Source organism: Coregonus clupeaformis, unplaced genomic scaffold, assembly GCF_020615455.1.
Source record: "Coregonus clupeaformis isolate EN_2021a unplaced genomic scaffold, ASM2061545v1 scaf0920, whole genome shotgun sequence".
NCBI lineage: Eukaryota > Metazoa > Chordata > Actinopteri > Salmoniformes > Salmonidae > Coregonus > Coregonus clupeaformis.
In genome coordinates, this window is record NW_025534374.1 from 85,171 (window position 1) to 157,259 (window position 72,089).

General features: G+C 44.8%; 3 protein-coding genes across 4 annotated transcripts in view; 1 reads left to right on the forward strand and 2 right to left on the reverse strand.

Annotated features, from left to right (window-relative positions):
* Nucleotides 1-27,039: 27,039 nt before the first annotated feature.
* On the reverse strand, nucleotides 27,040-29,576 carry LOC121583456 (beta-1,3-galactosyltransferase 1-like). Its single transcript, XM_045217110.1, has 2 exons — nucleotides 29,212-29,576; nucleotides 27,040-28,510 (listed from the first exon to the last, which is right to left on the reverse strand). Exons 1-2 carry the CDS (start codon nucleotides 29,220-29,222, stop codon nucleotides 27,442-27,444), a joined length of 1,080 nt encoding a protein of 359 aa, XP_045073045.1. The 5' UTR covers nucleotides 29,223-29,576; the 3' UTR covers nucleotides 27,040-27,441.
* An 8,926-nt stretch (nucleotides 29,577-38,502) lies between these two features.
* Nucleotides 38,503-39,779, reverse strand: LOC121583608 (beta-1,3-galactosyltransferase 1-like). The gene has a single exon (XM_045217112.1). It carries the CDS (start codon nucleotides 39,777-39,779, stop codon nucleotides 38,571-38,573), a length of 1,209 nt encoding a protein of 402 aa, XP_045073047.1. The 3' UTR covers nucleotides 38,503-38,570.
* A 30,326-nt stretch (nucleotides 39,780-70,105) lies between these two features.
* The window catches only part of nqo1 (NAD(P)H dehydrogenase, quinone 1), a 21,074-nt gene continuing 19,090 nt past the window's right edge, over nucleotides 70,106-72,089 (forward strand). For both annotated transcript variants that reach the window (XM_045217109.1, XM_041899285.2), the window contains exon 1: nucleotides 70,106-70,193. In XM_045217109.1, the coding sequence (XP_045073044.1) occupies nucleotides 70,190-70,193 (4 nt within the window). In that variant the 5' untranslated portion in view covers nucleotides 70,106-70,189. The remainder of the gene's footprint in view (nucleotides 70,194-72,089) is intronic.

The window sequence follows — 72,089 nt, forward strand, 5'->3', positions numbered from 1 at the left end:
CTCTGCCTTCAGATACTGGTTAGGGGAGTATGACTTCTTCTGCATTCAGATACTGGTTAGGGGAGTATGACTCCTTCTGCATTCAGATACTGGTTAGGGAGTATGACTCCCTCTGCCTTCAGATACTGGTTAGGGAGTATGACTCCTTCTGAATTCAGTTACTGGTTAGGGGAGTATGACTCCTTCTGCATTCAGATACTGGTTAGGGGAGTATGACTCCATCTGCCTTTAGATACTGGTTAGGGGAGTATGACTCCACTGCCTTCAGATACTAGTTAAGGGAGTATGACTCCATCTGCCTTTAGATACTGGTTAGGGGAGAATGACTCCCCCTTCCTTCAGATACTGGTTAGGGGAGTATGACTCCTTCTGCATTCAGATACTGGTTAGGGGAATATGACTCCGTCTGCATTCAGATACTGGTTAGGGGAGTATGACTCCATCTGCATTCAGATACTGCTTAGGGAGTATGACTCCCTCTGCCTTCAGATACTGGTTAGGGAGTATGACTCCATCTGCCTTTAGATACTGGTTAGGGGAGTATGACTCCCTCTGCCTTCAGATACTGGTTAGGGGAGTATGACTCCCTCTGCCTTCAGATACTGGTTAGGGAGTATGACTCCTTCTGCCTTCAGATACTGGTTAGGGGAGTATGACTCCTTCTGCATTCAGATACTGGTTAGGGAGTATGACTCCTTCTGCCTTTAGATACTGGTTAGGGGAGTATGACTCCCTCTGCCTTCAGATACTGGTTAGGGGAGTATGACTCCATCTGCCTTTAAATACTGGTTAGGGGAGTATGACTCCCTCTGCCTTCAGATACTGGTTAGGGGAGTATGACTCCCTCTGCCTTCAGATACTGGTTAGGGGAGTATGACTCCTTCTGCCTTCAGATACTGGTTAGGGGAGTATGACTCCCTCTGCCTTCATATACTGGTTAGAGGAGTATGACTCCCTCTGCCTTCAGCTACTGGTTAGGGGAGTATGACTCCATCTGCCTTCAGATACTGGTTAAGGGAGTATGACTCCCTCTAACTTCAGATACTGGTTAGGGGAGTATGACTCCTTCTGCATTCAGATATTGGTTAGGGGAATATGACTCAGTCTGCATTCAGATACTGGTTAGGGGAGTATGACTCCTTCTGCATTCAGATACTGGTTAGGGTGTATGACTCCCTCTGCCTTCAGCTACTGGTTAGGGGAGTATGACTCCACTGCCTTCAGATACTGGTTAGGGGAGTATGACTCCATCTGCCTTTAGATACTGGTTAGGGGAGTATGACTCCCTCTGCATTCAGATACTGGTTAGGGGAGTATGACTCCGTCTGCATTCAGATACTGGTTAGGGGAGTATGACTCCCTCTGCCTTCAGATACTGGTTAGGGGAGTAAGACTCCTTCTGCCTTCAGATACTGGTTAGGGGAGTATGACTCCTTCTGAATTCAGATACTGGTTAGGGAGTATGACCCCCTCTGCATTCAGATACTGGTTAGGGGAGTATGACTCCTTCTGCCTTTAGATACTGGTTAGGGGAGTATGACTCCCTCTGCCTTCAGATACTGGTTAAGGGAGTACGATTCCCTCTGCCTTCAGATACTGGTTAGGGAGTATGACACCTTCTGCATTCAGATACTGGTTAGGGGAATATGACTCCGTCTGCATTCAGATACTGGTTATGGGAGTATGACTCCTTCTGCATTCAGATACTGCTTAGGGGTGTATGACTCCCTCTGCCTTCAGATACTGGTTAGGGGAGTATGACTCCTTCTGCCTTCAGATACTGGTTAGGGAGTATGACTCCTTCTGCATTCAGATACTGGTTAGGGGAGTATGACTCCTTCTGCCTTTAGATACTGGTTAGGGGAGTATGACTCCCTCTGCCTTCAGATACTGGTTAGGGGAGTATGACTCCATCTGCCTTTAAATACTGGTTAGGGGAGTATGACTCCCTCTGCCTTCAGATACTGGTTAGGGGAGTATGACTCCCTCTGCCTTCAGATACTGGTTAGGGGAGTATGACTCCTTCTGCCTTCAGATACTGGTTAGGGGAGTATGACTCCCTCTGCCTTCATATACTGGTTAGAGGAGTATGACTCCCTCTGCCTTCAGCTACTGGTTAGGGGAGTATGACTCCATCTGCCTTCAGATACTGGTTAAGGGGAGTATGACTCCCTCTAACTTCAGATACTGGTTAGGGGAGTATGACTCCTTCTGCATTCAGATATTGGTTAGGGGAATATGACTCAGTCTGCATTCAGATACTGGTTACTCTGCATTCAGATACTGGTTAGGGTGTATGACTCCCTCTGCCTTCAGCTACTGGTTAGGGAGTATGACTCCACTGCCTTCAGATACTGGTTAGGGAGTATGACTCCATCTGCCTTTAGATACTGGTTAGGGGAGTATGACTCCCTCTGCATTCAGATACTGGTTAGAGGAGTATGACTCCGTCTGCATTCAGATACTGGTTAGGGGAGTATGACTCCCTCTGCCTTCAGATACTGGTTAGGGGAGTAAGACTCCTTCTGCCTTCAGATACTGGTTAGGGGAGTATGACTCCTTCTGAATTCAGATACTGGTTAGGGGAGTATGACCCCCTCTGCATTCAGATACTGGTTAGGGGAGTATGACTCCTTCTGCCTTTAGATACTGGTTAGGGGAGTATGACTCCCTCTGCCTTCAGATACTGGTTAAGGGAGTACGATTCCCTCTGCCTTCAGATACTGGTTAGGGGAGTATGACACCTTCTGCATTCAGATACTGGTTAGGGGAATATGACTCCGTCTGCATTCAGATACTGGTTATGGGAGTATGACTCCTTCTGCATTCAGATACTGCTTAGGGGTGTATGACTCCCTCTGCCTTCAGATACTGGTTAGGGGAGTATGACTCCATCTGCCTTTAGATACTGGTTAGGGGAGTATGACTCCCTCTGCCTTCAGATACTGGTTAGGGGAGTATGACTCCCTCTGCCTTCACATACTGGTTAGGGGAGTATGACTCCTTCTGCCTTCAGATACTGGTTAGGGGAGTATGACTCCTTCTGCATTCAGATACTGGTTAGGGAGTATGACTCCTTCTGCCTTCAGATACTGGTTAGGGGAGTATGACTCCCTCTGCCTTCAGATACTGGTTAGGGAGTATGACTCCATCTGCCTTTAAATACTGGTTAGGGAGTATGACTCCCTCTGCATTCAGATACTGGTTAGGGAGTATGACTCCTTCTGCATTCAGATACTGGTTAGGGGAGTATGACTCCCTCTGCATTCAGATACTGGTTAGGGGAGTATGACTCCATCTGCCTTTAGATACTGGTTAGGGGAGTATGACTCCCTCTGCCTTCAGATACTGGTTAAGGGAGTACGATTCCCTCTGCCTTCAGATACTGGTTAGGGAGTATGACTCCTTCTGCATTCAGATACTGGTTAGGGGAATATGACTCCGTCTGCATTCAGATACTGGTTATGGGAGTATGACTCCTTCTGCATTCAGATACTGCTTAGGGAGTATGACTCCCTCTGCCTTCAGATACTGGTTAGGGAGTATGACTCCATCTGCTTTTAGATACTGATTAGGGAGTATGACTCCCTCTGCCTTCAGATACTGGTTAGGGGAGTATGACTCCCTCTGCCTTCACATACTGGTTAGGGAGTATGACTCCTTCTGCCTTCAGATACTGGATAGGGGAGTATGACTCCTTCTGCATTCAGATACTGGTTAGGGAGTATGACTCCTTCTGCCTTCAGATACTGGTTAGGGAGTATGACTCCCTCTGCCTTCAGATACTGGTTAGGGAGTATGACTCCATCTGCCTTTAAATACTGGTTAGGGAGTATGACTCCCTCTGCCTTCAGATACTGGTTAGGGGAATATGACTCCCTCTGCCTTCAGATACTGGTTAGGGGAGTATGACTATTTCTGCCTTCAGATACTGGTTAGGGGAGTATGACTCCCTCTGCATTCAGATACTGGTTAGGGGAGTATGACTCCTTCTGCATTCAGATACTGGTTAGGGGAGTATGACTCCCTCTGCATTCAGATACTGGTTAGGGGAGTATGACTCCATCTGCCTTTAGATACTGGTTAGGGAGTATGACTCCTTCTGCCTTCAGATACTGGTTGGGGAGTATGACTCCCTCTGCCTTCAGATACTGGTTAGGGTGTATGACTCCCTCTGCCTTCAGCTACTGGTTAGGGGAGTATGACTCCACTGCCTTCAGATACTGGTTAGGGAAAAATGACTCCATCTGCTTTTAGATACTGGTTAGGGGAGGATGACTCCCTCTGCCTTCAGATACTGGTTAGGGGAGTATGACTCCATCTGCATTCAGATACTGGTTAGGGGAGTATGACTCCCTCTGCCTTCAGATACTGGTTAGGGGAGTATGACTCCTTCTGCCTTCAGATACTGGTTAGGGGAGTATGACTCCCTCTGCCTTCAGATACTGGTTAGGGGAGTATGACTCCATCTGCCTTTAAATACTGGTTAGGGGAGTATGACTCCCTCTGCCTTCAGATACTGGTTAGGGAATATGACTCCCTCTGCCTTCAGATACTGGTTAGGGAGTATGACTCCTTCTGCCTTCAGATACTGGTTAGGGGAGTATGACTCCCTCTGCATTCAGATACTGGTTAGGGGAGTATGACTCCTTCTGCATTCACATACTGGTTAGGGGAGTATGACTCCCTCTGCATTCAGATACTGGTTAGGGGAGTATGACTCCATCTGCCTTTAGATACTGGTTAGGGGAGTATGACTCCCTCTGCCTTCAGATACTGGTTAAGGGAGTACGATTCCCTCTGCCTTCAGATACTGGTTAGGGAGTATGACTCCTTCTGCATTCAGATACTGGTTAGGGGAATATGACTCCGTCTGCATTCAGATACTGGTTATGGGAGTATGACTCCTTCTGCATTCAGATACTGCTTAGGGGAGTATGACTCCCTCTGCCTTCAGATACTGGTTAGGGGAGTATGACTCCATCTGCCTTTAGATACTGATTAGGGGAGTATGACTCCCTCTGCCTTCAGATACTGGTTAGGGGAGTATGACTCCCTCTGCCTTCACATACTGGTTAGGGGAGTATGACTCCTTCTGCCTTCAGATACTGGATAGGGGAGTATGACTCCTTCTGCATTCAGATACTGGTTAGGGGAGTATGACTCCTTCTGCCTTCAGATACTGGTTAGGGGAGTATGACTCCCTCTGCCTTCAGATACTGGTTAGGGGAGTATGACTCCATCTGCCTTTAAATACTGGTTAGGGGAGTATGACTCCCTCTGCCTTCAGATACTGGTTAGGGGAATATGACTCCCTCTGCCTTCAGATACTGGTTAGGGGAGTATGACTATTTCTGCCTTCAGATACTGGTTAGGGGAGTATGACTCCCTCTGCATTCAGATACTGGTTAGGGGAGTATGACTCCTTCTGCATTCAGATACTGGTTAGGGGAGTATGACTCCCTCTGCATTCAGATACTGGTTAGGGGAGTATGACTCCATCTGCCTTTAGATACTGGTTAGGGGAGTATGACTCCTTCTGCCTTCAGATACTGGTTAGGGGAGTATGACTCCTTCTGCCTTCAGATACTGGTTGGGGAGTATGACTCCCTCTGCCTTCAGATACTGGTTAGGGTGTATGACTCCCTCTGCCTTCAGCTACTGGTTAGGGGAGTATGACTCCACTGCCTTCAGATACTGGTTAGGGAAAAATGACTCCATCTGCTTTTAGATACTGGTTAGGGGAGTATGACTCCCTCTGCCTTCAGATACTGGTTAGGGGAGTATGACTCCATCTGCATTCAGATACTGGTTAGGGGAGTATGACTCCCTCTGCCTTCAGATACTGGTTAGGGGAGTATGACTTCTTCTGCATTCAGATACTGGTTAGGGGAGTATGACTCCTTCTGCATTCAGATACTGGTTAGGGGAGTATGACTCCCTCTGCCTTCAGATACTGGTTAGGGGAGTATGACTCCTTCTGAATTCAGTTACTGGTTAGGGGAGTATGACTCCTTCTGCATTCAGATACTGGTTAGGGGAGTATGACTCCATCTGCCTTTAGATACTGGTTAGGGGAGTATGACTCCACTGCCTTCAGATACTAGTTAAGGGAGTATGACTCCATCTGCCTTTAGATACTGGTTAGGGGAGAATGACTCCCCCTTCCTTCAGATACTGGTTAGGGGAGTATGACTCCATCTGCCTTTAGATACTGGTTAGGGGAGTATGACTCCACTGCCTTCAGATACTAGTTAGGGGAGTATGACTCCATCTGCCTTTAGATACTGGTTAGGGGAGAATGACTCCCTCTGCCTTCAGATACTGGTTAGGGGAGTATGACTCCATCTGCCTTCAGATACTGGTTAGGGGAGTATGACTCCCTCTGCCTTCAGATACTGGTTAGGGGAGTATGACTCCTTCTGCATTCAGATACTGGTTAGGGGAGTATGACTCCCTCTGCCTTCAGATACTGGTTAGGGGAATATGACTCCCTCTGCCTTCAGATACTGGTTAGGGGAGTATGACTCCCTCTGCATTCAGATACTGGTTAGGGGAGTATGACTCCTTCTGCATTCAGATACTGGTTAGGGGAGTATGACTCCCTCTGCATTCAGATACTGGTTACGGGAGTATGACTCCATCTGCCTTTAGATACTGGTTAGGGGAGTATGACTCCCTCTGACTTCAGATACTGGTTAGGGGAGTATGACTCCTTCTGCCTTCAGATACTGGTTGGGGAGTATGACTCCCTCTGCCTTCAGATACTGGTTAGGGGAGTATGACTCCCTCTGCCTTCAGATACTGGTTAGGGGAGTATGACTCCTTCTGCATTCAGATACTGGTTAGGGGTGTATGACTCCCTCTGCCTTCAGCTACTGGTTAGGGGAGTATGACTCCACTGCCTTCAGATACTGGTTAGGGGAGAATGACTCCATCTGCCTTTAGATACTGGTTAGGGGAGTATGACTCCCTCTGCCTTCAGATACTGGTTAGGGGAGTATGACTCCATCTGCATTCAGATACTGGTTAGGGAGTATGACTCCCTCTGCCTTCAGATACTTGTCAGGGGAGTATGACTCCCTCTGCATTCAGATACTGGTTAGGGGAGTATGACTCCTTCTGCATTCAGATACTGGTCAAGGGAATATGACTCCCTCTGCTTTCAGATACTGGTTAGGGGAGTATGACTCCATCTGCCTTCAGCTACTGGTTAGGGGAGTATGAGTCATTCTGCATTCAGATACTGGTTAGGGGAGTATGACTCCCTCTGCCTTCTGATACTGGTTAGGGGAGTATTACTCCTTCTGCCTTCAGATACTGGTTAGGGGAGTATGACTCCTTCTGCATTCAGATACTGGTTAGGGGAGTATGACTCCTTCTGCATTCAGATACTGGTTAGGGGAGTATGACTCCATCTGCCTTTAGATACTGGTTAGGGGAGTATGACTCCACTGCCTTCAGATACTAGTTAGGGAGTATGACTCCATCTGCCTTTAGATACTGGTTAGGGGAGAATGACTCCCCCTGCCTTCAGATACTGGTTAGGGGAGTATGACTCCATCTGCCTTTAGATACTGGTTAGGGGAGTATGACTCCACTGCCTTCAGATACTAGTTAGGGGAGTATGACTCCATCTGCCTTTAGATACTGGTTAGGGGAGTATGACTCCCTCTGCATTCAGATACTGGTTAGGGGAGTATGACTCCTTCTGCATTCAGATACTGGTTAGGGGAGTATGACTCCCTCTGCATTCAGATACTGGTTACGGGAGTATGACTCCATCTGCCTTTAGATACTGGTTAGGGGAGTATGACTCCCTCTGCCTTCAGATACTGGTTAAGGGAGTATGACTCCTTCTGCATTCAGATACTGGTTAGGGAGTATGACTCCTTCTGCCTTCAGATACTGGTTAGGGGAGTATGACTCCTTCTGCATTCAGATACTGGTTAGGGAGTATGACTCCCTCTGCCTTCAGATACTGGTTAGGGGAGTATGACTCCTTCTGCCTTCAGATACTGGTTAGGGGAGTATGACTCCCTCTGCCTTCAGATACTGGTTAGGGGAGTATGACTCCATCTGCCTTTAGATACTGGTTATGGGAGTATGACTCCACTGCCTTCAGATACTAGTTAGGGGAGTATGACTCCATCTGCCTTTAGATACTGGTTAGGGGAGAATGACTCCCCCTGCCTTCAGATACTGGTTAGGGGAGTATGACTCCATCTGCCTTTAGATACTGGTTAGGGGAGTATGACTCCACTGCCTTCAGATACTAGTTAGGGGAGTATGACTCCATCTGCCTTTAGATACTGGTTAGGGAGAATGACTCCCTCTGCCTTCAGATACTGGTTAGGGAGTATGACTCCCTCTGCCTTCAGATACTGGTTAGGGGAGTATGACTCCCTCTGCCTTCAGATACTGGTTAGGGAGTATGACTCCTTCTGCATTCAGATACTGGTTAGGGGAGTATGACTCCCTCTGCCTTCAGATACTGGTTAGGGGAGTATGACTCCCTCTGCCTTCAGATACTGGTTAGGGGAGTATGACTCCTTCTGCCTTCAGACACTGGTTAGGGGAGTATGACTCCTTCTGAATTCAGATACTGGTTAGGGGAGTATGACTCCCTCTGCCTTCAGATACTGGTTAGGGGAGTATGACTCCTTCTGCCTTCAGATACTGGTTAGGGGAGTATGACTCCCTCTGCATTCAGATACTGGTTAGGGAGTATGACTCCTTCTGCATTCAGATACTGGTTAGGGGGTATGACTCCCTCTGCATTCAGATACTGGTTAGGGAGTATGACTCCATCTGCCTTTAGATACTGGTTAGGGGAGTATGACTCCCTCTGCCTTCAGATACTGGTTAGGGGAGTATGACTCCTTCTGCCTTCAGATACTGGTTAGGGGAGTATGACTCCCTCTGCCTTCAGATACTGGTTAGGGTGTATGACTCCCTCTGCCTTCAGCTACTGGTTAGGGGAGTATGACTCCCTCTGCATTCAGATACTGGTTAGGGGAGTATGACTCCTTCTGCATTCAGATACTGGTTAGGGGAGTATGACTCCCTCTGCATTCAGATACTGGTTAGGGGAGTATGACTCCATCTGCCTTTAGATACTGGTTAGGGGAGTATGACTCCCTCTGACTTCAGATACTGGTTAGGGGAGTATGACTCCTTCTGCCTTCAGATACTGGTTGGGGAGTATGACTCCCTCTGCCTTCAGATACTGGTTAGGGGAGTATGACTCCCTCTGCCTTCAGATACTGGTTAGGGGAGTATGACTCCTTCTGCATTCAGATACTGGTTAGGGGTGTATGACTCCCTCTGCCTTCAGCTACTGGTTAGGGGAGTATGACTCCACTGCCTTCAGATACTGGTTAGGGGAGAATGACTCCATCTGCCTTTAGATACTGGTTAGGGGAGTATGACTCCCTCTGCCTTCAGATACTGGTTAGGGGAGTATGACTCCATCTGCATTCAGATACTGGTTAGGGGAGTATGACTCCCTCTGCCTTCAGATACTTGTCAGGGGAGTATGACTCCCTCTGCATTCAGATACTGGTTAGGGGAGTATGACTCCTTCTGCATTCAGATACTGGTCAAGGGAATATGACTCCCTCTGCTTTCAGATACTGGTTAGGGGAGTATGACTCCATCTGCCTTCAGCTACTGGTTAGGGGAGTATGAGTCATTCTGCATTCAGATACTGGTTAGGGGAGTATGACTCCCTCTGCCTTCTGATACTGGTTAGGGGAGTATTACTCCTTCTGCCTTCAGATACTGGTTAGGGGAGTATGACTCCTTCTGCATTCAGATACTGGTTAGGGGAGTATGACTCCTTCTGCATTCAGATACTGGTTAGGGGAGTATGACTCCATCTGCCTTTAGATACTGGTTAGGGGAGTATGACTCCACTGCCTTCAGATACTAGTTAGGGGAGTATGACTCCATCTGCCTTTAGATACTGGTTAGGGGAGAATGACTCCCCCTGCCTTCAGATACTGGTTAGGGGAGTATGACTCCATCTGCCTTTAGATACTGGTTAGGGGAGTATGACTCCACTGCCTTCAGATACTAGTTAGGGGAGTATGACTCCATCTGCCTTTAGATACTGGTTAGGGGAGTATGACTCCCTCTGGCTTCAGATACTGGTTAGGGGAGTATGACTCCCTCTGCCTTCAGATACTGGTTAGGGGAGTATGACTCCTTCTGCATTCAGATACTGGTTAGGGGAGTATGACTCCCTCTCCATTCAGATACTGGTTAGGGGAGTATGACTCCCTCTGCCTTCAGATACTGGTTAGGGGAATATGACTCCCTCTGCCTTCAGATACTGGTTAGGGGAGTATGACTCCCTCTGCATTCAGATACTGGTTAGGGGAGTATGACTCCTTCTGCATTCAGATACTGGTTAGGGGAGTATGACTCCCTCTGCATTCAGATACTGGTTACGGGAGTATGACTCCATCTGCCTTTAGATACTGGTTAGGGGAGTATGACTCCCTCTGCCTTCAGATACTGGTTAAGGGAGTATGACTCCTTCTGCATTCAGATACTGGTTAGGGAGTATGACTCCTTCTGCCTTCAGATACTGGTTAGGGGAGTATGACTCCTTCTGCATTCAGATACTGGTTAGGGGAGTATGACTCCCTCTGCCTTCAGATACTGGTTAGGGGAGTATGACTCCTTCTGCCTTCAGATACTGGTTGGGGAGTATGACTCCCTCTGCCTTCAGATACTGGTTAGGGGAGTATGACTCCCTCTGCCTTCAGATACTGGTTAGGGTGTATGACTCCCTCTGCCTTCAGCTACTGGTTAGGGGAGTATGACTCCCTCTGCCTTCTGATACTGGTTAGGGGAGTATTACTCCTTCTGCCTTCAGATACTGGTTAGGGGAGTATGACTCCTTCTGCATTTAGATACTGGTTAGGTGAGTATGACTCCTTCTGCATTCAGATACTGGTTAGGGGAGTATGACTCCATCTGCCTTTAGATACTGGTTATGGGAGTATGACTCCACTGCCTTCAGATACTAGTTAGGGGAGTATGACTCCATCTGCCTTTAGATACTGGTTAGGGGAGAATGACTCCCCCTGCCTTCAGATACTGGTTAGGGGAGTATGACTCCATCTGCCTTTAGATACTGGTTAGGGGAGTATGACTCCACTGCCTTCAGATACTAGTTAGGGGAGTATGACTCCATCTGCCTTTAGATACTGGTTAGGGGAGAATGACTCCCTCTGCCTTCAGATACTGGTTAGGGGAGTATGACTCCCTCTGCCTTCAGATACTGGTTAGGGGAGTATGACTCCCTCTGCCTTCAGATACTGGTTAGGGGAGTATGACTCCTTCTGCATTCAGATACTGGTTAGGGGAGTATGACTCCCTCTGCCTTCAGATACTGGTTAGGGGAGTATGACTCCCTCTGCCTTCAGATACTGGTTAGGGGAGTATGACTCCTTTTGCCTTCAGACACTGGTTAGGGGAGTATGACTCCTTCTGAATTCAGATACTGGTTAGGGGAGTATGACTCCCTCTGCCTTCAGATACTGGTTAGGGGAGTATGACTCCTTCTGCCTTCAGATACTGGTTAGGGGAGTATGACTCCCTCTGCATTCAGATACTGGTTAGGGGAGTATGACTCCTTCTGCATTCAGATACTGGTTAGGGGGTATGACTCCCTCTGCATTCAGATACTGGTTAGGGGAGTATGACTCCATCTGCCTTTAGATACTGGTTAGGGTGTATGACTCCCTCTGCCTTCAGCTACTGGTTAGGGGAGTATGACTCCATTGCCTTCAGATACTGGTTAGGGAGTATGACTCCCTCTGCCTTCAGATACTGGTTAGGGTGTATGACTCCCTCTGCCTTCAGCTACTGGTTAGGGGAGTATGACTCCATTGCCTTCAGATACTGGTTAGGGGAGAATGACTCCATCTGCCTTTAGATACTGGTTAGGGGAGTATGACTGCCTCTGCCTTCAGATACTGGTTAGGGGAGTATGACTCCATCTGCATTCAGATACTGGTTAGGGGAGTATGACTCCCTCTGCCTTCAGATACTTGTCAGGGGAGTATGACTCCCTCTGCATTCAGATACTGGTTAGGGGAGTATGACTCCTTCTGCATTCAGATACTGGTCAAGGGAATATGACTCCCTCTGCTTTCAGATACTGGTCAGGGGAGTATGACTCCCTCTGCCTTCAGCTGCTGGTTAGGGGAGTATGACTCCACTGCCATCAGATACTGGTTAGGGGAGTATGACTCCATCTGTCTTTAGATACTGGTTAGGGGAGTATGACTCCATCTGCCTTTAGATACTGGTTAGGGGAGTATGACTCCACTGCCTTCAGATACTAGTTAGGGGAGTATGACTCCATCTGCCTTTAGATACTGGTTAGGGGAGTATGACTCCCTCTGGCTTCAGATACTGGTTAGGGGAGTATGACTCCCTCTGCCTTCAGATACTGGTTAGGGGAGTATGACTCCTTCTGCATTCAGATACTGGTTAGGGGAGTATGACTCCCTCTGCATTCAGATACTGGTTAGGGGAGTATGACTCCCTCTGCCTTCAGATACTGGTTAGGGAATATGACTCCCTCTGCCTTCAGATACTGGTTAGGGAGTATGACTCCCTCTGCATTCAGATACTGGTTAGGGGAGTATGACTCCTTCTGCATTCAGATACTGGTTAGGGGAGTATGACTCCCTCTGCATTCAGATACTGGTTACGGGAGTATGACTCCATCTGCCTTTAGATACTGGTTAGGGGAGTATGACTCCCTCTGCCTTCAGATACTGGTTAAGGGAGTATGACTCCTTCTGCATTCAGATACTGGTTAGGGAGTATGACTCCTTCTGCCTTCAGATACTGGTTAGGGGAGTATGACTCCTTCTGCATTCAGATACTGGTTAGGGGAGTATGACTCCCTCTGCCTTCAGATACTGGTTAGGGGAGTATGACTCCTTCTGCCTTCAGATACTGGTTGGGGAGTATGACTCCCTCTGCCTTCAGATACTGGTTAGGGGAGTATGACTCCCTCTGCCTTCAGATACTGGTTAGGGTGTATGACTCCCTCTGCCTTCAGCTACTGGTTAGGGGAGTATGACTCCCTCTGCCTTCTGATACTGGTTAGGGGAGTATTACTCCTTCTGCCTTCAGATACTGGTTAGGGGAGTATGACTCCTTCTGCATTTAGATACTGGTTAGGTGAGTATGACTCCTTCTGCATTCAGATACTGGTTAGGGGAGTATGACTCCATCTGCCTTTAGATACTGGTTATGGGAGTATGACTCCACTGCCTTCAGATACTAGTTAGGGGAGTATGACTCCATCTGCCTTTAGATACTGGTTAGGGGAGAATGACTCCCCCTGCCTTCAGATACTGGTTAGGGGAGTATGACTCCATCTGCCTTTAGATACTGGTTAGGGGAGTATGACTCCACTGCCTTCAGATACTAGTTAGGGGAGTATGACTCCATCTGCCTTTAGATACTGGTTAGGGGAGAATGACTCCCTCTGCCTTCAGATACTGGTTAGGGGAGTATGACTCCCTCTGCCTTCAGATACTGGTTAGGGGAGTATGACTCCCTCTGCCTTCAGATACTGGTTAGGGGAGTATGACTCCTTCTGCATTCAGATACTGGTTAGGGGAGTATGACTCCCTCTGCCTTCAGATACTGGTTAGGGGAGTATGACTCCCTCTGCCTTCAGATACTGGTTAGGGGAGTATGACTCCTTCTGCCTTCAGACACTGGTTAGGGGAGTATGACTCCTTCTGAATTCAGATACTGGTTAGGGGAGTATGACTCCCTCTGCCTTCAGATACTGGTTAGGGGAGTATGACTCCTTCTGCCTTCAGATACTGGTTAGGGGAGTATGACTCCCTCTGCATTCAGATACTGGTTAGGGGAGTATGACTCCTTCTGCATTCAGATACTGGTTAGGGGGTATGACTCCCTCTGCATTCAGATACTGGTTAGGGGAGTATGACTCCATCTGCCTTTAGATACTGGTTAGGGGAGTATGACTCCCTCTGCCTTCAGATACTGGTTAGGGGAGTATGACTCCTTCTGCCTTCAGATACTGGTTAGGGGAGTATGACTCCCTCTGCCTTCAGATACTGGTTAGGGTGTATGACTCCCTCTGCCTTCAGCTACTGGTTAGGGGAGTATGACTCCATTGCCTTCAGATACTGGTTAGGGGAGAATGACTCCATCTGCCTTTAGATACTGGTTAGGGGAGTATGACTGCCTCTGCCTTCAGATACTGGTTAGGGGAGTATGACTCCATCTGCATTCAGATACTGGTTAGGGGAGTATGACTCCCTCTGCCTTCAGATACTTGTCAGGGGAGTATGACTCCCTCTGCATTCAGATACTGGTTAGGGGAGTATGACTCCTTCTGCATTCAGATACTGGTCAAGGGAATATGACTCCCTCTGCTTTCAGATACTGGTCAGGGGAGTATGACTCCCTCTGCCTTCAGCTACTGGTTAGGGGAGTATGACTCCACTGCCATCAGATACTGGTTAGGGGAGTATGACTCCATCTGTCTTTAGATACTGGTTAGGGGAGTATGACTCCCTCTGCCTTCAGATACTGGTTAGGGGAGTTTGACTCCATCTGCCTTTAGATACTGGTTAGTGGAGTATGACTCCCTCTGCCTTCAGATACTGGTTAGGGGAGTATGACTCCCTCTGCCTTCAGATACTAGTTAGGGGAGTATGACTCCATCTGCCTTTAGATACTAGTTAGGGGAGAATGACTCCCTCTGCCTTCAGATACTGGTTAGGGGAGTATGACTCACTCTGCCTTCAGATACTGGTTAGGGGAGTATGACTCCCTCTGCCTTCAGATACTGGTTAGGGGAGTATGACTCCTTCTGCATTCAGATACTGGTTAGGGGAGTATGACTCCCTCTGCCTTCAGATACTGGTTAGGGGAGTATGACTCCCTCTGCCTTCAGATACTGGTTAGGGGAGTATGACTCCCTCTGCCTTCAGATACTGGTTAGGGGAGTATGACTCCTTCTGCCTTCAGATACTGGTTAGGGGAGTATGACTCCTTCTGAATTCAGATACTGGTTAGGGGAGTATGACTCCCTCTGCATTCAGATACTGGTTAGGGGAGTATGACTCCTTCTGCATTCAGATACTGGTTAGGAGAGTGTGACTCCCTCTGCCTTCAGCTACTGGTTAGAGGAGTATGACTCCCCCTGCCTTCAGCTACTGGTTAGTGGAGTATGACTCCACTGCCTTCAGATACTGGTTAGGGGAGTATGACTCCATCTGCCTTTAGATACTGGTTAGGGGAGTATGACTCCCTCTGCCTTCAGATACTGGTTAGTGGAGTATGACTCCACTGCCTTCAGATACTGGTTAGGGGAGTATGACTCCATCTGCCTTTAGATACTGGTTAGGGGAGTATGACTCCCTCTGCCTTCAGATACTGGTTAGTGGAGTATGATTCCCCCTGCCTTCAGATACTGGTTAGGGGAGTATGACTCCCTCTGCCTTCATATACTGGTTAGGGGATTATGACTCCTTCTGCCTTCAGATACTGGTTAGGGGAGTATTACTCCATCTGCCTTCAGATACTGGTTAGGGGAGTATGACTCCCTCTGCATTCAGATACTGGTTAGGGGAGTATGACTCCTTCTGCCTTCAGATACTGGTTAGGGGAGTATTACTCCTTCTGCATTCAGATACTGGTTAGGGGAGTATGACTCCTTCTGCCTTCAGATACTGGTTAGGGGAGTATGACTCCTTCTGCCTTCAGACACTGGTTAGGGGAGTATGAATATCTCTGCATTCAGATACTGGTTAGGGGAGTATGACTCCTTCTGCATTCAGATACTGGTTAGGGGAGTATGACTCCTGCCTTCAGATACTGGTTAGGGGAGTATGACTCCATCTGCCTTCAGATACTGGTTAGGGGAGTATGACTCCTTCTGCCTTCAGATACTGGTTAGGGGAGTATGACTCCTTCTGAATTCAGATACTGGTTAGGGGAGTATGACTCCCTCTGCATTCAGATACTGGTTAGGGGAGTATGACTCCTTCTGCATTCAGATACTGGTTAGGAGAGTGTGACTCCCTCTGCCTTCAGCTACTGGTTAGAGGAGTATGACTCCCCCTGCCTTCAGCTACTGGTTAGTGGAGTATGACTCCACTGCCTTCAGATACTGGTTAGGGGAGTATGAATCCATCTGCCTTTAGATACTGGTTAGGGGAGTATGACTCCCTCTGCCTTCAGATACTGGTTAGGGGAGTATGACTCCACTGCCTTCAGATACTGGTTAGGGGAGTATGACTCCATCTGCCTTCAGATACTGGTTAGGGGAGTATGACTCCTTCTGCCTTCAGATACTGGTTAGGGGAGTATGACTCCTGCCTTCAGATACTGGTTAGGGGAGTATGACTCCATCTGCCTTCAGATACTGGTTAGGGGAGTATGACTCCCTCTGCCTTCAGATACTGGTTAGGGGAGTATGACTCCTTCTGCCTTCAGATACTGGTTAGGGGAGTATGACTCCCTCTGCCTTCAGATACTGGTTAGGGGAGTATGACTCCTTCTGCCTTCAGATACTGGTTAGGGAAGTATGACTCCTTCTGCATTCAGATACTGGTTAGGGGAGTTTGACTCCCTCTGCCGTCCTCCTCCAAATCATCTTTACCGTAATATGTTTATTAAAAAAATTATAATAATTAAACATAACGCCTGAAAATAAAAGTGCGAAATATCTTTCCCATTTCCTCAAAACAATATCAGTTTGATAGTGAAGTTCTCAATTTTCCAATACAATTTTCATGGGAATTCGCCTAACCATTTTGGGGCTCAACTTTTTTTTATCTCACTCTAAAACTGTTGTTGGTCTGCAGCTGCTCCAGTTGCAATGCCTGCCCACGACTAAATCTATGCTTTATAGACCTGAAGCTTTTATCAAGTGTATGTTGACATGCTTGAAATTAATTTCTCAGCTCTTCCTTCACATTTTTATTTCCTTTACACTTCAGAAACCTTTTTTCAGACAACCTCATCTGTGACCATAATGCTTCTTGTTCCTTATTCCAGAAGGTTTTACCCACTTTTGGGCCTTTTGTTGTTTCTGGAAGCATTTACAGATTTCCCCTTGACACAGTCATCCAATTCACTATATATAGCACATCACAGAATCTGTCCTACCAGGAGTCAACGCCATCTTGAGTTTTCTGGTGTACTTCAAGTTGACCAATCAGCTGTAGCAGAGCATTACAACACATATTGTATGAAATAGAGTTTGGTCAGGTATTTTACAGAGATCCCCAACTATAGAGATACAGTCAACTCCCACACCTTCCGCGAACTCATTGGGAGTAAAGCCATTAAACTCAAAACATGTATTTAAACAGTCATGGTGGGGGGGGATGATGTAATCAACAAATGCTTTCACTTTTGTGGAGATTGATGTGAAAGTATCTTTCTCAGGCAATAGTTTTCCATTTAAAATACAGCATTTTGAATCCTTTATGAATTCCAGTAAAGTTTCACCTTGCTTATTTAACACAGTGTCTAAGTTGGACCTGGGTGTAACATTATCAACGTCATTAACACTAGAGTCGATATGCGCGGACATCTAATTAGCATAATAATACATTCCCCATAAAAATCTGTCAATTTAAGCTAGAAATAGCTGTATTTTTGCATTGAACGTCTCAATCCACTGAATCCGCCACTTCCACTGAATCCGCCACTTCCACCGAACCCGCCACTTCCACATCTGCGGTGAAAGGTGACATAGCTGGAACGGTGTTTGTCAGACCACGAGACATCCCGAAAATCGGTCTTCTCATAAAATCGACTGTAGCGTTCAAACGTTTTTTTTGGGGGGGGACTGTTATGTGAATTATTTAACAAACTATTTTAGTGTCTCTGTGCGTCTCCCAAAAGGTTGTAAGTCTTTTGGGATTTAAGTAACAGCCAGAGTCCCGGTCTGCATAGTCAGAGATATTTATTCATTGAGAATTCTGCCATCACAATTTCAGAGTCCATCTTTTATACTCATACGTCATACAAAAAGAAATCCCTCCCCTCTGTAGGCGGGCTGTAGTTTTCCACTCTAAAACTGCTCTACTGACCTTCAGTTCACACACACACAAACATATACACACATGCATACACACATACATACACACACACACACACATATACACACATGCATACACACATACATACACACACACACACACATATCCTACTCCCTGCATTACTCAGTTATTGCCGTTCTCACAATATTCTGCACCATGTTTTCATAACAGTTTCTCCCCTCCCTAAATTGGGAGGCCTCTTTATCTTTTTTTTTTTTATTTTTTTTTTTTATTTTAATTAATTAATTAATTTATTTATTTTTATTGGGGGGGATGGATCAGCTTAATATTGCAGATAGATTGTATCTTCTATCAATGTAATTGTCTGCATCACTTCCAATCCCCCATGTTTATTTTTATTTTTTATATATATATTCCCCTTTATTACTTTTCAACCCCACCATCCTTTCCCTACTTGGCCTCTTCATCTTAGTTTCTCAGTTTCCTTTGTTGTCTGGCCTAACTCTTACTCACATTGCTAAATAGTGGCTCAATGCCATAGCCTTTACTGGTCCTACACTCACACATTTCTAACACATTATACACAGTTTCAGGGTGTAATAATTAGTAATTAATAATTAATCTATAAATTCCACCCTTTGACTAAATATTACACACATACAAAATATATGTTGTTATAGAAATGAATCACACTCATTGAAGTATATAAGTTGGTTTGCATATAAAAACATTACAGGTTCATCAGGGTTACCCCATGATTAAAAGCATAACGTTACTTTTTAGAAATGGTAACTAGTACATCATACTTAAAATGAGACTTTAATACACAAAAGATCATTACAATAACTTTTAAACTAGAGATTTATAGTTCTAGGAAAACATCCAGTCTCAAATTATCTGGATCGTCGTCGTCCTCCACCAAGCCTGGTAGGTCATATCCTTCATTCCTTAGGTCGGAGTCCGGGATTGGGCCGTATCTCACCATCTGTTGGGAAACCGCCTTGCTCACCAACCCTCAGACACAGGGAATAAGACAACATCCACAAAGAACAAGTATACCCATAGAAGCTATAACTTCACCCAGAATAGTTACAACAATAGTTTTCCATTTACCAAATATGTTATCAAACTAACCGTTTAGGGAGCTATCAATACCAGAGTTCTCAGCCAGTTCGTTCGCCAGCGTGGTGAGTGTCACGATCGTCTAAGGAGGAGGACCAATGCGCAGCGTTGAAGGTGAACATATTTATATTTATTTAATGATCACACGATCAAAACAACAAACGAAAAACGTGACGTCTATGGTTTAAACACAAACCAACACGAACAAGAAACCACAAACACAAAGTGAAAGACAGACAGTTAAATATGGCTCCCAATCAGAGACAACCAGCTGACACTCGTTGCCTCTGATTGGGAGTCACTCAGGCCAACATAGAAATACAAACATAGAATTACACACCCTGGCTCAACATAACAGTGTCCCCAGAGCCAGGGCGTGACAGTACCCCCCCCTAAAGGCGCGGACTCCGACCGCGCCAACTAAATACCACCGGGGAGGGACCGGGTGGGCACTCCGCCTTGGCGGCGGATCCGGCTCCGGGCCTGATCCCCACTCCCTCTCCAACCCCCCAAAGTACCCCTGGTCCGGTCTGGCCCCGCTGGCCGGAGCTGGACTGCACACTGATGGAGCGGATTGCTCTAGCTCCGGCGTAACGCATCTGACCGGTGCCGGACCAGGCACCAGTGGAACAGGCACGGGCCGTGCCGGACCGACGACGCACACCACTGGCTTGGTGTGGGGAACAGGCACGGGCCGTGCTGGACTGACGACGCACACCACTGGCTTGGTGTGGGGAGCAGGAGCGGGCCGGACAGGGCTGACGAAACGCACCACAGACTTGGTGCGGGGAGCAGGAATGGGCCGGACTGGGCTGGCGACGCGCACCACAGACTTGGTGCGGAGAGCAGGAACGGGCCGGACAGGGCTGACGAAACGCACCACAGACTTGGTGCGGGGAGCAGGAATGGGCCGAGCCGGGCTGACGAAACGCACCACAGACTTGGTGCGGGGAGCAGGAACGGGCCGAGCCGGGCTGACGAAGCGCACCACTGACTTGGTGCGGGGAGCAGGAACAGACCGGACCGTACTGGGGACACACACCACTGGCCCTACACCGGGATCTGGAACGGGCCGGACCGGACTGGTAACACACCCCAGTACCTCTCGCCGTGCCTCTCCACCTTCCATCCCCTCTTCGACCAGTGGCCCCCGTAACCTGGCGGCCTCCTCTGCCAACCCGCTGGACCGCTCTATCGCGGCCTCCTGCTGCCCCGACGTCATGAGCCCCCCCCTAAAAATGTTCTGGGTGTCTCTCCTCCCCGTGGGCCAGGCCTCTATCGTTCTCGCCCAACTCTCGCTCCTCTGTCTCCAACTCCCGCTATTCAGCTCCTCAATGGGCTTGACCCAGTCGAAGCTCTTCCTCAACTGTTCCCAAGTCCACCCTCTCTGCTCCTCACTAGGCTTGACCCAGTCGAGGTGGCCACGGAGATCTGCTAGCGATGGCTCCTGGACACGCTGCTTGGTCCGGTTTTGGTGGTTTCTTCTGTCATGATCGTCTAAGGAGGTGGACCAATGCGCAGCGTTGAAGGTGAACATATTTATATTTATTTAATGATCACACGATCAAAACAACAAACGAAAAACGTGACGTCTATGGTTTAAACACAAACCAACACGAACAAGAAACCACAAACACAAAGTGAAAGACAGACAGTTAAATATGGCTCCCAATCAGAGACAACCAGCTGACACTCGTTGCCTCTGATTGGGAGTCACTCAGGCCAACATAGAAATACAAACATAGAATTACACACCCTGGCTCAACATAACAGTGTCCCCAGAGCCAGGGCGTGACAGTGAGTCCCTGAAGCGCTTTGGTCACGGACCCGTCCGGTGCTGTATTGTTGGGGATGAAAGTACAGCACATAGATCCAAACAGAACACAAACTCCATCCCGCTCAGCCAAAAGCATATCTAAAGCTATTCTATTCTGCCATGTCATTAAGCTAGTTGCCGCTGTCTGCTCAGCTAATCCCTTTATTGCATCACGAGTGTGGTTTATAAATCTTTGCTGGTTATAGTACATATAATTTATCCAACCTACGCTTTTATTAATTGTTGACCACCAGAAAATACTTGATTCAAACCCAGCTGCGATTTGATTCCTAGCTTTGAATTCTTCTGGAACCCCTCGAGGTACTCCTATCCCATCAATATATATCCTTTCATCAAAGGATCCCGGGAGGAGGTCCCACTTTCTACGTGACAACTCACCAGTCTCTGACACGTTTGATTGTTTGCGTATGTAGGTGAGTTCACAATCTGTTATCACCACACAACCATCAGATGTCAGCACGGGCCTGGTTTTGGTTCCTAAAATCCTCTGGCTGCAACAAAGAGGAGAGATTAGTAATGGTCTCTTTAGTTGTGACATTCTCTGTGTGGGAGCAGGAGCTAAGATGCCCAACCCTGTATCCTATCTTACTAGTCCTAGAAAAACAATAAGAATCCCCTGAGACTTCAAACGGAGGCAACCTAGGTCGGGGTGACTTTGTTATCGGGGGATACAGATAGTGCAAGTTACTACAAGACTCCTTCACCACAGCCCCGGTCTGACTACCTCCCTCAGAGAGGTTTACTCTATAGGGTGCCCCAGTTGAAGAGGATATCTCACTTGTTCAGGTCTGTAACCTGTTTTAGCGTAATTCAGACTTTCAGACAGTACCTACCCTTATATGGGTCGCACTGCCATTTCTGGTAATTCCCTACTTTCACAATACTACACCTGTCCTTAAACTGTGTATGGAGATTGACATATCCCCCCCGCTTGGTATGAGCAACTACATAGTCCCAGGATATACATGGTGACATACATATGGTGATGTCCTTCCCTACAGTCCCTAGTACTTCCCCTTTCCCTACGTCTAGTTGTCTCCTATGCCTTCATAGACTGTGTTAAGGTATTATTTTATCAACTTGTTGTTAGGTTAACTACTACTTCTGGCGGATCAGGAGGGTTTGAGTGTGTTAGGAATATGGCCCCCACAATCAGACAGCTACCTACCGTCAGGAGACCTGTGAATCCCCACCCTCGCCCTGAGAACATGTCAGACGCCAGAGGCCAACCCATTGCTTTACCTTCTATCGAACTCACACAGGGATGATCAGACAGGGTAAGGGAATCTTCGTTAAGGAGCCAACCCCCGAGCCCTAGTGGTGATCGGTTCTTTCTCCTAACTCTGTGTTTGTTCATCAGGTGTAACTGGGTTTACCTTTTTGCAGTGAGTGACATGCACCAAGGTGGATCTTACGGCGATTCTTACAGCGAAGGCCGTCACCAACAGGACCTGATATAGACCTTCCCAACGGGGCTGCTTCCAGTTTTTCTTCTTTAGGGACTGGATCCACACCCAGTCCCCTGGTTAGATATAGTGGGTCACCTTCTCCTTTAGTTCACCTGTGGGGCACAAAACCTCTGACATACAGGTGTGGTTAATAAACTACCTTCTCACGTGTTCTGCTAGGGTGCTCTCTAGTTCTATGTCTGGCTGTCTGGTCCTGCCAACTGTGGCATTCTGTAAGGTCTTCCAAACACTTTCTCAATGGGGGATAACCCATCTTTATCTGGGGTTACTCTAAATTTCTTCCCTTCACTCCGTGATAACTCTATAAAATCAATTTCCAATTGCTGGAAAGGGTACTTAGCCGGAGGATACTCACCCTGATGTGCCCTTTGTCTGCCCTGGTGATTATTTTGAGCACAGATAACACATCTTGAACAAAAGTTTTTTTTGTTATATATTTTTTTATTTATAATTAGTAATCCCATGTGCAACAAAGTGTTGTCTAATCTGTTCTACCATCCATCCCTCCTTTTGACACATGTCACTGCCCATGTGTCAATATTATCACCTACCTAACAATCACTTAGGTAATATTGGTAATTTATCATCCAATTGCCATCCCTTATTTTTATTTATTGGTAAAATAAAATATCTTAAAGTCCTCCTCTCATGCCTTTAGAATTTACCAGTGTGGATGATTAATTAACACCAGAAAGTTAAAACAGAGTTCAGAGGCAATTGAAATTCCATCCCATAGTATACCAAACATTACCATTATTCTAAATATTTAATAAATGTTACTTATCCCAAGTGTTCATTAATCCTCATGACATTCATTCTCATAAGAAATCATATATACCCCAAACTCAGCCAAAACCTAAAAAACTCCATAAAATTCACTGTGTGCTCCTCTAAGACCTATCACACTTGACCTGCTGAAAACCCCCCAAAATTGAAACAACAAGGCTTTATAAACATCATACTAGGTGTGTTGTTTTTTATTTGAAAAACCCCAATTAAAAAACAACAACCAAACAGCCAGGTCATGAGGACTCCTGATTTCTCTCTTCCCCTTCTGCCTACAGTTTCTTAACTGGTGCCCTTTCCTTGCACAGTAACTACACGGTTCCTCACATTCTCTAGCAAAATGTCCCGTTTTGTCACAATTGTAACACTTCCACTCACTCCTGTCTCCACTATTACCATTTCCTTCTTGTCTGTCTTTGCTACCGTAACCTCTCTTCTCTCCTAGGTATTGACTAATAGTCTCACTGTCTCTAATTCAACACAAAACCCCATCATCCAATGTACTCCCAGCAGAACTGAAAAAAAACAAAAAAAACAGACTGTGATTTCCAGGACACTGCACCTTTGTTTCTGGCCTCACTATCTCCCCAAGAATTGGCCCTCCCTCAAGGTCCCTCACAATCTGCTCTTGGTAAACTGCAAACCTTTTATTGCTTCTGGTTTCATAGGGTATTGCTTCTGATACGGCCTATGATTAGATTTGGGTATCACCTGTACTGGAATTACCCCTTTTATTAATCCTACGTATGCTGGACCCCGGGACCACAAATGCTCTGGAACTTCTTTTAAGTCTGACTCCTGTTGTTCTGTCAACAGGTATTCCTCTCCTCAGCATCTGCTATTCTCATCTAAATGTACTATCTGTGGATGGGCTGTGTTGATCGCCACTCACAATATTGACCCAATCAGTGATCCTCTTACCCTTGGATACCCACTGGCCCATGTCTTTCCAGTCCTCTGCTGGCTCCTTTGCTAGGGACACATGTGGGCTCCATATTTCCCTGAACAGTCTCTGACTTTGGGGCCCTATTTCCACCTCCACTACTGCGTGGGTGTTGTCATAGTGAAACCATTTCAAGGCTATAGTCCTTTCTGTGGTTTTAAATAATGCTTCCTCATATATTGCATCTGGACCTGGGTGTTTGTCATACCAGAGAGTACAGTGTAGGTCATCGGGGGACATTTTAGTGGGGCCTGGTACTACATCATCAGCAAGTTCCATCAAGGTTCGGGGAATATCAATTATTCCCCCCCTTAACAAATCTTGCTTACACCAATAACATGGCTCCTCTTCCCCACAGACCACCATATTGTCTCTGACTATGTGTACTTTCATTCCCCTCTCAGCGGAAATGACAGCCACATTCAATTTAGTCATTACATCACGTCCTAGTAAATTTACCCAGCACAGCTTAGATATCAGGATGGGTATGGTTGCCTCTCATCCTGATTGGTCATGTTTTAGGGTTATTGGGGCTGATAACCTTTCAATAAATTGATGACCAGAGGCAGATCGCACTATGATTTTCTCCCCATCAATCCTGACTCCATCTGGCTTGTCTGTTGCACAGATTGCTGTCCTGCAGGCTCCCGTATCACAAAGGAATTTAATTTTCATACCCATTACTGTCAATGTCAAATAAGGTTTCTGTTCCTGTTGAAGTGCTAAGTCAATAGTAGCCAATTCAAACACCTCACAATTTGGATCAAAGGGTTCCTTAGTCTTCCCCCCACTAGAGTCTACTATTTCTCCCTCAAGGACTAGTCACGCCTTATCTTCCTCTTCCTCACGCTCAAAGCTGGGGGATGGACTTCTCTCTCTCTCTCTTCTCTCTTTTCTCTCTTTTCTCTCCCCGGTTTCCCTTCTTGCCCTCTCCTTTATGTTTGCAGCGGGAAAAGTTATGGCCTATCTTGTCACAGTATTTACACAGGGTGTCACGCTCGTCGGGAACAGATGAGGACCAAGGCGCAGCGTTGCAGGCAAACATACTCTTTATTTAGCGATTATACGACAAAATAAACAAACGATAACGTGACAGTTCACGGTCTAACACAAACCAACTAGAAACAAGATCTCACAACTAATGTGGGAAAACAGCCTCTATAAGTATGGCTCCCAATAAGAGACAACCAGCCACAGCTGACACTCGTTGCCTCTGATTGGGAACCACTCTGGCCAACACAGAAATATAATACATAGATCTACACACCCTGGCTCAACATAACAGTGTCCCCCGAGCCAGGGCGTGACACAGGGCCTCACATTCTTTGGCGAAGTGCCCTCCATTGTTACAGTTAAAGCCCCTATTCTCCCCTCCCTAAATTGGGAAGCCTCTTTATCTTAGTTTCTCAGTTGCCTTTGTTGTCGCCGTTCTCACAATATTCTGCACCATGTTTTCATAACAGTTTCTCCCCTCCCTAAATTGGGAGGCCTCTTTATCTTAGTTTCTCAGTTGTCTTTGTTGTCTGGCCTAACTCTTACTCACATTGCTAAATAGTGGCTCAATGCCATAGCCTTTACTGGTCCTACACTCACACATTTCTAACACATTATACACAGTTTCAGGGTGTAATAATTAGTCATTAATAATTAATCTATCAGGGACTATCTCTTGTTCCATGTGGTGAATCTGTTATTCAATGCTTTTGTATGGGCTAATAGCAGCAATGCCAGAAAAAACGTTTTCATCAAATAAGTTTTTAATATATTTTTTTTTTACTTCAAGGGGTCTTAAAATCCCGATATTCCAATACGCGATGCTGAAATCTCAGTCCCGTTATGCCATCCACTGATTTGTCAGTCACAATTACTTTATAGGACTCAAGTATCTTGTTTCTAACTCCACCAGATCCTTTAGGTGCTCTTACATGCGTTTTCCTCTTATGTCCAAACCAAGTGTACCCGTCCATTTCAATTGAATGCGGAACTGTTAGATGTGTCATTCAGGGATACAATGTCAGGATTCAGTGAAAGTAACAATCAAATTGTCTTAGCTCACAGTTCAAAGCAGTCCAACCATTAACGGTAAACTGGTCAGCACTTAATGGCTGGGCAGGTGAGTCTCAGTCTTCTGCGCTATCCATCCTCCGTGACTCCCGGCCCCCTGCTACCAGCATCAGGACCAGGTGAAGGCTGTTGCATCCATCACTCGCCCATTCCCAGTGACGTAGAAGTTCTACCCGGGTCGGGATTTCCCAGAGTTCTGAAGTTCAGATCTGTGAAGTCACTTTTTGTTGTTTCTGCCGAAGGACTTCCACTTTCTCCTGGACAGAGCGCAGTTCCAGCTTGATCATAGCGAGGGACCCCCCTGGCCCCTGGCCCCCGCATCCACTCCACAGCTACTACCAAAGGCATCGGGTCACACTGGATCCCCTCCGTCAGAAGTACCGTCGCTCTCTCCATCGCATCCTCTCCCTGTTTTTAACGGTAGGGCCTGCTATAATGATGGACACCTCAGGCGTCGAATTTAGTGGATGGGTTTGGGTTTGCGCCGGTCATTTTGTCTTCCATATTGCCTATTCTCGCTAGGTGCCCTAAGTTATCCTGGTCTAAGTTATCTTTGTCTTTATCTCTGTTTTATGCTGGTCTCGATTTTCACAGATACGTTTTTCTTTAGAAAATTGCTGTCTAGCCATGACCCCCAACCCCTTGACAGAGCTTGAAGAATTATGAAAATAATAATGGGCACAATCCAGGTGTGCAAAGCTCTTAGAGATTTACCCAAGAAGCCTCACAGCTGTAATCACTGCCAAATGTGATTCTAACATGTATTGAATCTGGCAGGTGAAGACTTATCTAATCAAGGTATGTTGGTGTTTAAATTTTCATTAATATTTAAGAAATTTTCAAATATTTTTGAGATTTGGACATTACAGGGTATTTTGTGTAGATCGTTGACAATAAAGGACCATTTTTTACTTTGTAACACGACACAATGTGAAGAAATCCAAAGGGGGGTGAATACACATGATACCCACTGTCTCTATACATGTATGGATAAGGTGCAGTGCTATCTGTTTATTTCTGTGAGAATGTTTGGAAAAGAGATTTCCGAGACACAGAATCTCCATTGAAAGTGCTTGTTTATTCTGGGAATAGTCTTAATCTGGGTCCGGGAAACCAGCCTGTGATGTTTCAACAGGCAGGCCCAAGTTTCTTCAAGTCTTTCCATATGTCCAGTAGCTGTTGAGGAGTCGAGAGGATGGTCGTGATGACAGAGCTGTAGTAACAGCGATTCTGGGCACCTGTGTACCCCAGAAAAAGTCTCCAACTGGGGGGGTTAGCAGGCCTGATGCCCAGGTGTCTCATACACAGTCCCAGATACACATCCTCTATGTAGATGGCTTTAACGTGCCTGGACGCCTCCACCAGCTTCCTGGGGAGGTCTAAGGTGAAGACATAGCCCAGGCCCAGAGCATAAGGTGGGTATACTGGTTCAGGAAAAGCCTCATGAGGAAGGTACCATTTGGAGCTCGGGTCCCGAAGAACCGCTGCACCAATTGCCACTTGTCCAGTCATGTAGTTCTGCTTGGGAGAATGTAGAAGCAGCATGTAAACCAGGTTGTGCACGTTGAGGAACATGTCTGAGTCGATCTTCATGGCGTAGGAGGCGTTGGGGCAGCGAGAGCTCAGCCACTCCATCGTCATCATGGTCTTGATGGTCAGGTTTTTGTAGCTGTCTATGAAGTCGCTCTGCAGCAGATCCTGGTGCTCTTTGCTCTCCTGCAGCACCTTCTCCTGGAGCTGCTCTGTCCCCTCTCCACTGGGCAGTCCCAGCAGGAAGAACAGACGCACCTCTTTTCCCAGTACCTGCCTCTCACTGCCCCAAGTACTGCGGACAGCGTCACGAGCCTCCCTGTTATAGGGCGCCACTGGCACCACCAGAACCAGGAAGGGGTTCTGCTCCCGGCATTTCACCTGCTCATCCATGATGAAGGAGTACTCATGTGGGTATTCTACATGGTATTTCTCCTGAATCGCAACTGACATGTTTGCTGCTAGATTGGTTGTTGAAGGTGAGGTCCGGTTTTCCCTCCACCAGGTGTAGCTCCAGATAGATGACAGTTCTTTGAGGTCGATTTCCAGGGAGACCACAATCATCATCACGACCAGGAACAGAAACAGGCCAAGGCAGCTGGGGCGACACCAGCGTCTCTTTTTTGGCTGCGTTCTCTCTGCCCCCTGCTGGCTATCATCAGTACCGCTGAAACACAAGGTTGAGAAAAACACAGCTTACTGTCAGTATCTGGCCACTGTTTCTCTGATTGATTCGCCACTCCTTTACATTGGTTTAAATTCACAATGGAAGTGAATATATTTTATAGCTAGTATGATATAAGATGTTTTTATTTCACATATTTGCTATGTTCATTTCATCATACTGTATACAACCAATCAACATAATGCACTAGATTTTATTTGAATGTTCGATGTTTAGAAGAGAAGTCCCGCCCCCCCCCCCCATTTACAAACCACCTATCACCCGTGTGTGTCTGAGAGAGCGAGAAAGAAAGAGCTCAAGCGGGTGCTGGGCTATAGTATATTTTAACTTCTGTCATGAAGATGTTTACATTATGATTTCAGAAATATTAGCAATCATACTTTTTTGTTTGTTATTGTAAGTACAAAATCTGTTAGAAGTCGTCCAACACATTGGCTGTAGTACTTTTTTAAATACTTTGCCACTAAACCAACATTGAAGAACCAGTTTGTTTGTCCCATATGCTGCTCAAATGTATGTTCCTCAAGGTCAGAGACCTGCTTTGGCAGAGCCACACGGTCACGTTCTTAGAGCCAAAAACTAAGTCACCTGTTCACCTGCTTCAGGCTTCAGAGGTGGGAGAGGCAATGGGGAACACTCCTGACATGCAAAACGACTAACCACAATATAAAACTGAACCTTACCTTAACCTCATTTGAACCAATTCTGAAATGAAATGTCAGTCTGCAGGTGTCGAGTGTCCACACAGCCTTTTCCTTCTAAGGGACATAACATTACCACTGGCTGACAAGGTCCCATGTGACGTGGGAGTTGGTTGAGGAAGGTGACTGCGTGAGAAGGAATGTGTGCCTACGGTTAACGTCGTCAAAAAACACAGGCTTTTTACGCGGCAGTTAGTTTCCAAAACGATAATTGAGACAGAACGCTTCCCTAAAGGTGTTTTTTGTTTTTTTGTTGAGAGAAGACATGTTAGTCCTTGACAAACAATCCAGGGAAGGTGTGTACGCTTTGATCATTTCCCTTACTGCTCGCCGCTACTATGTCCTACGGAGACGGAGCTCCCATTGTGTAAGAGTTTAAAGAGGAGTGGTTAAGCCATAACTCTATAACGGAAAAGATTGCGCCTGAAAAATTCTGGATAGTAACTTATACTGGGTAAAACAAGGAACCTTTATCTTGATTCTAAAGCAGACAATAATTAACCTACAGACACCTATCAACCCCCATGTACAGCAGTATAAGACAGTATCTTTTTCCGTAATCTATACACTCTATTTCTATGTATTATCTATACTTTATGTTCTATGGTACTTTCTCATTTCCTAATTGGGTACTAAAATGCTTGAAAGTCCACGTCTAAACATCCTGGCATTTAGTAGAGTAGACACGAATACCATTTGGGTTTAGGCTTTAGATGTTCTTCACTGAAGAGCAGTTGCCATAAACGTGAGAGAAAAAAAAAACGTTGCTCTTTTGCCTAAGGCATAATGTTGTTTGACAGTTCCAGTGAATGGCCCCTGTATTTTTCCAGTAACGGTAGATTTGATCTCTAAACCCGGTACCCTCCCCGAGAGTCTACAATAGTTTACCACATTATGTAGCTCCACTACTATTTCAGAAGAGCCGGTCACACACACACATGTCCTTGGTGTCAAAGGTCAGGATAGATATTGTCATTTATCAGCGTAGTAACAAAACCCTCACCAAGTGACCCATGTGACCCCGTACTGGTCACGCCCCTCTTGTTAGTGGAGAGAGATTCAAACTCTCACCTCTACCCTCCCCTTTACTCCCCAGACAAGTCTGTTTTACATATCATTACGTACCTGTGTTTGTGGTTTTCTTTCTTTCTTTCTTCCTGACTGTCCAGTCTATACCGTCTGTGTGTAAACCAGAAGTGAAAACGAATCATCTGTCTACATTACACCTGTCCTGTCTAGTTAATGATTGAGCTATGCTTCCACCTTTCAGGATATCATCAGGTTGGCTCAGCTGGGTGATAAAGGCTCATGTAACTCTCCGTCATCCCTCAGCACAGGCCACAGTCTGGCAGAGGCAGTGAATGTAGTGTTTTATTATTTGGATGTGTGTACGGGATAGAATGCCAACCTCTTCCTGTATGTCTCTATCTCGCTCTTTCACACACACACACACACACACACACACACACACACACACACACACACACACACACACACACACACACACACACACACACACAGACACACACAGACACACACAGACCACACACACACACACACACACACACACACACACACACACACACACACACAGACACACAGACACACACACAGACACACACACACACACACACACACACACACAGACACACACACACACACACACACAGACACACACAGACACACAGACAACAAAAAGTGGTGTCACTTTACAGGTAAGTCAGTGAATGTATGATCCAGTTTTGCTTCGGGCAAAGCATTCTTGTTTCACACATCTCATGTGTCAGTCCAACAGGACTCCTCTGGAGGGGATATAAACTAAGGAACATGATGATGAGACTATTCAGGGTTCAATAAGGGACCATGGGCCCGATTTTTGTCCGAGCGGATGGTCGGGGTTAAGGAACATGATTATAATAATTTGTACACTGCAAATTGACCACAAAAAAGCCACACAAAAAAGTATATTTAAAAATAGCAATAATTTCATACCTTGATTACATACAAGGTCATACAGTGGGGAAAAAAAGTATTTAGTCAGCCACCAATTGTGCAAGTTCTCCCACTTAAAAAAGATGAGAGAGGCCTGTAATTTTCATCATAGGTACACGTCAACTATGACAGACAAATTTAGAAAACAAAATCCAGAAAATCACATTGTAGGATTTTTTATGAATTTATTTGCAAATGATGGTGGAAAATAAGTATTTGGTCACCTACAAACAAGCAAGATTTCTGGCTCTCACAGACCTGTAACTTCTTCTTTAAGAGGCTCCTCTGTCCTCCACTCGTTACCTGTATTAATGGCACCTGTTTGAACTTGTTATCAGTATAAAAGACACCTGTCCACAACCTCAAACAGTCACATTCCAAACTCCACTATGGCCAAGACCAAAGAGCTGTCAAAGGACACCAGAAACAAAATTGTAGACCTGCAACAGGCTGGGAAGACTGAATCTGCAATAGGTAAGCAGCTTGGTTTGAAGAAATCAACTGTGGGAGCAATTATTAGGAAATGGAAGACATACAAGACCACTGATAATCTCCCTCGATCTGAGGCTCCACGCAAGATCTCACCTTGTGGGGGTCAAAATGATCACAAGAACGGTGAGCAAAAATCCCAGAACCACACAGGGGGACCTAGTGAATGACCTGCAGAGAGCTGGGACAAAAGTAACAAAGCCTACCATCAGTAACACACTACGCCGCCAGGGACTCAAATCCTGCTGCGCCAGACGTGTCCCCCTGCTTAAGCCAGTACATGTCCAGGCCCGTCTGAAGTGTGCTAGAGTGCATTTGGATGATCCAGAAGAGGATTGGGAGAATGTCATATGGTCAGATGAAACCAAAATAGAACTTTTTGGTAAAAACTCAACTCGTCGTGTTTGGAGGACAAAGAATGCTGAGTTGCATCCAAAGAACACCATACCTACTGTGAAGCATGGGCGTGGAAACATCATGCTTTGGGGCTGTTTTTCTGCAAAGGGACCAGGACGACTGATCCGTGTAAAGGAAAGAATGAATGGGGCCATGTATCGTGAATTTTTAAGTGAAAACCTCCTTCCATCAGCAAGGGCATTGAAGATGAAACGTGGCTGGGTCTTTCAGCATGACAACGATCCCAAACACACCGCCCGGGCAACGAAGGAGTGGCTTCGTAAGAAGCATTTCAAGGTCCTGGAGTGGCCTAGCCAGTCTCCAGATCTCAACCCCATAGAAAATCTTTGGAGGGAGTTGAAAGTCCGTGTTGCCCAGCGACAGCCCCAAAACATCACTGCTCTAGAGGAGATCTGCATGGAGGAATGGGCCAAAATTGGGCCAGCAACAGTGTGTGAAAACCTTGTGAAGACTTACAGAAAACGTTTGACCTGTGTCATTGCCAACAAAGGGTATATAACAAAGTATTGAGAAACTTTTGTTATTGACCAAATACTTATTTTCCACCATAATTTGCAAATAAATTCATTAAAATCCTACAATGTGATTTTCTGGATTATTTTTTCTCATTTTGTCTGTCATAGTTGACGTGTACCTATGATGAAAATTACAGGCCTCTCTCATCTTTTTAAGTGGGAGAACTTGCACAATTGGTGGCTGACTAAATACTTTTTTTCCCCACTGTATATGTCTATTTTTTATTCATGGGAAAACTTGGGAACAGATTTCCTAAGTTCAACTAATGTTTTGCTGAATTCCTGGTGATTTTTGAGTCTTTTTTATTTTCTTCAACAACAAAGAAATTATATATATATATATATAAAATAAAAAAATAAAAAATCAGGCGGCCAAAGAAAATCCCTCGCTGACCGGTTTTTGTTGCCAACCCCTGTTTTATGGTGACAATAAAACAGCTGTATACTTTGGAAGTATTGGAATTAGGCCAAGAATCGAAAGGATATAGCAATGGCGAACTTGATCAAATGTAGGCCTATTTGGAGGTGTTGGCAGCAGAGGTGTAGTCATGCCTGGAGGAGTGGGTATACTAAAATTTTGCCAGAACATTTCCAAACGGCCTGCCCAGCTAAGGAAAGGCACCCTGTGTGAACAATTCTATGAGAAACAATGTACAGTGCAAGTAGGCTAACAGTCGCCCTACTATTGACACAGATAAATTAGGCAGTCAACTGAGTCAGAAATTCCAAGTTTTCAAAATTTTCCCAAAAAGTGACTATTTGTTTTTACAGAAATACAACAACAGTGTGTGTTCTAAGTCCATAACAATTCTTTAACCACATCAGGAGACCACTTTTGAGGTCTGTGAAATTTTTTAAAGAAATTTAGATTTTTGAGTGTAGCTGCCCTTTTTAATTCAAGTGTGAAGGCACCTAGCACTGTTGTTTGGTTAGCAGTGTTTCTGTTGTACACGAGATGGAGTTTGCTAAATAAATGGCCACTGGATTGATGCAAAGAATCATGATATCATTCTGCCAGGTAGGCTACTTTGTAGCTAGTTAACATTTAATAAAGAAGGTTTTTGGGAAAGCCTTTCCATCTACCAGAAGACGGTTAGGCCTAGCATTAACATCGCTATATTTTTCCTGTTCCTTAATTGTTTGTAACCTTGACGTTTTAGTTTATATCATGAGGCATGTCTTATCTTGCTTCAATGTAGCCTACAGCCAAAATCCCACCATAGAAACCTGGATGCAATTCTTTTTTTATAAAGACTTCCTCATATTCATTCTCCATTGTCTAGCACTTTCATTGTCTAGCAGCCAAAGGCAATATCCCAGTCATATTAGCAACCCATGATAGTTGTTACATCTTTAACCCCCCCTCTACATTTCTAACAGATATTTCCATCTCTTTCCATGAAACCGCTTGTAGGTCTACCGGCGTGTGTACAATAGTTTCTCAACATTTTAAGCTAAACAATCTGATCTGTTTCATCAGCCTTATTAATTAATATGTCATATACTTCCACTACACTACTTTGATACGTATCCGTTTGTCCACTGGGAGTCCAGGGGATTAAGAAGTGAGTATACGCAATGCCCACTGAAAAATAAGTGTGTATATGGCGTGAACCTGTGTATACCCTCCACTACACCACTGGTTGGGAGAATGTTTTCTTTCGCAGTATCTGACCGCAGTATCTGACCGACAAAATCAATTGCAAATTGTTGTGGACCTGTAAACATATCGTTTGAATTCAATACTGTTTTGTCTACTTGGGGAAAAAATTGAAAACTACAGTAGGCCTACTTACAGTGTAGCGTACACACTTCAATGCAAAAGATCAACCGTCTGTTCACCTGTTAAAATTCTACTGTATGTTATAAACCGCGCTCCCTTTCGGATAGAGCAATAAACTTGAAATTATAACAGCCAATCTAATAGGCCAAATGAAATGAGAGATGAACATGGCTACTTCGGGAATATGAACTCATGGCCAGAAAAGGTGAGGAATTTATTCTGCAATGGTTATGATATATGTATTATGTATTGTGTTTATAAATGAAATATGGTCTACTCGAGAAATGTGAAATTACAGTATTCAGACGTAGCCTAGACCTCAATGGAAAACGTGAACCGTCTGTTCCGCTGTTAAACTCCGCTTCGGATCCGATCGCATTGAGCAAAATACTGAAATAGAGAATAAAACCATCACAGTCAGAAAAGGCGAGGTGTTTATTCTGCAACAAATATAAATATATATTTTTTGCTCTTCTAACTAATGGTAAATTAACTATGCCTATGCATGGTCTAAAGGTGGCAGGAGGATAAGCACATTCTCACGTCAATTTTAGTTTTTATAAATGCCAACTTTTGCGTGAAAACTGGTGCAGTTGGGTCATATGTTATGTGTATGCTACGTTTTAAAATGAGGCCCCATGTGACCAGACTGTTTAAGGACTATTTGGGACTCTCTTCATTACCTTGTTTCTCACCCTGGTATCAAAGCGTTTCGTATTATTCTGTAAATAAATCAGAGTCACTCCATTTAGTGTGATATGTTGCGTTTCGTATGGTATGTATTTATGGTATGTATTCATTTGTGGATGTAGCTCAGTTGTAGCTCAGTTGGTAGAGCATGGCGTTTGCAACGCCAGGGTTGTGGGTTCGATTCCCACGGGGGGCCAGTATGGAAAACCCCCCCACAAAAAAACAATGTATGCACTCACTAACTGTAAATTGCTCTGGATAAGAGCGTCTGCTAAATGACTGAAATGTAAAATGTAATGTCCATTTCGTATGTTACGAGTTACAATTTATGTAATATGCTACGAATTTTTCAAAAAGTACAATATGTCACGAATTTACAAAACGTACAATATGTTGGAAATTGCAAAACCTATGAAATGTTACGAATTCCAATTTGTTGTGGCTAACGTTAGCTAGGTGGCTAGGTGGCTAACGCTAATGTTAGCTAGCTGGCTAATGTTAGCTAGGTTAGGGGTTAGGGTTAGGGGTTAGGGTTAAGGTTAGATGTTAGGTTAAAGGGTTAAGGTTATGGTTAGGGGAAGGGTTAGCTAAAAGGTTAAGGTTAGGGTTAGCGGAAGGGTACGCTAACATGCTAAATATTTGCAAAGTAGCTAAAAAGTAGTAAACAGTTGAAAAGTTGCTAATCCATGATGAAATTCCAATCATCTTTGGGTTGCTAGACGTTCACGTTATACGCACACCTATCCACCCCGACCAACCACCCTCCTTTCGTTTTTTGACTTGCATAACCTTCTGTCCTATGTAACCATACCACACCAAACACAACATAACGTACTAATTTGAACGTGACGTTTTTACATGTGCTATGTTACGTCTAGTCTATGAGACCAGGCTGTGTTTCTAGGCAACTGCCTGGCTGAATGTGTCTTCATGGATTTAGTTCAGGGAACTTGAAACAGGACTGTTGGGCAAACAACCAAGCCCTGTTGACCAAGGGGAGTGTGGAGACCTAGCCTACATCTTAAAGAGCACATGGATGTTGGGAACAAACCACGTATATATTCAAATACAGGATGAAAACTAAGTCAATATATTAAAACGAAAATTGCTTCCCATTCTTGACAGTGGTAAACAAATAGGCTACATAGACTAATATTTGCTGTAGGCCTACATCTACAATCATTCATATCCAGTTGTATAAAAAAAATACTTTATTTCAGAGTTCATCCACCATTCTTGAAATTCTCTCAAACAGGGCAATCCTGATCTGTCTGTAAACTACTGTGAACCAAATGATCAGTGTTGTTTATCATTCTCATCCTTGTGTAGTGTTGTCTCAGTGTCCGCATCTCAAATGGCACCCTATTCCCTATATAACGCCCTACTTTTTATCCCTTATATAGGGCACTACTTTTTATCACCTATATAATGCACTATTTTTGACCAGAGACTATATAGGGTGTCATTTGGGACTCATCCTCAGTCTCAGGCGTCTCAGTCTCACAAACGCTGACATCATTTTACAGTCAATGACAGGGGAAGTCGCATTTGTCTCTGCCTGCACCTTCCTGTCTGTGGCTTTTAGTCACCTCAAAACTCTGAGACTGTCGTCTTTGGTTGTGTTGTTTGAGCTGTGACTGAGTCTTTGGTTGTGTTGTTTGAGCTGTGACTGTGTCTTTGGTTGTGTTGTTTGAGCTGTGACTGAGTCTTTGGTTGTGTTGTTTGAGCTGTGACTGAGTCTTTGGTTGTGTTGTTTGAGCTGTGACTGTGTCTTTGGTTGTGTTGTTTGAGCTGTGACTGTGTCTTTGGTTGTGATATTTGAGCTGTGACTGTCTTGGTTGTGTTGTTTGAGTTGTGACTGTCTTTGGTTGTGTTGTTTGAGCTGTGACTGTGTCTTTGGTTGTGTTGTTTGAGCTGTGACTGTGTCATTGGTTGTGATGTTTGAGCTGTGACTGTCTTTGGTTGTGATGTTTGAGCTGTGACTGTGTCTTGGTTGTGTTGTTTGAGCTGTGACTTTGTCTTTGGTTGTGTTATTTGAGCTGTGACTGTGCATTGGTTGTGTTGTTTGAGTTGTGACTTTGTCTTTGGTTGTGTTGTTTGAGCTGTGACTTTGTCTTTGGTTGTGTTGTTTGAGCTGTGACTTTGTCTTTGGTTGTGTTGATTGAGCTGTGAATTTGTCTTGGTTGTGTTGTTTGCGCTGTGACTGTGTCTTTGGTTGTGTTGTTTGAGCTGTGACTTTGTCTTGGTTGTGTTGTTTGAGCTGTGACTTTGTCTTTGGTTGTGTTTTTTCTGTGACTTTGTCTTGGTTGTGTTGTTTGCGGTGTGACTGTGTCTTTGGTTGTGTTGTTTGAGCTGTGACTTTGTCTTGGTTGTGTCGTTTGAGCTGTGACTGTCCTGGTAGTGTTGTTTCAGCTGTGACTGTTTCTTTGGTTGTGTTGCTTGAGCTGTGACTGTCTTGGTTGTGTTGTTTGAGCTGTGACTGTGTCTTTTGTTGTGTTGTTTGAGCTGTGACTGTGTTTTTGGTTGTGTTGTTTGAGCTGTGACTTTGTCTTGGTTGTGTTGTTTGAGCTGTGACCATGTCTTTGGTTGTGTTGTTTGAGCTGTGACTTTGTCTTGGTTGTGTTGTTTGAGCTGTGACTGTGTCTTTGGTTGTGTTGTTTGAGCTATGACTGTGTCTTTGGTTATGTTGTTTGAGTTGTGACTGTGTCTTTGGTTGTGTTGTTTGAGCTGTGACTGTGTCTTTGGTTATGTTGTTTGAGTTGTGACTGTGTCTTTGGTTGTGTTGTTTGAGCTGTGACTGTGTCTTTGGTTGTGTTGTTTGAGCTGTGACTGTCTTGGTTGTGTTGTTTGAGCTGTGACTGTGTCTTTGGTTGTGTTGTTTGAGCTGTGACTTTTTCTTGGTTGTGTTGTTTGAGCTGTGACCGTGTCTTTGGTGGTGTTGTTTGAGCTGTGACTTTGTCTTGGTTGTGTTGTTTGAGCTGTGACTTAGTCTTGGTTGTGTTGTTTGAGCTGTGACTTAGTCTTGGTTGTGTTGTTTGAGCTGTGACTGTCCTGGTAGTTTTGTTTCAGCTGTGACTGTTTCTTTGGTTGTGTTGCTTGAGCTGTGACTGTCTTGGTTGTGTTGTTTGAGCTGTGACTTTGTCTTGGTTATGTTGTTTGAGCTGTGACTGCGTTTTCGGTTCTAGACTCTGAACGTCAGTAAGAAAAAACACACACTGTGTGCACAAAGGCCTTGAAATAATATGAGGGGTGCTTATGATAATGTGTTTCTTGCATATCCCAACTCCCCCCAAGACACCCACAGGGAATGGGGTCACGGCCAGGGACACCATTGACCAGCACCCATGGAGCATTGGGGTTAAGTGCCTTGGTCAAGGACACAGCGACAGATTTGTCATTTTGTCAGCTCCGAGATTGTAACCTCGAGGCTACCTGTCTTTCCCAGAGTGTTGTTTTCAATAACAGACAGGCCCAGGTTGGTGTAAGTCTCTCCATACGTCCAGAAGCTCTTGATGAGTGTAGAGGATGGTTGTGATAACAGCCATGTAGTGACAGCGGTCCTGGGCCTCAGCATAACCCTGAAAGAGGTTGTCAATCGGTGGGTTAGTAGGCCGAATGCCCAGGTGTCTCATACACAGTCCCAGATACACATCCTCTATGTAGATGGCTTTAACATGCCTGGACGCCTCCACCAGCTTCCCGGGGAGGTCTAAGGTGAAGACATAGCCAAGGCCCAGAGCATAAGGTGGGTATACTGGTTCAGGAAAAGCCTCATGAGGAAAGTACCATTTGGAGCTCGGGTCCCGAAGAACTGCAGCGCCACTTGCCACCATTCCAGTCATGTAGTTCTGCTTGGGAGAATGTAGAAGCAGCATGTAAACCAGGTTGTGCACGTTGAGGAACATGTCTGAGTCGATCTTCATGGCGTAGGAGGCGTTGGGGCAGCGAGAGCTCAGCCACTCCATCATCACCATGGTCTTGATGGTCAGGTTTTTGTAGCTGTCTATGAAGTCGCTCTGCAGCAGATCCTGGTGCTCTTTGCTCTCCTGCAGCACCTTCTCCTGGAGCTGCTCTGTCCTCTCTCCACTGGGAAGTCCCAGCAGGAAGAACAGATGCACCTTGTTGCCGAAAACCAGGTTCTGACTGCCCCAAGTACTGCGGACAGCATCACGAGCCTCCATGTTATAGGGCGCCACTGGCACCACCAGAACCAGGAAGGGGTTCTGCTCCTGGCATTTCTCCGGCTCATCCAGGATGAAGTGGTACTCTGATGGGTATTCTACATGGTACGGTCCTGGGGACACATATGGAACAGGAGCGGCCAGTCCAGTGGCCAGTGTTATTGATGGCCAGTCCTGAATGGATATTGTGTCCAGGTAATCTTCTAATTCAGCTTGTGGTTCAGCTTCAACATATACTGTAGGTGTGTCCTTGTTGTCTGGTGTTTCAGCTTCCGTATAATACGTTGATTCATCATTAGTAGTAGGACTGATGCTCTCGGATGACAGTTCGTCTTCCCTTGTAGGGTCTGGAGTCCTCCAGGAAGGGGGACGCTGGAAGGGATGGTTGGGGTAGTAGGGATGTTCCAGAAGGGCATAGTATATGACACACAGCAACACCAGTACCAGGAAGAACTTAGTGCACGTCCGCCAACGAGTGACCATTACCTCAGGATCTTTGTCACTAGGAAAAAAAAGAAAATGAAGGTAAATCGTAACTAACCAAAAACAAGCTCAGCAGTCTTTAATAGCAAGTCACTTTTGGATTTATGGTATGGTTATGGTTGTCACTCCTCTAAGGAGATTGATTAAATAGTATATTCACAGCAGAGTCAGTCCTCTAAGGAGATTGATTAAATTGTCTATTCACAGCAGAGTCAGTCCTCTAAGGAGATTGATTAAATTGTCTATTCACAGCAGAGTCAGTCCTCTAAGGAGATTGATTAAATAGTCTATTCACAGCAGAGTCAGTCCTCTAAGACTATGTATTAAATAGTCTATACACAGCAGAGTCAGTCCTCTAAGAAGATTAATTAAATTGTCTATTCACAGCAGATTCAGTCCTCTAAGAAGATTTATAAAATAGTCAATACACAGCAGAATCAGTCCTCTAAGAAGATGAGTTAAATAGTCTGTTCATAGTAAAGTGAGTGCTGATGATTTGAAGCAATTCTACAATCCTACAGTCAGAAAGAACACAGTATTCAGCTTGTAGATTGATAGATCAGACATTTTGCCAATCTATTTTGAAATCCCAAAACCTGTTAGTTTATGTAAGCATTATGTATTCAACAGCAAAGTTGGGTATTGTATATTTGTGCTGTAAGCATTTGAATTTAATTACTTCTACATCAATTATTACATTGTGTAGATCTTACCACTTAGAAGAAACTGTGTTCTCTGATATCTTTACATTTAGATGAACCGTGGTGATTCTCTAAAGCGTGGAAAAAAGGTAGAGTGGCTTGCGAAAGTATTCACCCGCCTTGGCATTTTTCCTATTTTGTTGCCTTACAACCTGGAATTAAAATTGATTATTGGGGGGTTTGTATCATTTGATTTACACAACATGCCTACCACTTTGAAGATGCAAAGTATTTTTTCTTGTGAAACAAACAAGAAACAAGACAAAAAAACGGAAAGCTTGAGCGTGCGTAGCTATTCACCTAATCTCAATTTTAGTCTCATCTGACCAGAGTACCTTCTTCCATATGTTTGGGGAGTATCCCACATGCCTTTTGGCGAACACCAAACGTGTTTGCTTATTTTTTTCTTAAGCAATGGCTTTTTTCTGGCCACTCTTCCGTAAAGCCCAGCTCTGTGGAGTGTACGGCTGAAAGTGGTCCTATGGACAGATACTCCAATCTCCGCTGTGGAGCTTTGCAGCTCCTTCAGGGTTTTCTTTGGTCTCTTTGTTGTCTCTCTGATTAATGCCCTCCTTGCCTGGTCCGTGAGTTTTGGTGGGCGGCCCTCTCTTGGCAGGTTTGTTGTGGTGCCATATTCTTTAAAAAAATTTATAATGGATTTAATGGTGCTCCGTGGGATGTTCAAAGTTTCTGATATTTTTTTATAACCCAACCCTGATCTGTACTTCTCCACAACTTTGTCCCTGATCTGTTTGGATAGCTCCTTGGTCTTCATGGTGCCGCTTGCTTGGTGGTGTCCCTTGCTTAGTGGTGTTGCAGACTCTGGGGCCTTTCAGAACAGGTGTATATGTACTGAGATCATGTGACAGATCATGCGACACTTAGATTACACACAGGTGGACTTTATTTAACTAATTATGTGACTTCTGAAGGTAATTGGTTTCACCAGATCTTATTTAGGGGCTTCATAGCAAAGGGGGTGAATACATATGCACACACCACTGCATTTATTTATTTTTTTGAATTTTTTGAAACAAGTACATTTTTTTCATTTCACTTCACCAATTTTGACTATTTTGCAATACATAAAATCCAAATAAAAATTCATTTAAATTACAGGTTGTAATGCAACAAAATAGGAAAAATGCCAAGGGGGATGAATACTTTTGCAAGGCACTGTATGTCTCATGTGATGCCGTGTGAAATTATCAAATGCTTCACTGTCAGATACAGACAGTGGTTTGTGGCTAGGCCATGTCGCGTCGGGAGGTTTCTAAATGTGTTCACAGCTTCCAGTTACTGTAGGAAGTGTCTAACTTGTTTTGGGTTGTTTTATCTTGCTTGACTACTTACATGTGAAAGTGCAGTGTTGCACAAACAGAAACACCAACAAACTTTGTATCACAATATAATCTGTAACATATCGTTTGTCTAATGCAACTGCAATATTATTAACTATTGTAGAACTATTGGATGACTTTGCATGGCTGTTTGGAAAGCAGTTTTCTCTGGGGATCAATATAATCTCTTCTCATCTGTCTCTTATCTCAATAATGAACAAAGACATGTACAGTTTTGAGGATCCAATCCCTTAAGGTGGTCACAGCTGGGGTTTCACGTCCATATGTAGTATAGACTACTTCCTTCATGTCTTTTGAGATCTTTGTATTTATTACCCTATTGACTTTCGATATGAGGCAAAAATAAATGCTTAGCTAACACACATTGCACAAGAGAGTTGTAATGATTAATTGGGTATTGCAATGAATTATTTACTCTGGTGAAGCACTGTGGTATGTCTCTGACACTGATTTCAAACCTGACACACACACACACACACACACACACACACACACACACACACACACACACAGTAATGAATACTCAGGGAGAAAAAGGTGTAGATTCACGCGCAGAGCACGGCAGGTGTTTATTTTGCCCTCGCAAAAGGCAGGAATCGTGGTCACAGGGTTAGGGTTAGGGTTAGGCCTCAGGCCCATAACCGGTCCTCAGGCCCATAACCTTCCCAGTACACTAGATAGTGGATGCGACCTCTCAGGCGTTTGGAATCAAGGATGGCCTGAATGGCGTAGGCAGGTTCCCCTCCGACGTCCAACGGTGGGGGCGCACTGCGGGTTGAGACTGGAGGATGAAGAGAACTGTAGGTGACCGGTTTTAACAGAGACACATGGAAGGACGAGGAGATCTTATACTGACGGGGTAACTGGAGGTGGTACGTGACAGGGTTGATGCGATGGGTTATCTTGAAGGGACAAATGAAGCGAGGACAGAACGTTTTGCAGGGAGGCAGAGCCGGATGTCTCTGGTAGAGAGCCAGACACGCTGTCCAGGCAAAGCATTTCTTGGTATTAGAGGCTTCCTGCAGATGCCGGTGAGCGGTCTCCCATACCCGCTCACTATGCCGAAACCAGTCGTCGACAGCTGGGACAGTACCAGGCTCCAGTCGTGTGGAGAGGCAGAACATTGTTGGCGGAGGTACTTCCCTATTTCTTGGTTCAGGCGTTCCGTCTGCCCGTTGGTCTGGGGATGGTACCCGGAGGAGAGGCTGAGGGCAACCCCCAGTCGGTCACAGAAGGCTTGCCACACCCGGGAGACAAACTGGGGCCCGCAGTCAGAGACAATGTCCTCCGGAATCCCATACAGACGGAACACCTGTTGGAACATACACTCAGCCAATTCCATGGCGTTAGGTAAATGAGGAAGAGGAACCAGACAACACATTTTTGAAAAACGGTCTACTATGACAAGGATGGTGGTGTTACCAGAGGATTAGGAAGATCTGTGATTAAGTCAACAGCTATGTGGGACCAGGGTCTGTGAGGGATTGGCAAAGGTTGAAGCTTACCGGAAGGGAGATGACGAGGGATTTTGGTTTGGGCACAGACTGGACAGGAGAGTATGTAATCCCAGATGTCGGATGCCAGTGAGGGCCACCAGAATTTACGGGCTAGAAGTTCGGTGGTTCGTTTAATGCCCGGATGTCCTGACCCAAAGGACGTGTGACACCATTGCATCAGTTGGTGTCTAACAGCTGCTGGTACGTAACTCTTCCCAGCTGGTGTCTCAGGAGGAGCCGGGTCAGAGGTCAGGGCTTCCTGTATGGCAGAGTGAACCTCCCACTGTACCGGTCCCATAATGCAAGAGGAAGGAAGAATGGGTGTAGGGTCTGAGTTACTGGTCGGAAGGTCAAACTGGCGGGAGAGAGCATCAGCTTTTACGTTTTTCTTTCCAGGGATGTAAGGAACATGAAAATGGAAGAGTGTGAAGAAGAGAGCCCAGCGGGCTTGTCTGGAGTTTAACCTCTTGGCCCCACTGATATATTCCAGATTACGATGATCTGTTAGGACGAGAAAGGGATTTTGTGTGCCCTCCAACCAGTGGCGCCACTCCTCGAGGGCCAGCTTGATGGCGAGGAGTTCTCTGTTCCCCACATCATAATTCCTGGAGAAGAAGGCACAGGGATGTGATTTTGGAGGTGTTCCCACCCGCTGAGAGAGTATGGCTCCTACACCTACTTTGGAGGCATCCACCTCCAGGGTGAAAGGAAGGGTCGGATCAGGTTGGCGAAGGACAGGAGCTGAGGTGAAGAGGCATTTCAAGTTGTTGAAAGCAGTCAGGGCGATATCAGTCCATTGAAGGGTCCGGGTCTTTTGGCTGGTAAGGGCAGTGAGGGGAGCGGCAGTAGAACTGAAGTTCCGAATGAACCGGCGACAGAAGTTGGAGAACGCAACGAAACGTTGGAGTTCCTTAACGGTGGTGGGGTTTGGGCCAGTTACTGACGGCGGTGACTTTGTTCTCATCCATGCTGACCCCTCCAGGTGTCAATACGAAACCGAGGAAGTTTACTGAGGTTGCATGGAAGGTGCTCTTTTCCGTTTTTCACATAAAGCTTATGGTCAAGCAGCCGTGGAAGAACCCATTGTACATGCTGTATGTGTTCCTTCAGGGAGTAAATCAGGACGTCATCAATGTAGACAATGAGAAAGCGGTTGATCATATCCTGGAAAACCTCGTTCATAGAGGATTGGAAGACGGCAGGGGCGTTAGTAAGGCCGTAGGGCATGACCAGGTATTCGTAGTGCCCTCGTGCGGTGATAAAGGCCGTCTTCCATTCGTTGCCCTCACGTATACGGACAAGGTTATAAGCACTCCGCAGGTCGAGTTTTGTATACAGTGAGGGAAAAAAGTATTTGATCCCCTGCTGATTTTGTACGTTTGCCCACTGACAAAGACATGATCAGTCTATAATTTTAATGGTAGGTTTATTTGAACAGTGAGAGACAGAATAACAACAAAAAAATCCAGAAAAACGCATGTCAAAAATGTTATAAATTGATTTGCATTTTAATGAGGGAAATAAGTATTTGACCCCTCTGCAAAACATGACTTAGTACTTGGTGGCAAAACCCTTGTTGGCAATCACAGAGGTCAGACGTTTCTTGTAGTTGGCCACCAGGTTTGCACACATCTCAGGAGGGATTTTGTCCCACTCCTCTTTGCAGATCTTCTCCAAGTCATTAAGGTTTCGAGGCTGATGTTTGGCAACTCGAACCTTCAGCTCCCTCCACAGATTTTCTATGGGATTAAGGTCTGGAGACTGGCTAGGCCACTCCAGGACTTTAATGTGCTTCTTCTTGAGCCACTCCTTTGTTGCCTTGGCTGTGTGTTTTGGGTCATTGACATGCTGGAATACCCATCCACGACCCATTTTCAATGCCCTGGCTGAGGGAAGGAGGTTCTCACCCAAGATTTGACGGTACATGGCCCCGTCTATCGTCCCTTTGATGCGGTGAAGTTGTCCTATCCCCTTAGCAGAAAAACACCCCCAAAGCATAATGTTTCCACCTCCATGTTTGACGGTGGGGATGGTGTTCTTGGGGTCATAGGCAGCATTCCTCCTCCTCCAAACACGGCGAGTTGAGTTGATGCCAAAGAGCTCCATTTTGGTCTCATCTGACCACAACATTTTCACCCAGTTCTCCTCTGAATCATTCAGATGTTCATTGGCAAACTTCAGACGGGCCTGTATATGTGCTTTCTTGAGCAGGGGGACCTTGCGGGCGTTGCAGGATTTCAGTCCTTCACGGCGTAGTGTGTTACCAATTGTTTTCTTGGTGACTATGGTCCCAGCTGCCTTGAGATCATTGACAAGATCCTCCCGTGTAGTTCTGGGCTGATTCCTCACCGTTCTCATGATCATTGCAACTCCACGAGGTGAGATCTTGCATGGAGCCCCAGGCCGAGGAAGATTGACAGTTTCTTCCATTTGCGAATAATCGAGGTTGTCACTTTCTCACCAAGCTGCTTGGCGATGGTCTTGTAGCCCATTCCAGCCTTGGCCATGGTGGAGAGTTTGGAATCTGATTGATTGATTGCTTCTGTGGACAGGTGTCTTTTATTCAGGTGACAAGCTGAGATTAGGAGCACTCCCTTTAAGAGTGTGCTCAGCTCGTTACCTGTATAAAAGACACCCGGGAGCCAGAAATCTTTCTGATTGAGAGAGGGTCAAATACTTATTTCCCTCATTAAAATGCAAATCAATTTATAACATTTTTGACATGCGTTTTTCTGGATTTTTTTGTTGTTATTCTGTCTCTCACTGTTCAAATAAACCTACCATTAAAATTATAGACTGATAATTTATTTGTCAGTGGGCAAACATACAAAATCAGCAGGGGATCAAATACTTTTTTCCCTCACTGTAAATGTTGGCGCGGCCCACTTGTTCAAGGGTCACTGGGATCAGAGGAAGAGGGAAACGGTTCTTGACTGTAACGTCATTCAGGGGACGGTAATCAATACATGGACGAAGACCACCGTCCTTTTTTTCCAACAAAGAAGAAGCTGGATGCAGCCGGGGAAGAAGAAGGACGAATGAAACGGTTTGAGTGCTTCATCAATGTAGTTCTCCATTGCCTCATTTTCCGGGATAGATAGGGGGTAAACGCGGCCCGTCGGTGGGGACACTCCAGGGAGTAAGTCAATAGCACAGTCCCCTGGGCGATGTGGTGGCAGAGTGGAGGCCTTGATTTTGCTGAAGACATTGCTGTACTGGGCGTATTCAGATCGTATGGTGGATGGCACTGCAGAGGCAGAGTCCTCAATGGTGGTGGCTCTGCAGGGTAGGCTGAGACTACTGGTGAAGCAGGTAGAAGGACCAGGGCAATAGTTCACCTTGTCGCCACGAGATGGCAGGGTCGTGATGACAAAGCCAGGGGTGTCCGAGGATGAGTGGCTGTTTTTGGGATGAGAGTTTCATGAGTTGAATGGTTTCGGTGTGGAAGACTCCAATCTGGAGGGTACCGCTCTGTGTCAGGTGCGTAATTAAGCCTGTGCCCAATGGCTGCCCGTCCAGGGCGTTAATCCTTAAGGGAGGGGTGACAGGTGTAAGATCAATGTCAAGCTCTTGTACTAGCTGGTGATCGATAAAACTACCTGCTGCTCCTGAATCTATCAAGCCCTCTACGTACTTCGTAACCCCCTTCACGGTTTTCAATACTGGGATGGAGAATTGCTTCTGGGAGATATTTAGAAATACAGACCCGCCTACCTGCATGGCAGCGGAGGGACCCTTCTCGTCTCTCCGTGGGGGGCGAACAGGGCAATGGCTGAGTAGATTATCTTTCCCTCCACAGTATAGGCAGAGCCCTTCTTGGATCCGCCTTTGATGTTCGATACATGGGAGAGGAGCATGACCCAACTGCATGGGCTCCGGAAGACTGGGATGACGGAATCATGGAAAGATACGTTTTTGGGTTCCTGGGTGGCAGAGTTCTTCGGCGGTCGGCGATGAGGTGGTCGATGGAGATGGACATACGAATGTATTGATTTAAATCCTGAAGGTCACCTCTACAGGCCAGCTCCGCCTGAAGTTCCCTGTTGAGCCCCTCTACGGTAGACGGTAAGTAAAGCAGCCTCACTCCATCCACTCCCTGCAGCCATGGTGCGGAACTCGAGGGCATACTCGGCAGCTGAATTGCGTCCTTGTCGAAGGCCTATGAGGAGGTCCCCTATAGGATGACCGGAAGGAGAGTGATCGAATACATCTTTGAAGAGGGTGTGGAAATGGGTCTCGGATCCGAGTTCTGTGCTGTTGGCAGTCCATATGGCGGTGGCCCAATCCAGGGCTTTGCCTGTGAGTAGAGACACAACAAAATCCACCCTGCTCTTGTCGGTGGCGAAGTTAGTGGGGTTGTGCTCGATGTATTTGCTGCATTGCATCAGAAATCCCTGACATTTCCCAGGTGAACCGTCATATTTTCCAGGCATGGATATGAATGGAGGAGGGCTATGGGTTACGATATCTGGCATCGGAGGAGTAGGGACAGGCTGGCGGAGAAGATGGCCGATTACCTCCATACGCTCCTCTTGCCGGGTTAGGCGCCATTGTAGCTCCGCTGAATCCATTACGTTTTTTGGTGTGAGGTATTCCAATGAATACTCAGGGAGAAAAAGGTGTAGATTCACGCGCAGAGCACGGCAGGTGTTTGTTTCGCCTTTGCAAAAGGCAGGAATCGTGGTCACAGGCAGGCAATGGTCATACACAGGTAGGCAAACAGGCAGGAGAATCAAAAACTAGGACTGAAGGCTAAAACTGGTTCTCACAAATGAGCTAGGAAAAGGCTTAGTAGAGTCAAAACAGACAATACCTCACAAGGCACAAACAGAATGAACTGAACTAAATAAGGAGCTGATGAGACCAGGTGAGTAACTAACACAGGTGAAATCAATGAACAAAAATGGAAGACAGGGCTACGTTCAAGAACACAAAGAAACAGGGCTACGTTCAAGAACACAAAGAAACAGGGCTACGTTCAAGAACACAAAGAAACAGGGCTACATGCAAGAACACAAGGTGAACTAAGAAAACAAATACAGAACACACACACACACACACACACACACACACACACACTACATAGCTTTGTCATGAAATTCATTGTTACAGAGGGCTTGAAATTGTATCCGTTAAATAACAATGTATATCTATACAGCACATTGTGTTAAATCACCTGTGGCAGGGGAAATCCCCACATACACCTCTCTCTCTCTCTCTCTCTCTCTCTCTCTCTCTCTCTCTCTCTCTCTCTCTCTCTCTCTCTCTCTCCACAGAAACACAGGGATAAGGTGATCCTTCTCCACCACACCCACAGAAACACAGGGATAAGGTGATCCTTCTCCACCACACCCACAGAAACACAGGGATAAGGTGATCCTTCTCCACCACACCCACAGAAACACAGGGATAAGGTGATCCTTCTCTACCACGCCCACAGAAACACAGGGATAAGGTGATCCTTCTCCACCACGCCCACAGAAACACAGGGATAAGGTGATCCTTCTCCACCACGCCCACAGAAACACAGGGATAAGGTGATCCTTCTCTACCACACCCACAGAAACACAGGGATAAGGTGATCCTTCTCCACCACACCCACAGAAACACAGGGATAAGGTGATCCTTCTCTACCACACCCACAGAAACACAGGGATAAGGTGATCCTTCTCCACCACACCCACAGAAACCCAACCTTTGAACTATTGTCAGCTGGAACATAATGTTATTGGTTACTTTCTGATGTTGCACAAGCAGGTTGCTTTACCCCCAAGTTGCTTTCCCCCCAGGTTGCTTTACCCCCAAGTTGCTTTCCCCCCAAGTTGCTTTACCCCCAGGTTGCTTTACCCCCAAGTTGCTTTACCCCCAAGTTGCTTTACCCCCAAGTTGCTTTACCCCCAAGTTGCTTTACCCCCAAGTTGCTTTACCCCCAAGTTGCTTTACCCCCAAGTTGCTTTACCCCCAAGTTGCTTTACCCCCAGGTTGCTTTCCCCCCAAGTTGCTTTCCCCCCAGGTTGCTTTACCCCCAAGTTGCTTTCCCCCAAGTTGCTTTCCCCCCAGGTTGCTTTCCCCCCAAGTTGCTTTCCCCCAGGTTGCTTTCCCCCAAGTTGCTTTCCCCCCAAGTTGCTTTCCCCCCAGGTTGCTTTACCCCCAAGTTGCTTTCCCCCCAAGTTGCTTTCCCCTCACTACTATCTTTGTAATGGTGTTATATCTATGTTGTAGACACTGCCATTAATACCAAATCTACTTTTATTATATTTTATAATGTTTTCCTAAAAAGGGGAAAGATAATAAATGTGGATTTGATTTTAAAGTTTCAAGTTTTATTAGTCATATTTTATTTATTTGGTCTTAAAGGCAGTGTCTAAAACACAGACACACTCCCCTACTTATTTATTTGGACAGCGAAGCAAAAACGTTTAATTTGGCTCTATGCTCCAGCATTTTGGATTTGAGATCAATTGTTTTATATGAGGCGACAGTAAAGAATGTCACCTTTTTATTTGAGGGTATTTTCGTACATAGTGTATTAAAGTAGTCGAAAGTTTAGTATTTTGGTCCCATATTCCTAGCGCACAATGACTACATTAAGCTTGTGTCTCTACACATTTGTTGGATGCATTTGATGTTGGTTTTTGTTGTGTTTCGGATGATCTTGTGGCCAATAGAGAGTCACTTTTATTGTAAATAAGAAGAGAATACGTTTCTGAACACTTCTTCATTCATGTGGATGCTACCATGATTACTGATAACCCTGAATTAATCCTGAATAATGATCAGTGAGAAAGTTACACAGGGTCAAAGATCCTACCCCCCAAGACATGCTAACCTCTCACCATTAGCAGTAACAGGGGAGGTTAGCATGTCTTGGGGGTATGATCTAACCTGTCACCATTAGCAATAACAGGGGAGGTTAGCATGTCTTGGGGGTATGATCTAACCTGTCACCATTAGCAATAACAGGGGAGGTTAGCATGTCTTGGGGGTATGATCTTTGCTCCTCTGTAACTTTAGAGACTAAATACATAAAGTGTGTTCATTCCTGAACGGTAAAACAGATATATATGAAAATACCCTCAAATAAAAAGGTGACATTCTTTACTGTCGCCTCATATAAAACAATTGATCTCATATCCAAAATGCTGGAGTATAGAGCCAAATTAAATGTTTCTGCTTTACTGTCTGAGTAAATATGTAGGGGAGTGTAATCACAATGACAATGACTATAGTTGCTGTATGACATTACATTATTCTCTAGACGTTTCAGAACATTCATTCTCGTTAGGATTGGAGGAAGAAAGAGGAAAATAATCCTTACCTCTGCTTGTATCCTCACTCAACCTCCCAGCGGTTATCTCCCATTGGCATCTGTAACCACAGACAGACTACAGACTGAGATACAGACCAATTGAGATCACACTTACCAAGACCCTGAATCCAAACACACAGACACATCCTTAGAGCGACAGACACATCCTTAGAGCGACAGACACATCCTTAGAGCGACAGACACATCCTTAGAGCGACAGACACATCCTTAGAGCGACAGACACATCCTTAGAGCGACAGACACATCCTTAGAGCGACATACACATGACCAGACAGTAGTAGAGAAGGACAGACACATGGACAGACAGTAGTAGAGAAGGACAGACACATGGCCAGACAGTAGTAGAGAATGACAGACACATGGCCAGACAGTAGTAGAGAATGACAGACACATGGCCAGACAGTAGTAGAGAAGGACAGACACATGGCCAGACAGTAGTAGAGAATGACAGACACATGGCCAGACGGTAGTAGAGAAGGACAGACACATGGCCAGACAGTAGTAGAGAATGACAGACACATGGCCAGACAGTAGTAGAGAAGGACAGACACATGGCCAGACAGTAGTAGAGAATGACAGACACATGGCCAGACAGTAGTAGAGAATGACAGACACATGGCCAAACAGTAGTAGAGAAGGACAGACACATGGACAGACAGTAGTAGAGAATGACAGACACATGGCCAGACAGTAGTAGAGAAGGACAGACACATGGCCAGACAGTAGTAGAGAATGACAGACACATGGCCAGACAGTAGTAAAGAATGACAGACACATGGCCAGACAGTAGTAGAGAAGGACAGACACATGGCCAGACAGTAATAGAGAATGACAGACACATGGCCAGACAGTAGTAGAGAAGGACAGACACATGGCCAGACAGTAGTAGAGAAAGACAGACACATGGCCAGACAGTAGTAGAGAATGACAGACACATGGCCAGAGAGTAGTAGAGAAGGAAGAACACATGGCCAGATAGTAGTAGAGAATGACAGACACATGGCAGACAGTAGTAGAGAAGGACAGACACATGGCCAGACAGTAGTAGAGAATGACAGACACATGGCCAGACAGTAGTAGAGAAGGACAGACACATGGCCAGACAGTAGTAGAGAAGGACAGACACATGGCCAGACAGTAGTAGAGAATGACAGACACATGGCCAGATAGTAGTAGAGAAAGACAGACACATGACCAGACAGTAGTAGAGAAGGACAGACACATGGCCAGACAGTAGTAGAGAATGACAGACACATGGCCAGACAGTAGTAGAGAAGGACAGACACATGGCCAGACAGTAGTAGAGAATGACAGACACATGGCCAGACAGTAGTAGAGAATGACAGACACATGGCCAGACAGTAGTAGAGAAGGACAAACACATGGCCAGACAGTAGTAGAGAATGACAGACACATGGCCAGACAGTAGTAGAGAAGGACAGACACATGGCCAGACAGTAGTAGAGAAAGACAGACACATGACCAGACAGTAGTAGAGAAGGACAGACACATGGCCAGACAGTAGTAGAGAATGACAGACACATGGCCAGACAGTAGTAGAGAAGGACAGACACATGGCCAGACAGTAGTAGAGAATGACAGACACATGGCCAGACAGTAGTAGAGAATGACAGACACATGGCCAGACAGTAGTAGAGAAGGACAGACACATGGCCAGACAGTAGTAGAGAAGGACAGACACATGGCCAGACAGTAGTAGAGAAGGACAGACACATGACCAGACAGTAGTAGAGAAGGACAGACACATGGCCAGACAGTAGTAGAGAAGGACAGACACATGGCCAGACAGTAGTAGAGGATGACAGACACATGGCCAGACAGTAGTAGAGAAGGACAGACACATGGCCAGACAGTAGTAGAGAATGACAGACACATGGCCAGACAGTAGTAGAGAATGACAGACACATGGCCAGACAGTAGTAGAGAAGGACAGACACATGGCCAGACAGTAGTAGAGAAGGACAGACACATGGCCAGACAGTAGTAGAGAAGGACAGACACATGGCTAGACAGTAGTAGAGAATGACAGACACATGGCCAGACAGTAGTAGAGAAGGACAGACACATGGCCAGACAGTAGTAGAGAATGACAGACACATGGCCAGACAGTAGTAGAGAAGGACAGACACATGGCCAGACAGTAGTAGAGAAGGACAGACACATGGCCAGACAGTAGTAGAGAATGACAGACACATGGCCAGACAGTAGTCGAGAAGGACAGACACATGGCCAGACAGTAGTAGAGAAAGACAGACACATGACCAGACAGTAGTAGAGAAGGACAGACACATGGCTATACAGTAGTAGAGAATGACAGACACATGGCCAGACAGTAGTAGAGAAGGACAGACACATGGCCAGACAGTAGTAGAGAATGACAGACACATGGCCAGACAGTAGTAGAGAATGACAGACACATGGCCAGACAGTAGTAGAGAAGGACAGACACATGGCCAGACAGTAATAGAGAATGACAGACACATGGCCAGACAGTAGTAGAGAAGGACAGACACATGGCCAGACAGTAGTAGAGAAAGACAGACACATGGCCAGACAGTAGTAGAGAATGACAGACACATGGCCAGAGAGTAGTAGAGAAGGAAGAACACATGGCCAGATAGTAGTAGAGAATGACAGACACATGGCAGACAGTAGTAGAGAAGGACAGACACATGGCCAGACAGTAGTAGAGAATGACAGACACATGGCCAGACAGTAGTAGAGAAGGACATACACATGGCCAGACAGTAGTAGAGAAGGACAGACACATGGCCAGACAGTAGTAGAGAATGACAGACACATGGCCAGATAGTAGTAGAGAAGGACAGACACATGGCCAGACAGTAGTAGAGAAAGACAGACACATGGCCAGACAGTAGTAGAGAATGACAGACACATGGCCAGACAGTAGTAGAGAAGGACAGACACATGGCCAGACAGTAGTAGAGAAAGACAGACACATGGCCAGACAGTAGTAGAGAAGGACAGACACATGGCCAGACAGTAGTAGAGAAGGACAGACACATGGCCAGACAGTAGTAGAGAATGACAGACACATGGCCAGACAGTAGTAGAGAATGACAGACACATGGCCAGACAGTAGTAGAGAAGGACAGACACATGGCCAGACAGTAGTAGAGAAGGACAGACACATGGCCAGACAGTAGTAGAGAAGGACAGACACATGACCAGACAGTAGTAGAGAAGGACAGACACATGGCCAGACAGTAGTAGAGAATGACAGACACATGGCCAGACAGTAGTAGAGAAGGACAGACACATGGCCAGACAGTAGTAGAGAATGACAGACACATGGCCAGACAGTAGTAGAGAATGACAGACACATGGCCAGACAGTAGTAGAGAAGGACAGACACATGGCCAGACAGTAGTAGAGAAGGACAGACACATGGCCAGACAGTAGTAGAGAAGGACAGACACATGACCAGACAGTAGTAGAGAAGGACAGACACATGGCCAGACAGTAGTAGAGGATGACAGACACATGGCCAGACAGTAGTAGAGAAGGACAGACACATGGCCAGACAGTAGTAGAGAAAGACAGACACATGGCCAGACAGTAGTAGAGAATGACAGACACATGGCCAGACAGTAGTAGAGAAGGACAGACACATGGCCAGACAGTAGTAGAGAAGGACAGACACATGACCAGACAGTAGTAGAGAAGGACAGACACATGGCCAGACAGTAGTAGAGAAGGACAGACACATGGCCAGACAGTAGTAGAGAAGGACAGACACATGGCTAGACAGTAGTAGAGAATGACAGACACATGGCCAGACAGTAGTAGAGAAGGACAGACACATGTCCAGACAGTAGTAGAGAATGACAGACACATGGCCAGACAGTAGTAGAGAATGACAGACACATGGCCAGACAGTAGTAGAGAAGGACAGACACATGGCCAGACAGTAGTAGAGAATGACAGACACATGGCCAGACAGTAGTCGAGAAGGACAGACACATGGCCAGACAGTAGTAGAGAAAGACAGACACATGACCAGACAGTAGTAGAGAAGGACAGACACATGGCTAGACAGTAGTAGAGAATGACAGACACATGGCCAGACAGTAGTAGAGAAGGACAGACACGTGGCCAGACAGTAGTAGAGAATGACAGACACATGGCCAGACAGTAGTAGAGAATGACAGACACATGGCCAGACAGTAGTAGAGAAGGACAGACACATGGCCAGACAGTAGTAGAGAAGGACAGACACATGACCAGACAGTAGTAGAGAAGGACAGACACATGGCCAGACAGTAGTAGAGAAGTACAGACACATGGCCAGACAGTAGTAGAGAAAGACATACACATGGCCAGACAGTAGTAGAGAATGACAGACACATGGCCAGACAGTAGTAGAGAAGGACAGACACATGGCCAGACAGTAGTAGAGAAAGACAGACACATGGCCAGACAGTAGTAGAGAATGACAGACACATGGCCAGACAGTAGTAGAGAAGGACAGACACATGGCCAGACAGTAGTAGAGAAGGACAGACACATGGCCAGACAGTAGTAGAGAATGACAGACACATGGCCAGACAGTAGTAGAGAAGGCAGACACATGACCAGACAGTAGTAGAGAAGTACAGACACATGGCCAGACAGTAGTAGAGAAGGACAGACACATGGCCAGACAGTAGTAGAGAATGACAGACACATGGCCAGACAGTAGTAGAGAAAGACAGACACATGGCCAGACAGTAGTAGAGAAGGACAGACACATGACCAGACAGTAGTAGAGAAGGACAGACACATGGCCAGACAGTAGTAGAGAAGTACAGACACATGGCCAGACAGTAGTAGAGAATGACAGACACATGGCCAGACAGTAGTAGCAGTATTAGAGTCACTGTGATATTTGAAGATGAATAAAAAGGAAAGACAGAACCAGACCCAGAGAGAGTCAGGGGATCAGAGAGAGACCCAGACACACAGAACCAGACCCAGAGAGAGTCAGGGGATCAGAGAGACACCCAGACACACAGAACCAGACCCATAGAGAGTCAGGGGATCAGAGAGACACCCAGACACCCAGAACCAGACCCAGAGAGAGTCAGGGGATCAGAGAGAGACCCAGACACACAGAACCAGACCCAGAGAGAGTCAGGGGATCAGAGAGAGACCCAGACACACAGAACCAGACCCAGAGAGAGTCAGGGGATCAGAGAGAGACCCAGACACACAGAACCAGACCCAGAGAGAGTCAGGGTATCAGAGAGAGACCCAGACACACAGAACCAGACCCAGAGAGAGTCAGGGGATCAGAGAGAGACCCAGACACACAGAACCAGACCCAGAGAGAGTCAGGGGATCAGAGAGAGACCCAGACACACAGAACCAGACCCAGAGAGAGTCAGGGGATCAGAGAGAGACCCAGACACACAGAACCAGACCCAGAGAGAGTCAGGGGATCAGAGAGAGACCCAGACACACAGAACCAGACCCAGAGAGAGTCAGGGGATCAGAGAGACACCCAGACACACAGAACCAGACCAAGAGAGAGTCAGGGGATCAGAGAGAGACCCAGACACACAGAACCAGACCCAGAGAGAATCAGGGGATCAGAGAGAGACCCAGTAGTAGATACACACAGCGTCACACACACAGACACACAGACAGACAGACAGACAGACAGACAGACAGACAGACAGACAGACAGACAGACAGAAACACACAGCGTCACACACACGCGACTGGACTAAACACTGACAGCGCTCACTAAGCCATCTGTGCAAAGAAATGCATCCCAAATGGCACCCTGTTCCCAATCTAGTGCACTACTTTTGACCAGAGCCCAGGCTCAAATGTAGCGCACTATAGGTAGTAGGATCCATTTTGGGACGCAGACAAAGAATTCGTTCAGAGATAATGGAGGTGGTTCTGTTGAGTGAATGACTGATACCTGAGGGTTGAACTGAGGATGAGTTAAAGGGAAAGAAGCAACGAGACTGTGGTCTCCGTAAACTGATGTAGCCACGGTTTCCTCAGTATCCGACAGTATCTGACTTGAACTGTCAGTGGGCTAGTGTTTATGTTCCTCACCCCAGGTCCGGTATAGCTTAACTCAGTGCAGGCTTTTGTTTCAGCCCAGGACTAAAACACCTGATTCTGTACAATGAACCAACCATCAAAGATCTTGTTCAGCTGAATATGATGGCATTAGCGCTAGGCATGCCGAAACCCTGGCTCTCCAGGACCGTAAGTGAAGAACAATCACCATCTAAAATGTATTTATTTCACCGTTCCTCTGGGCGTCATCGGGTGAATCCATATTATACATCTAGAATTAGAAATACATAGTGCAACTCACCAGTCCAGCCAGTCATTAATGTCCATCTCACATCCAGGAAGTTGCTGTAGGTCGCTCTGGATGAGAGCGTCTGCTAAATGACCAGAATGTAAATGCGGTGGCCAACAGTCAGTTGCATCTGTCTGTCAAGACCTTTAGTTGGGTTACGGTGACACATCAGCTCTTGTTCTACACTAAGAGGAGGATATTGCGTAATGGGGAAGTGTCAAGTCCCTATGCAAAAGTGTCAGTCCATGTGGGCTGTCATTGTGGTCAGGTTTGTACAGGCCAATAATAACCTGAGAGCCTGTAGTGGAATACAACGCAAATCTCTTTATTTATTCACACTAAGAACTAAGTACTCAACTCAGCCCACAAAGTCAATCTGATGTCTTTTACCATTCATGTTCAGCAGAGAAGTCAGAGAGAGAGTCCGGGTTGATATGAGATTTTGACTTCAGTTTGTTTGCATGTCCCTCTGTGTGTTTATGTTGCAGGTCCACTCCTATTTGATCACTAACCTGTACATTCTCTCTCTCTCTCAATTCAATTCAATTCAATTCAATGTCAATTTAAGGGCTTTATTGGCATGGGAAGAAACGTGTGTTAACATTGCCAAAGCAAGTGAAGTAGATAATAAACAAAAGTGAAATAAACAATAAATATTAACAGTAAACATTACACTCAGAAGTTTCAAAAGAATAAAGAAATTTCAAATGTCATATTATGTCTATATACAGTGTTGTAACAATGTGCAAATAGTTAAAGTACAAATGGGAAAATAAATCAACATAAACATTGTTGTATTTACAATGGTGTTTGTTCTTCACTAGTTGTCCTTTTCTTGTGGCAACAGGTCACAAATCTTGCTGCTGTGATGGCACACTGTGGTATTTCACCCAGTAGATATGGGAGTTGATCAAAATTGGGTTTGTTTTTGAATTCTTTGTGGGTCTGTGTAATCTGAGGGAAATATGTGTCTCTAATATGGTCATACATTTGGCAGGAGGTTAGGAAGTGCAGCTCAGTTTCCACCTCATTTTGTGGGCAGTGTGCACATAGCCTGTCTTCTCTTGAGAGCCAGGTCTGCCTACGGCGGCCTTTCTCAATAGCAAGGCTATGCTCACTGAGTCTGTACATAGTCAAAGCTTTTCTTAAGTTTGGGTCAGTCACAGTGGTCAGGTATTCTGCCACTGTGTACTCTTTGTTTAGAGCCAAATAGCATTCTAGTTTGCTCTGTTTTTTTGTTAATTCTTTCCAATGTGTCAAGTAATTCTCTTTTTGTTTTCTCATGATTTGGTTGGATCTAATTGTGTTGTTGTTGTTGTCCTGGGGCTCTGTGGGGTCTGTTTGTGTTTGTGAACAGAGCCCCAGGACCAGCTTACTAAGGGGACTCTCTCTCTCTCTCTCTCTCTCTCTCTCTCTCTCTCTCTCTCTCTCTCTCTCTCTGCTCTCTCGCTCTCTCGCTCTCTCTCTCTCTCTCTCACTCTTTCACTCTCGCTCTCTCGCTCTCTCGCTCTCGCTCTCTCACTCTCTCTCTCTCACTCTCTCTCTCTCTCTCGCTCGCTCTCTCACTCTCTCTCTCTCTCACAGTCTCTCGCTTTCTCTCTCTCTCTCAATTCAATTTCAATTTCAATTAAGTTCAAAGGACTTTATTGGCATGGGAAACGTATGTTAACTTTGCCAAAGCAAGCGAAATAAATAATAAACAAAAATATGATGTATATATACAGTGTTGTAACAATGTGCAAATAGTTAAAGTACAAATGGGAAAATAAATAAACATAAATATGGGTTGTATTTACAATGGTGTTTGTTCTTCACTGGTTGCCCTTTTCTTGTGGCAACAGGTCACAAATCTTGCTGCTGTGATGGCACACTGTGGTATTTCACCCAGTAGATAAGGGAGTTGATCAAAATTGGTTTGTTTTCAAAAATTATTTGGGGTCTGTGTAATCTGAGGGAAATATGTGGTATTCTGCCACTCTGTACTCTCTGTTTAGCGCCAAATATCATTCTAGTTTGCTCTGTTTTTTGTTAATTCTTTCCATTGTGTCAAGTAATTATATTTTTGTTTTCTCATGATTTGGTTGGGTCTAATTGTGTTGCTGTCCTGGGTCTCTGTGGGGTCTGTTTGTGTTAGTGAACAGAGCCCCAGGACCAGCTTGCTTAGGGGACTCTTCTCCAGGCTCATCTCTCTGTAGATGGGCTCCCGAGTCTCGCAGTGGTCAAAGGCACTGCATCTCAGTGCTAGAGGCCTCTAGTTCGATTCCAGGCTGTATCACAATCCGGCCGGGATTGGGAGTCCCATAGGGCGGCGCACAATTGGCCCAGCGTAATCCGGGTTTGGCTGGGATAGGCCGTCATTGTAAATAAAAATGTGTTCTTAACTGACTTGACTAGTTCAGAATATAAAATAATTTGCTATGGCAGGTTTGGAAACGCTTCCTTTTAGGTGGTTGTAGAATTTAACGTCTCTTTTCTGGATTTTCATCATTAGCGGGTATCAGCCTAATTCTGCTCTGCATGGGGACAGAAGCATCAGATCATCAGCAAACAGTAGACATTTGACTTCAGATTCTAGTAGGGTGAGGCCGGGTGCTGCAGACTGTTCTAATGCAAATTTGTTGATATATATATTGAAGAGGTTGGGGCTTAAGATGCATCGATGTCTCACCCCACGGCCCTGTGGAAAGAAATGTGTGTGTTTTTTGCCAATTTTAACCACACACTTGTTGTTTGTGTACATGGATTTTATAATGTTGTATGTTTTTCTCCCAACACCACTTTCCATCAATTTGTATAGCAGACCCTCATGCCAAATTGAGTCAAAAGCTTTTTTGAAAACAACAAAGCATGAGAAGGCATTTGTTTGTTTTGTTTGTTTGTCAATTAGGGTGTGCAGGGTGAATACGTGGTCTGTCGTACGGTAATTTGGTAAAAAGCCAATTTGACATTTGCTCAGTACATTGTTTTCACTGAGGAAATAAACGAGTCTGCTGTTAATGATAATGCAGAGGATTTTCCCAAGGTTGCTGTTGATGCATATCCCACGGTAGTTATTGGGGTCAAATCTGTCTCCACTTTTGTGGATTGGGGTGATCAGTCCTTGGTTCCAAATATTGGGGAAGATGCCAGGGCTAAGGATGATGTTAAAGAGTTTAAGTATAGCCAATTGGAATTTGTGGTCTGTATATTTTATCATTTTATTTAGGAGACCATCAACACCACAGGCCTTTTGGGGTTGGAGGGTTGGTATTTTGCCCTGTAGTTCATTCAATGTAATTGGATAATCCAGTGGGTTCTGGTAGTCTTTAATAGTTTATTCTAAGATTTGTATTTGATCATGTATATGTGTTTTTGTATTCACACCCCTGAGTCAATACATGTTAGAATCACCTTTGGCAGCGATTACAGCTGTGAGTCTTTATGGGTAAGTCAAAGAGCTTTGCACACCTAAAATTCTTCAAGCTCTGTGAAGTTGGTTGTTGATTATTGCTATACAGCAATTTTCAAGTCTCGCCATAGATTTTAATGCCGATTTTAAGTCAAAATTGTAACTAGGCCACTCAGGAACATTCAATATCATCTTGTGAAGCAACTCCAGTGTATATTTGGCTTTGTGTTTTAGGTTATTGTCCTGCTGAAAGGTCAATTTGTTTCGCAGTTTCTGTTGGAAAGCCGACTGAGCCAGCTTTTCCTCTGTGCTTAGCTCTATTCCGTTTCTTTTTATAACAAATAAAAAAACTCCCTAGTCCTTGCCGATGACAAGCATACCCATAACATGATGCAGCCACTCTGTCAATTAGGTTAGTATTGTAGAGTAACTACAATGTTGTTGATCCATCCTCAGTGTTCTCCTATAAATCAAATCAAAATCAAATCAATGTGTATTTGTCACATGAGCCAAATACAACCTTACAGTGAAATGCTTACATACAAGCCCTTAACCAACAATGCAGTTTTAAGAAAAATAAGTGTTAAGTAAAAAATAGATAAGTAGAAAAATAAAATAAAATAAGAAAAATAGAAAAATAATGAATAATTAAAGAGCAGCAGTAAAATAAAATAACAGTAGGGAGGCTATATACAGGGGGTACCGGTACAGAGTCAATGTGCGGGGGAACAGGTTAGTCGAGGTAATTAAGGTAATATGTACATGTAGGTAGAGGTAAAGTGACTATGCATAGATAATAAACAGAGTAGCAGCAGCCTAAAAGAGGGGGTGGGGGAAACAATGCTAATAGTCCGGGTGGCCATTTGATTAGCTGTTCAGGAGTTGTATGGCTTCGGGGTAGAAGCTGTTGAGAAGCCTTTTGGACCTAGACTTGGCACTCCTGTACCGCTTGCCGTGCGGTAGCAGAGAGAACAGTCTATGACTAGGGTGGCTGGAGTCTTTGGCAAATTTTAGGGCCTTCCTCTGACACCGCCTGGTATAGAGGTCCTGGATGGCAGGAAACTTGCACACATGCGGTCGGAGGCCGAGCAGTTGCCATACCAGGCGGTGATGCAACCAGTCAGGATGCTCTAACAGCCATTCAACTCTGTACCTGTTTCAAAGACACCATTGGCCTCATGGTATAATCCCTGAGCGGTTTCCTTCCTATCAGGCAACTGAGTTAGGAAGGACACCTGTATCTTTTGTAGTGACTTGGTGTTTTAATACACCATCCAAAGTGTAATTAATAACTTCACCATGCTCAAAGGGATATTCAGTGTCTGTTTTGTTTTTTTACCCATCTACCAATAGGTGCCCTTCTTTGCGAGGTATTGGAAAACCTCCCTGGTCTTTGTGGTTGAATCTGTTTGAAATTCACTGCTCGACTGAGGGACCTTAGAGATGATTGTATGTGTGGGGTACGGAGATGAGGTAGTCATTCTAAAATCATGTTAAACACTATTATTGCACACAGAGTGAGTCGATGCAATTTATTATGGGACTTGTTAAGCAAATGTTTACTCCTGAACTTATTTAGGCTAGCCATAACAAAGGAGTTGAATATTTATTGACTCAAGACATTTCAGCTTTTCATTTTTAATTCATTACTAACATTTCTAAAAACATAATTCCACTTTGACAATATGGGGTATTGTGTGTAGGCCAGTGACACAAAATCTCCATTTGATCAAATTTGAATTCAGGCTGTAACACAACAAAATGTGGAAAAAGTCAAGGGGTATGAATACTTTCTGAAGGCGCTGTATTCCTATGCACCTGCTACAGCCACTGCTGCCATCTGCTGGCTGGATATGTAATTGCAAGTCCTGCTACCTTTCACAAAGACGTTTCAAACCTCTCTGCTTCTCATTCCCTGAGTTGATACCAGGTGGCCCAGTATCCATATGTCTCAGGACACCAAGGATGTTCTGTTAGACTGAGACTGATAGAGGTTAGCCTTATACAACGGATAACACTGTAGCATAACCAGTGAAAGCATGTTTCCAATATTCTCTTATCATCACATTTATTTCCATGCCATAGAGACAAAACATTTAGGTTCTATTTTACTGGACTAACTAGGCCCCAAATCTATTGTTCTATTGTACTGGGCTAACTAGGCCCCAAATCTATTGTTCTAGTGTACTGGGCTAACTAGGCCCCAAATCTATTGTTCTAGTGTACTGGGCTAACTAGGCCCCAAATCTATTGTACTGGGCTAACTAGGCCCCAAATCTATTGTACTGGACTAACTAGGCCCCAAATCTAGTGTTCTATTGTACTGGGCTAACTAGGCCCCAAATCTATTGTTCTATTGTTCTGGATTAACTAGGCCCCAAATCTATTGTTCTATTGTACTGGGCTAACTAGGCCCCAAATTTACATTTTAGTCATTTAGCAGACGCTCTTATCCAGAGCGACTTACAGGAGCAATTAGGGTTAAGTGCCTTGCTCAAGGGCACATCGACAGATTGTTCACCTAGTCGGCTCAGGGATTAGAACCAGCGACCTTTCGGTTACTGGCACTACGCTCTTAACCACTAAGCTACCTGCCGCCCACTACCGCCTACTTTTGACTAGGGACCATATGGCTATTCCCTATGGGCACTGGTCAAAAGTAGTGCACTATATAGGGAATAGGGTGCCATTTGGGATGCAGTCCCTCTGAAGATGCTGATGGAACCAAAAAGGTCTTTCTTTAACCCCATCCCTAAATGTTACGTGCAGCTCAAGTATTTGACATGTATTTGACCCAGGTCTGCTTGATAAGTTATTAAAACAGCCTGTTACAGCCGTAGACAGAAGGAGTAGTGTGGCGCTGGATCTATTATCACTCTCACTATAAAAATAACTACTGCCCAATGGAGACTCTCTCCTCCCAGCCGACCGGCCTCAGGGATGATGATCTGAGAAAAGGCCAACTGCTCGGAGAATGTGCTCCTTTCTGTCTGTGCTATAGGCTCAATGCTGGCCATTGTTACATGGGTAAAGTGGATGTTTTTTTGTTTTTATGGGGGTAGATCAGCTTAATATTGCAGATAGATTGTAACTTCCATCAATGTAATTGTCTGCATCACTTCCAATCCCCCATGTTATATATATATATATATATATATATATATATATATATATATATATATATATATATATATATATATACACACATACATACATATACATACATATATATATATATATACACACATACAGTGGGGAAAAAAAGTATTTAGTCAGCCACCAATTGTGCAAGTTCTCCCACTTAAAAATATGAGAGAGTCCTGTAATTTTCATCATAGGTACACGTCAACTATGACAGACAAATTGAGAAAAAAAATCCAGAAGATCACATTGTAGGGTTTTTTATGAATTTATTTGCAAATTATGGTGGAAAATAAGTAATTGGTCAATAACAAAAGTTTCTCAATACTTTGTTATATACCCTTTGTTGGCAATGACACAGGTCAAACGTTTTCTGTAAGTCTTCACAAGGTTTTCACACACTGTTGCTGGTATTTTGGCCCATTCCTCCATGCAGATCTCCTCTAGAGCAGTGATGTTTTGGGGCTGTCGCTGGGCAACACGGACTTTCAACTCCCTCCAAAGATTTTCTATGGGGTTGAGATCTGGAGACTGGCTAGGCCACTCCAGGACCTTGAAATGCTTCTTACGAAGCCACTCCTTCGTTGCCCGGGCGGTGTGTTTGGGATCATTGTCATGCTGAAAGACCCAGCCACGTTTCATCTTCAATGCCCTTGCTGATGGAAGGAGGTTTTCACTCAAAATCTCACGATACATGGCCCCATTCATTCTTTCCTTTACACGGATCAGTCGTCCTGGTCCCTTTGCAGAAAAACAGCCCCAAAGCATGATGTTTCCACCCCCATGCTTCACAGTAGGTATGGTGTTCTTTGGATGCAACTCAGCATTCTTTGTCCTCCAAACACGACGAGTTGAGTTTTTACCAAAAAGTTCTATTTTGGTTTCATCTGACCATATGACATTCTCCCAATCCTCTTCTGGATCATCCAAATGCATTCTAGCAAACTTCAGACGGGCCTGGACATGTACTGGCTTAAGCAGGGGGACACGTCTGGCACTACAGGATTTGAGTCCCTGGCGGCGTAGTGTGTTACTGATGGTAGGCTTTGTTACTTTGGTCCCAGCTCTCTGCAGGTCATTCACTAGGTCCCCCCGTGTGGTTCTGGGATTTTTGCTCACCGTTCTTGTGATCATTTTGACCCCACGGGGTGAGATCTTGCTTGGAGCCCCAGATCGAGGGAGATTATCAGTGGTCTTGTATGTTTTCCATTTCCTAATAATTGCTCCCACAGTTGATTTCTTCAAACCAAGCTGCTTACCTATTGCAGATTCAGTCTTCCCAGCCTGGTGCAGGTCTACAATTTTGCTTCTGGTGTCCTTTGACAGCTCTTTGGTCTTGGCCATAGTGGAGTTTGGAGTGTGACTGTTTGAGGTTGTGGACAGGTGTCTTTTATACTGATAACAAGTTCAAACAGATGCCATTAATACAGGTAACGAGTGGAGGACAGAGGAGCCTCTTAAAGAAGAAGTTACAGGTCTGTGAGAGCCAGAAATCTTGCTTGTTTGTAGGTGACCAAATACTTATTTTCCACCATAATTTGCAAATAAATTCATAAAAAATCCTACAATGTGATTTTCTGGAGAAAAAAAATCTCAATTTGTCTGTCATAGTTGACGTGTACCTATGATGAAAATTACAGGCCTCTCTCATCTTTTTAAGTGGGAGAACTTGCACAATTGGTGGCTGACTAAATACTTATTTTCCCCACTGTACATACACATATACACATACATATACATATACACACATACACACCCACATACATACATACACATACATATCCTTTAAAAAATATATATATATATTCCCCTTTATTACTTTCCAACCCCGCCACCCTTTCCCCACTTGGAGTAAACTAGTGAACAACAACGCCTAGGCCTCTACTTCCAGCCCATACACACTATCTACATTTTATGGACACAGTCAATTTTACAATAATTACATTTTGTTTGTTCTTTCTCATGAACTTCTTCTACTCTCAACCTCTCCGATCATTTTCATGATGTCCATCCGGTTTGCTTCTATATGCCATATCTTTCTAACTGTGCTCCTTCACAAAAGCTCCCAACCTACAACCCATACATTTATTATGGACACAGCGTGCCTACATTATTAGTTATCTTGTTATTGTTTGTTGTTAGTTGTTATTAGTCCCATCCTTCAATTCCATTCAACACCTCCCATCTATCTTTTAACACCATCCATATAGGATTTCTATTTGCCATATATATTTCAACTGTACTGTGATGTCTTACAAAAGTTCTGAACCTTTCTATTCTCATTGTTTCTACAGATTGTGAATTGAAATATCAAATCAAATCAAATCAAATGTTATTGGTCACATGCGCCGAATACAACAGGTGCAGACATTACAGTGAAATGCTTACTTACAGCCCTTAACCAACAGTGCATTTATTTTAAACAAAAAAAGTAAGAATAAAACAACAACAAAAAAAGTGTTGAGAAAAAAAGAGCAGAAGTAAAATAAAGTGACAGTAGGGAGGCTATATATACAGGGGGGTACCGTTGCAGAGTCAATGTGCGGGGGCACCGGCTAGTTGAGGTAGTTGAGGTAATATGTACATGTGGGTAGAGTTAAAGTGACTATGCATAAATACTTAACAGAGTAGCAGCAGCGTAAAAAGGATGGGGTGGGGGGGCAGTGCAAATAGTCCGGGTAGCCATGATTAGCTGTTCAGGAGTCTTATGGCTTGGGGGTAGAAGCTGTTGAGAAGTCTTTTGGACCTAGACTTGGCACTCCGGTACCGCTTGCCGTGCGGTAGCAGAGAGAACAGTCTATGACTAGGGTGGCTGGAGTCTTTGACAATTTTGAGGGCCTTCCTCTGACACCGCCTGGTATAGAGGTCCTGGATGGCAGGAAGCTTTGCCCCAGTGATGTACTGGGCCGTACGCACTACCCTCTGTAGTGCCTTGCGGTCAGAGGCCAAGCAGTTGCCATACCAGGCGGTGATGCAACCAGTCAGGATGCTCTCGATGGTGCAGCTGTAGAATTTTTGAGGATCTGAGGACCCATGCCAAATCTTTTTAGTCTCCTGAGGGGGAATAGGCTTTGTCGTGCCCTCTTCACGACTGTCTTGGTGTGTTTGGACCATGATAGTTCGTTGGTGATGTGGACACCAAGGAACTTGAAGCTCTCAACCTGTTCCACTACAGCCCCGTCGATGAGAATGGGGGCGTGCTCAGTCCTCTTTTTTTTTCCTGTAGTCCACAATCAAGCATTTTTGCTAATAGTATTATTATGTTATTGATCGATTGACTATGACTTTTCAGATCACCCAGTAGTGCTATCTGCAGGGTTAGCTCCAGGTAAATATTGCAATCCTTTAGCCATTCCTGGACCTGTGTCCAAAAACAAGCTACAAATGGACAGTACCAAAACAAATGATCTAATGATTCTGTCTCTTCGCAGCAAAATCTGCAGAGCTGGGAAGATTGTATCCCTCATATAAATAACATTCTATTGGTAGCAAGAATTTTATATAATAATTTAAATTGAAAGATTCAAAGTTTTGAATCCGGTGTCGTTTTGCGTATCAGTTTATAAACACTATGCCATGGGATCGGTACGTCAAAAATCTCTTCCCAACTATTTTGCAATCTATATGGGACGGCTGTCAATCCTTTGGTCCTTAAATGAAACTGATATACTTTTTTATTTATCACAGTTTTCCTTAACCAATTATGTTCTTTAATGCAAGGCCGACAGACAAGTTCCTTACTTTCTCCTCCTTCCACTTTCCTCTTCCATTTTTGCAGTAAGGCTGCAATTATTTGGTTGTAATTTTGGGTAGAGCAGACATTTCCATATGTTTTTGTTAGCTGCATGTGCGACATAACTCCACCAGTCCTACCGATGATATCATTTACAAAGATTATACCTATTTTAAACATTTTGTCCAAAAAAAAAAGAAAAAAGTTTGTCAATTAGTATATTTAAGTTTAACCACAATATTTGTTGCATTATTTGTTCTGTCGTTTCTGGAGGATTCAATTGAAATTGCAACCAACTTTCTATGGCTTGTTTTAGAAATAGTGATATCTGGGAGATTATTTCCTTTTCAAATAACTGAAAGTGTGAGGTTGTAATCTGAATAAAGGGAAAAAGGCATCTTGAACATTGGGTGAGACAATCTTACTAATTTGCTAGAGAACCAGTTCGGATTTAAGTTTACATTTTGTATGACTGAAACTTTTAGTGATAGGTCTAATGCTTTGTATTTAATAATTTCTGTCCTCCGAATTCATATTCATTATATAAATAGGCCCGTTTAATTTTGTCTTGCTTGCCGTTCCAAATAAAATGGAATCTTTTTTTCTCATATAATTTTAAAAACTGTTCGCTAGGCGTATATATATATATATGGGAGAAGTATCTTTCGCCCCCCCATTCCTTTTTCCACGCAACTTAATCTAGAATTGTTGAATGAGTTTCCTGTAAACAATAGATATTATATTCCTCCTCTTTGAGCCATGTAAATATTGTTCTTCTTTTGTTATTATCAGCTAAGCCATTACAATTATAACTGGCTATAATTATTTCACCATACACCATAATGAGATACAAATTTCAAGTCTATTTATCATTATACTGTATATGTTTGTAAATTTACCAATAAAAAATACCGTAATGATTGAGTGTCCATATAGCTGTACCATGATATTTGCATTGCTACTAAGTATCCCTTCAATTGTTCTCCACTAATTCCCCCGCTAAAGCCCCTCCCCATCCCAAGTTGAGCCATCATCCCAGTGATCGGCATCCCACCCACGTCCCGCCGGATCCCTAGGGCCCCAAGAGGCCAGGACCCATCCATCGAAAACAGCACACAGTGCCACCCACAAAACAGAAGCAGGACAACCGCCAAAAGCATTTCCAATGCTGTCACCTCTTTATATAACTATTAAAAAATATATATCTATTCAAATATCTTGCATTTCTTATTTTCCATCATTATCAATTAATATGCGTAATAATGTTGGCAGTTCATACGTAGGATTTTAACATATAACCCGGATTGCCATTGTATTACATTTAATTTATTGACAAGCAATTATTATCCTAGCAAATAATTACAGTGGTCCATCCCATCTAGGATATGCAACCATTTCCACTCTCACTCAATTAACACCGCACCTTTCCAAACACAAAAATGCACACCACATGGTTGACTGCGGAGGAAATGGGCAGAGCGTGAAAACGCACCCACATCCCACAAGTGGATGTTTGTGTAGCCCCAAAAAAGTGATGTGCTCCATAAACATGTTAAGCTCATTACGTGGTGGAAACGGAGCTCATTATGACACAGCACATTGTAGAACGGATTACTGGGCAGAACCTTGCCTTGCAATTAGCTGTTAACATAACATAATACATACATTCAATCTATAGGTCAAAGTAAAAGTTGATGATGTTCGTGGGACACCTGTGTGTGTGTGTGTGTGTGTGTGTGTGTGTGTGTGTGTGTGTGTGTGTGTGTGTGTGTTTGTGTGTCCTACTTGTAGAATGTGGGCTATGTCGTTATTGTGCAACTATATAAAGACAGCAAGTTCATCTTGATCTAATTATATATATCAGCTGTCCCAACCTCTGTGTGTGTGTGTATCTGTCTGTCTGTCTGTCTGTCTGTCTGTCTGTCTGTCTGCCCATCTGTTTGCCTGCCTGTCTGTCTGTCTGTCTGTCTGTCTGTCTGTCTGTCTGTCTGTCTGTCTGTCTGTCTGTCTGTCTGTCCAGTGAGGGGTGACAAAAGTGTGCAAGTGACATTCCAAACAGTCCGAGACCAGTCAAACCAGTCAGTCTTGGTTTTGAGACTAGTCATCATGTCATGCATGGCGCATTCGGCGCTGGTCCCCACCGCACGCAAATACTGAGGCCGCACGCAGCACCATAGGTGTCCTGTGTGTTGGAACCAGACAGCCTAAGAACACGCAACTTCGATACAGCTCCAACCGAAAGTGACTTTTTCGTAGCAGGTTAGGAGAACTTACGCAGCAGGTTTGGAGAAGTAACGTATCAGGTTAGGAGAATTAGGTTAAGGTTAGGAAAATAGTTAGGGTTTGCGAAATGCTTTCTTAACATGCTACGAAATTCACTTCGGGCGAAGTACTGTGTTTAAGGGAGTCCAGTGTTGGAACACCTTTAAAATGGCCCAAAAGGTCCAGAGTAGGTGTGAGAGCATTTTTCTCTTAACGATGTTCCTAATGAAGCGCACTTCAGTCGTATAAACTCATGGTGCCCATATGAACGGTATCCTCCAGAGAAAAATACCTAAAACACTGTTTTCCCAAAGCCAAACGTAGTAAACCAATCATTCTCTCCTCAACCGGTGAACTCAGCGCGTGACTGTAACATTACCCGCCAGGATAGACTGGCCGGTCCCATGGCTGACTAGGCTACCCGACGTTTTTTTTCTTTCTTATTTTCTTCTGTTTGTACGTGCAGCTCGAGCCCCTGTTGTTGCGTAACCGCTCAATCTCAGTTTCAATCGAACAATGTTTCTCACGCGAAATACCGCGGGCGGTTATAATAAGAGCTGCGCGCTGCGGCACCAGACAAGGTCTCCCCTCGAGTTGCAGGAGAGCACACGGACAGAGCCGGGGGAAGAGCCGATCATAAACACTCGCCATGGGTAAGTCTCACTCTCAATGATGAAATATAGTGCATTTACAATACCTCTGCTTTCAGGTACTTTGGTTTATATTTCATTGTCCTGGTGGCTTGTTCAGCTGAATTTTAAGTTGTCATGCATTTGTGCAGTGTTTGAGTGAATAGCGAAGTGCTGTGATTTTGTGCTGATGCGTTAGTACTTTGTGTTGCTGTACTGATTATGATTTACAAGTAAGATTTATGCAAATGCTATAATGACAAAACGACCAAGTTTTTATTTATTAAAGGAGATTATTGTGATCAGCATTATTGAACTTTAACAGTTTTAGACAATTGTTCCTTTGTAGTTTACCTAACACAATGCATGCATGATGTATTGTCAGTGGTGGAAAAAGTGCCCAGTTGTCATACTTGAGTAAAAGTAAAGATACCTTAATAGAAAATGACTCAAGTAAAAGTGAAAGTCACCCAGTAAAATACTACTTGAAAAAGTCTAAAGTATTTGGCTTTAAATATACTTAAGTATCAAAAGTAAATGTAATTGCTAAACAAATACTTTAAGTATCAAAAGTAAAAGTATGAATCATTTCAAATTCCTTATATTAAGCAAACCAGAGGGCACTATTTTCTAGTTTTTTAAATTTACGGATAGCCAGGGGCTCACTCCAAGACTCAGACATAATTTACAAACGAAGCATTTATGTTTAGTGACTCCGCCAGATCAGAGGCAGTAGGGATGATCAGGGATGTTCTCTTGATAAGTGTGTGAATTGGTCCATTTTCCTGTCCTGCTAAGCATTCAAAATGTAACGAGTACTTTTGGGTGTCAGGGAAAATGTATGAAGTAAAAAGTACGTCATTTTCTTTAGGAATGTATTGAAGTAAAAGTAAAAGTAGTCAAAAATATAAATAGTAAAGTACAGATACCCACAAAAACTACTTAAGTAGTACTTTAAAGTATTTTTACTTAAGAACTTTACACCAGTGTGCATTGTAGGCTCTATGACCTGTTAGGGGAACTATACTGAGCAAAAATATAAACGCAACATGCAACAACTTCAAAGATTTTACTGAGTTACAGTTCATATAAGGAAATCAGTCAAATGAAATAAAATTAATGAGGCCCTAATCTATGGATTTCACATGGACTGGGAATACAGACATGCATCTGTTGGTCACAGATACCTTAACAAAAAGGTATGGGCGTGGATCAGAATACCAGTCAGTATCTGGTGTGACCACCATTTGCCTCATGCAGCGCCACACATCTCCTTCGCATGGATTTGATCAGGCTGTTGATTGTGGCCTGTGGAATGTGTTCCCACTCCTCTTCAATTGTTGTGTGAAGTTGCTGGATATTGGCGGGAACTGGAACACGCTGTCGTACACGTCAATCCAGAGCATCCCAAACATGCTCAATGGGTGACATGTCTGGTGAGAATGCAGGACATGGAAGAACTGGGACATTTTCAGCTTCCGCGAATTGTGAACAGATCCTTGCAACATGGGGCAGTGCATTATCATGCTGAAACATGAGGTGATGGCGGCGGATGAATGGCAAGACAATGGGCCTAAGGATCTTGTCACGGTATCTCTGTGCATTCAAATTGCCATTGATAAAATGCAATTGTGTTTGTTGTCCGTAGCCTATGCCTGCCCATATCATAACCCCACCACCACCATACAGCACTCTGTTCACAACGGTGACATCAGAAAACCAGCAAACGTACTGCCAAATTCTCTAAAACGACGGTGGAGGCGGCTTATAGTAGAGAAATTAACATTCAATTCTCTGGCAACAGCTCTGGTGGACATTCCTGCACTCAACATGCCAATTGCACGCTCCCTCAAAACTTGAGACATCTGTTGCATTGTGTTGTGATCAAACTGCACATTTTAGAGTGGCCTTTTATTGGCC

Excerpts from the sequence above, each read along its gene's own strand:
- LOC121583608 (XM_045217112.1), bottom strand. The coding sequence starts at position 39,779 with ATGGTCACTCGTTGGCGGACGTGCACTAAGTTCTTCCTGGTACTGGTG.